We start from the raw sequence: 66,542 nt of genomic DNA on the forward strand, positions 1-66,542 counted from the left end.
CCAATCTGAGAATGATGGCTTGTATTAATCAGAACCTCTCCTATTCAGTGTCTCTGTCACTGCCCTTTTGCTCATGGCTGTGAGGGATTTTGGATGCGCTCACATAACCAGAAATACGTTTGGAAGGTGTAAAATGGCATGGGAGTATTAACTCATGGAAAATGGAATAGCAAATCTGAAATTAAAGTGACCTGCACTTCCAGTGGTCTGTCTGGATTCCAAAGTATCAGAATAATTGAAACGTTTTTCATCTGTCCTTCGGGTAACATGTAGACATGGCTGGCCTTTATCCCCTGGTTGGTAGGAAGTGCTGGTGGAATGAGGATGAGCTGTTTGCCACACAGCTTGAGAATGAAAGTTTAAAATGGTCAGGGAGAGGACTGTGCATTCCAACCAAGCATCTTGGAAGTCTCTGTGCTCAAAGACCAAGTAAGTATTAAGCAATACCCATCAGACAAGCTCTTCCTCAGTCATCCAGGTGGGGTGGAGGCAGGGAACTCTTGACTGGCAAATTCCACTTTCTCAGGTTTTATTGGTGGCTTGAGGGAAAGCAGACAGCACGCAGAGAGGCAGATAAGATAACCACTATCTTAAGTGTGAGTCTGTTAAATTGTCTTTTATTTGGAAATACACTGAATCTAATTTGAATGTCAAGACAAAACTTAAAGATGCAACTACAGAACTATGGACAGATCATTTAAAAACTATTTTATTTATTTATTTGAGAGAGAGAGAGAAAAAGAGAGCGCACTCACGAGCAGGGGGGAGGGCCAGAGGAAAAGGGAGAAGCAGACTCCATCCTCTGCGGGAGCTCCTTCCCAGAACCCTGAGATCATGACCTAAGCCAAGGTCAGATGCTTAACCATCTGAACCACCCAGGCACCCCAGACAAATCATTTTTTAAGTGTGTAGAATAAATGTACAATATGAATTTTTACCTGCAATAAGAGAGTCGTTCAGTAGGCTTGCTATTAGTTACGCTATATGAATCGCTGATGCTTACCCGGTTTGGGACCTACAGAAACGGCAGTTACATATGCCAGAACTGCCAAATGCACGCCAGAGTCTGTCACCACAAAATTCAGATGACTCACATGGATCTTTGGCAGAATTTATGTAAGTTATTCTTTACCTTTTGCATGTGTGAGTCTCGTGTGTCTCTAAGTATCACGAGTACTGAAACACAGCTTAAATTTACTTTTGTGTGTTTTTACAAATCATGCCTTTGCACCCTTATTTAGCAAAAGATGGGTTGGTAGTAGAGAATTAAATGCAAAGACTGGAAGTCATCATAATCTTGCCTGAATTCAACTAAAACGGAAATTGGTATTGGATCTCAATTATTAAAATTCTTCTGAAAGATGTAAGCGTATGTCAGTCAAGTGTTACCTGTGTCTGTAATAACATGACCTAACCATAAAAGCATGAGTGTTTGAGTTGGGTAAATCACTCTGGTTCAATTGGCCTTACTGTTCCCAAGTAGAATAATAGGGCTAACCAACAGTAATAATATCAGGTTTTTCACAGGGCTGCCATGGAAAAATCATTTGATAAGAAATATTTTGGGGCACCTGGGTGGCTCAGTCGTTAAGTGTCTGTCTTCGGCTGAGGTCATGATCCCGGGGTCCTGGGATCGAGCCCCGCATCGGGCTCCTTGCTCAGCAGGAGGCCTGCTTCTCCCTCTCCCACTCCCCCTGCTTGTGTTCCCTTCCTCGCTGTGTCTCTCTCTGTCAAATAAATAAATAAAATCTTAAAAAAAGAAAGAAATATTTTCCATGATGCCTGCCCATTTGAGAGCGCTAATTCCATAGGAGAACCTCAGAAAATTCAATCTTTTAGCTCCACAGTGCAGGCCAGTCTGTCAAAATACTGATTTTGTGGTAATACATGCAAAATGTACTATGATTTTCCTTACCGACAGGTAAAATTTTGTTTTAATGTTTGAGAATTCCAGTCATCAACGCCGACTCAATGTTACGAAGCACTGCTATTTGTTATGGGAGCCAAAGCTAGACATTTTAATTTGAGTTGGTCTTACGTTCAGGTCCTGAGTTAGCTCTTTGAAGTCCCTGGGCGGCCTTCAAATCTGCGCTAGAGTAGCCCACAGAGGAAGGGCTCCCCACCCCTGACCCTGGTGGACAGCATGGCCTCGCCTCTCTCCACTCTGGCCTCTATGCCTTTGCTTAAACCGTTCCCTCTGCAGGTAACACATCTCTCACTTTTCTTCCAGGGTTATTCTACTCACTCTTCAGGTCTTAGCTCGGACACTGCCCCCAGAAAGTCTTTCCCAACCTCTGAGGTTCCGTAAAGTGCCCTGATTCTGTGCTTTCGCGGCTATTTATACCTTTATGTTCTCACCTCTCACCGACCTTTTCATGGAGACTTTCCCCAGCACAGAGCCTGACATCCGGTAGGGGATGGCAACTGGCTGTATCTCCTTAGCATCTTCGTTCGCAATTGCATCATGAGCCCTCCTCCCTTCCCCCCACCCCTGCACTGACACCCAAACCGTAGTGTTCTGAGGATGTCCCCAGACAGGGTCAGATCTTCAAGACGAGCCTCAAGCTTGTCGAGGGCTGGACTGGAACTGAACCAGTTTCTAGGGGTGACTGGGGAGTCTTAGGGAAGGGAGAGACCCTAACCTGTCTCCCCTCCAGAACGTTTGGGAACACTCGGCTCTTTTTACGCGCTAACGTGGACTTGCGGAGTGGACTTAGATTCTGAGCTGGCCTCTTGCGCCCTCTGGTGGTTCAAATGCACCGCTGGGCAGAGGGAGAACTCAAGGACCGCTCAGGGTTTTTTTCTTTTCTTTAATCGGAGTTAGCGGCTTAGACATCTATCTACCAGGTAGTGAAGTCATTGCATAAATACACTTAGGGAGCACTACAATAATTAACCAAATGCACGTACCATAAGGAACTTGGAGCGTCTTGTGGAATCCTTGAAGGGCCTCGGGTTCTTTATTTTGTAGTGCAAACTTTTTTTTTTTTTTTAAGTAGTGCAAACTCTTAATAGGCTGTATGTGCCCAGTGGATAATTGAAAATGTGCTTTCATCCAAGGCAATCATTCTGTCATTGTCAGCCTGTGAAACATTAGCTCAGGAGCTGGATGACAGCACACCTTCCTCTTATCTCCCCAAGACTGCTCCACCCCAAGCATGACAGAAGGACCAGATCTGGCATTGACCTGAGTCTCAGTTATATTCAAATTTCATGATAGGCAATCTCAAGGGAGCCCAAGTGTCTCCTTTGAACAAGGACAATTCCTTAGATGAGTGTGTTCAATCATTCTGTGATCCGGTATCAGCAAATTACAGTTCCTTTGGGGGGCACTAGAAACTATCATTTCTGGAAACAGGAGCGTATGCTTTGCTATCTTTGCAACGGCCCCAAACACATACTTTTTGTGGGACCTAACTTTTTGAATGACTTAAAAATCATAGCAAAACATAGCTACTTTCCTCAGAATTGCACGCAGCGTTAAATATCACCTCCTGGGGGAAGATTCCTTGAGGATTTGGAGCAGATCTGGCTTCCTGCATCACTAGATGACAGATGGGCCCTTGTCACGTCTGCCATTTAATCAGGGTCTGGGTTTGTTTTCTGTCTGTCTCCCCTCCCCGCACCCCCCCCCCAAGCCGAGCTCCATAGTGCAGAGGTCTTGTTTGTTTCTCTACCACAGCATCCCTGAGTCTAGCACGATGCCTGGCACAGGGCGTGTCGAATAAACATTTGTTAACTGACTGACAGAATCCAGTGGGGGTAAACGCTAAGGAGCTAGGCCACAGATGAAAGCTGAATTTGCTTCCTATTTTAGGGCTTCACTCAGATTATGAGCAGAAGGAGTATATGCTTAAAGACTCAGTGATAGCTGGGTCAGGATTAGCACCCGGAGGCCACGGCACGTCTGCTGCTATAGATGGAGGGCAGGGAGAGGAGAAACTCAAGTTCTTTCATTAAATTCCCGAAGCAATCAGAGACCAGCATCTCTCTGCCGAGGGCCTGGTGGAAGCTGGCCTGAAGTCTGTGAAGGCTTACCTGCAGGATTGTCCTATTACCTCAAGATATAGGCATGAAGGTTACCTTTCTGAAAGCATTATCTTTAAAGTCCTAAGAATCAAATAAGGATGTGCGTAGGTTGAGGATCTGGAGGCAGCAACGGGAGAGGGCCAGAAGTGCGCAGACTGTAAGAATGTGATGAAGGGAAGAGTGAAGAGTGAGAATGTAATGAAGAATGAAAATAGGGGACCAAGTGAAAGGATGGGGGGGAGCAAACTAATTCATACTTTCTTTTTCTCTGTCAGAGTCCCTTTTCCGTTACTGACTATTCAAAGACAAATTAAGGTGAATAAGCAGCATGCCTGAATTGAGTGTTGTAACACACACACACACACACACACACACACACACACACTTTTAGATCCCACAGGGTGACTGTTATGTGAGTACATCAGCAGGGAGACATCCAAGCCTTGGTAGGCTTACTGGGGATGTCATGCGTCTGTGTGTGTGTTTCAGCCCTTCTATCCCCAGTTTTCATTTTGGGGCAAAGGTGATTGTGTTTGTAGTTAGAATGAACAAACGCTTTCTGATTTTAGCTGGGCTGCCAGTAACAGAAAAATTCAACCTAAGAGTCTTAATGAGAGAGAATTTTGTTTTCCCTACATTTTCAAGAAGATAATAGGTAATCTCTCAGGGTGTGTCTGAAGCTTCACAGGTCAGGGACCTTCCATTTATTGCACCATAGTGTATGGTTTCCACTTTCAAGTTTGCCTCATAGTCTAAGATGGCTGCTGAAGCGCCAGTCATACATCTGCTTTCCATTCAGCAAAAAGACCAGATTGAGAAGGATGTGCCCCTTACTATTAGGGACACTTGTTGGCAATTGCAACCAAAACTTCTGCTTATATCCCGTTGGCCAGGACTTTTCTTCATGACCACATCTAGCTGCAAGAGAGATAGAAAGGTTTTGTCCCAGGAAGCAAAAAAAATCAGGGGCTCAATTACAGAGAAGGAAGGGAGAATGATTACTAGTGGACAAGATGCAAACTTTGTCACTGAAATAATACATATTTTCTTTTGGTGTCCGAGAGTAAGCCCTGCCTCAGTCTTTCCAGTGCATGGTGAGGGCTGGGGGTGAGGGATAGAGAGCTAGTATTTGAGTATCCTTAGGACAAGGATCTGGCTTCAACCCCACTTGGGTCTTTGGGTGATTTGAATCCAAATGTGGATGCAAACGTATTTTTAAGAGTATGAATGACAGAAACCATAATCTAGTATTGACAGCCATCTAATAATTAAAGTTCTCATGTCTTCATAGAACGTTGATCACTACTCAAATACAGAACTACCAGATATGTCTGGCTACCATTTATAATGCTGAACTTAGATAAGTGCAGACGGCTCTTTAATTTCAACCAACTCTCATACAATCCCCTGTATAGATTCAGAGATGACAGCTGAATATTCAGGAGATAAAGATGATTCCCGGCGGTCCTTTCTCAGCCTCTTCTCTGCCCACCGGAAAATGCTGGAGTCACCCGCATTTCTGTTCTGGATTTTCTCTTCATTTGACTCTTGCCTTCCAGAGCTTTTTCAAATGTATCATGTTTAAGAGTGGGCTCATTATTTTCCTTCCCAAATTTGTGTTCCTTTTGTTCCCCAACTGAGGAACAGCACGGGCTAAGACTCCACTCTCCCTCAGGGCTCACATTCAGCCAGGAAGGATGTGCATTTTACTTTCCCCTTCTGATTCACTTTCTCCAAACCCCCTGCTGTGAACCCTGGGGCCAGGGAAGCATCCTCTCCAGCCAGATTATAGCGGTGGCCTCCCTGCCTCCTGGCATCCTTCAGTCTGATCTGGCCTAAGATTCAACTCTGCTCCAGTCCTGTCCGTCCTTAAACCAATTCTGGTACTTCCCTAGAGTCAAGTCCAGACTCTACGGGGCCTGGAAGGTCCCACAATCTGGCCTCCTTCTTGCGCCTCCCCATCTGGTCCTTTCCAAGTTCCAGCCATTCCAAATTTTTTTCACTTCCTCTGATGACCTTGTGCTCTCTCTCACCTCCAAGTCCCTGCATAAGGGATTCCTCTCCAGCTAGACTATTATTTCTCTTAGGTTCAAAGAGAAGATGTCCCTTCCCTCTACGAAGTCCCGTCTGGCCCCCAAGTTGGGCTAGGCTCCTCATCACTGTGCCCCTCTAAAATGTGAGTACAGCACTATAGTGCAACTCTATGTTTCAGTGATTGTTTGTTCAACCAGTCTATAAACTCTCTGCAGGCAGGGCTGTATCCTTACCACTTGGCACAGAGTCTTGGGCATCTTTGGCTCAGGAAGAATATATTGTATTGAATTGGAGCTCCTCCCAGCCTAGGCTGGAGTTCCCAGTTGTACACATTCTGGAGAGTTTGGGAAGGTTGTGTGGCCCGTGATTCAAGACTATGCCCGGTCTTCCTTCTCTAGCCATCTTCGTAAGAGTCTCACAGGGCAATGAGTGTTGTCCCCATGGGTGCCCTCTCAATACTCAGCAGTGAGGCTGCAATGGGGGAAACTTTGGTGGCCAGTCAAGAATATTCTAGCAACCTCCCTGAAGGCAAGGACCATATCCATTCTGCTTACTACCATATCACTAATGCCTAACCTAGAGCCAGACACAGGCAGACGCTCAATGAATGTTTCTTGACGCAGTGGATCGACTCTCCAAAGCTGAGAAGAAACTCTGGTTGGCACATACCATGAGTTTTTGATGAATTAAAAAACAGAAAAAGAAACTCTTCCCAAACCAAGGTTGTGGGGGGAGTCTGGTGGGTAGTCATGCGTGAGGTGCATGCATGGGGACACCTTGCCCCTCCGGGTGCGTCCTATCACAGCCCCACAAGACAGCCGAGGGGTTCCCTCACTGATCCTCAGCCCAAGTTCCCCACGCTGAGGCCCCCGCCTGCCTTCTTCCTGGCTCTCCAGCAGCCCCTCTGGCTGCTGAGGCCAGGCCTGGTCTCATTTTCAGTCCCTCTCTTTATCCTTCCTCGCTCCACCTCCTCCTGTCCTCTCCCATCAGGCTCATTTTCTTAGGAGGGCCTGACACACTGGGGAGTAACAGCTGAAAATCAAGACAACCCCCCACCCCAAACTTGACTGAGAATATGAAATAGAAAACTGGACTGGCTTTCCCCCAGCTCGTGAGGCCAGCCCAAGGGCACTGGAGCTGAGTGTGAGAGCGATGATGTGGGTGGAAAATCCTGAAGATGCGAGAGAAGGGTCACATTTATTTAGCTCTTTCTTGGGTTTCATAGACCTCATCTCACTTGATCTTCACAATGATCCAGGGACATAAGGCAGACACTGCACCCATTCATGTGCGTAGGGAAACGGAGCCTCAGAAACATGACCTGTCTTGACCACATCACACCGTACCTGGAGCCAGGACTGGGTTAGGCAGATTGAGGCACTGCTCTATGCAAATTGCTCACCCCCTCTGGCTTTGTTTGCTTATCTACTAAATGGGGGTAATCATGCACAACCCACAGTGTTGCCTTGGGGATTAAATAATACACTCACTAAATAATGGGGGCCATATTCAAACTTAGGTAGAATACTTAATGTAATTGTGGGACACAGGTCCTAGTGGCTCTCCACTTCACAACGCCTCTGCTGGACTTTTTTTTTTTTTTTTTAAACATCACAGAGCCTTGCTGTACTCCTGGGACTTCCAGAGGACAAGGCCCTTTCTTCAGTCAGGCTGACCTAAGCGCAGCCAGCCCTCCCAAGCCACAGCTGTGTGTTGGGAAGCTGGATGCTCAGGCCCCTAATAAAGAGCAGACCTCCCAATCTCTTCATTGCCTCTCTCTCCCCTCACATAGGTTTTCAAATTAAAAGTAACTAAAAGCTAAATCCTAAAGAGGGAAAGGGGGGGATAGGAGGCCCCCCAAAATACCCGGAGATGGAGGAAGTGGGGCTCTCTCCCTAGGAAAAGGGTATCCTAAAATCCAGATTCATAAGGGGTTCTCTCCTGCCACATCTTTCTCAACTCTGAGGAGGGTAGGCCCACTTGGGCTGGGCTGGGCTGGGCCACAAAACAGAGCTCCCAGTCTCTGGTCCTCTGTGTGGTCTGTAAGCAGGCTGCCGGGTTAGGGACCATAGGAGCCTTTGCAGCTGGTCGCCAGCCACAAGGAACTGCTGTCTACGTCTCCCTAGACCCAAATCTCTAGAGAGAAAGACCCAAGGAACCCAGAAGCGACGCTGCACCCTTAGCTAGCCAGCAACCGCCAAGGAGAGGAGGTGCGCAGGGATCCCTGGACAGAGAACTGACATCCCAGATTACACACGCTAGTCTGGACCCTTCTGGAGCACTCTTCCTCCTCCTTTTTCAAGCCTTGGGCCTCTCTGCATCCTGAGCGTGCAAAGAGGCTCGGAGCAAGCTTCCAAGCCTCTGCTGGGGCAGACCCGAGGCAAGGGTGGAGTTCTCTCTGCTCTCCCCGCGGAGACCCCACATCTGTGCGCCACATCCACACGCCTCCTCCGAGCCTTCCCTAAGAAGTTCCCTTTGCCGGGCCCAGGGAGGCGGCTTTTCCAGGCGAAGGCAAATATTGAAGTGGTGGAGGGAGGAAGGGGTAGTTAGCGCTGTTTTCTTTTGCAAACCGCCAAACGAGTTGCATTTTCAACTTGCGAACCTAGAACGGTGCCCCCATCCCATCAATCTCATTTGGGGAGAAAAAAAAAAAAATCACAAGTTTGTTTAAACTGTGATTTGCACAACGAACGGCTTTGATAACTGCTACAGCCCTAAGTCTTCTAAAGCAAAAGGACCTTCTGAATTCTCTAAGGAGAGCAGAACTGGGGGTGGAGCTGTAGAGCAGGGGAGTAGAGAGAGGAAACAAAACCCCAGCTCAGCGGGGAACGCCCACGAAAGCCAAAGGTGTGCGGCCCGGAGCTGCGGCGGCGGTTACGGAGGAGGGGGCCGCAGGCGCGAGCCCGGGAGCAGGGCGGGGGAGATTCTCTTTTGTTTTCAGGGACCATTTTGGTTTGGTTGTGCGTAGTCCGCGAGGCCCTCTTTTTGATGGCTGGCTCTACTTAAATCTCTTTTATACACTTGCACCCAATTTTATGTCGCCTGCGACCCTGGACAAGCGAGGCCACGCCAGAACGGCCGTGCCCCCGACGGCTTTCCCCGACTTCTCTGCCCAGCTCAGCTCCAGAGTCAGGCCTCCTTCCCAGAGCGGCCGCAGCCCCCCGCCCCCCGGACTCGCGGTTTGGGGAGAAAAGCCTCATTTTTAACCTCATGATGATTCCTCAAGGGAAAAACACAAGAGGGTAAAATAAAAACCCGGTTTGGGCTGGGACCTTCGCACAGCTGCCCACGTCGGCGAAAGTCACCCCTCGGCGCGCACCGGGTGGCCTGGTCCCCCACGGTGCCAGGGGCCGGAGCCCGGAGAGAGGAGAAAGGACCTCGCAGTCCGCCTTGGCCAGCGGCGCTTCTTGCCCACGGCGGCTCCAGGACCACCCAGGACCCCGGGCGCCCAGGGAGCAATCTGGAAAGATCTTAGAACAACAGGGGAAGAGCGCGGCTCGCCTCCCCCCCTCCATTCCTTGTCTCCGCCGCCTCCCGGGCTGACTGCGCGGCAGACCAGTCCTCTCCCGAAGGCTCGGACAGGCGGCGGAGGGGGACTGCAAGATTCAAATCCGCCTATGAGCCGTGGGAGGCGCGGGTGGGTGGTGGCTGCGGGGGCCGGACCGGTTTTAAGGCACGAACCGCCTCTTTTCGAGGGCCTCCAGGCCCGAAGTTGCTCCCGACCACTGGGTTTATTTTGCTTTTGCAGGGGAGGCAGATGTTGACCTCTCTCCATCTTTGCTCGGCCCTGACTCGGCGAAATCATTCCCCCCCCCCAACCATTTGCTTCCCTGCGCCACCCCCCACCGGTGCGCTATCCCGGGAGTCAGCATCCCAGTGCTTTAAACCTTCTGGAATGTCACACATGGAAAGCTTTAGCAAATGTTTGTTAATGATCATAACAAAGGCATCATTCAAATTAGGCAGGTAATTACTACCAGAAGGACAACTGGGTGCTCACTTGCTCATCCATTCCCCATGCTTCAAACTCACGAGGAGTTACGACCCGAAGACACCCCCGCCCAGCCCGCTTTTCGGGCCGCCTTTAAGCATCTCTGAAATGAACTGTGAAGTTACCATTTGTGGGCGGGGAGCCCAGGGTTCTGAAGATCCCGGCGCGACTGGGCTGGCAGTTTCCCAGAGCAAAGCAGGCCTTCCTGGGTAGGCTCCCTACCTTGCCTCCTACTCTTTAGGGTATTTGATATAAAAACTTAGATCTCAAGTTGTCTTTATTAATAGCATGAAAGCCAGCACCCGCCTTCTCCTATTATTCCGCACGCTGATTTTTTGGGGGGTCGCGCGTCCCGGTTCATTATCTACAAACATTACGGTATCCTGTTAGCATTCCGAACAAGGGGCTGTTCATATATTTGCCTTCAATGATTTCCTGAAGGAACATGTGGAAGTAATAGTGAGCAGGGCAGTCACCCGAACTGAAGATGCACGAGAGGCGGGCGCGCAGAAGAGCTGGGGGAATGGGGCCCCTAGGCCAGCCTCAGGCGTCTTCCCGAGACTGACACCCCAGGAGCCCATTCCAGAGCAGCCCAGGACCCCACACCTTTCTGCGACCCTCTCCTGCCCGCTGTTTTCTTGTCCACCCTCCAGATGAAGGAGAAAGTTGATGACTGTCCGACGTTCCAGGCTCAACCTGGACGCCGTAGCCCTTCTGAGAGTGTGGAGGTGGAGTGGGGGTGGAGATAAAAAAAAATGACCCCTTCCATCCAACAGGAGAACTCAAAATTAGAGAAGGCGGGGAAGGTGAACGCGCTCCCCTCCCCCTCCGTCACTTGGAAGCCCCACTCGGCCTGGTTTGGTTCCTGGAGCGTCAGCGCCCCCTTTCCTTCGCGAGAAGAATCGTTCTCTCCCGGTAGAGTCTCTTGCCTGGCGCTTGGGGCAGAGGATTTGGGGCTCCGCTCAACTCCAGGGCATCGATAAGGTTCGTCCCTCGCGGCGGGAAGGAGCGCACGGAGGTGAACCTCCCCTGAACGCGGGGGTGGCAGGTTTGTTGTAGGCGATTCCTCAAACGCCCAAGCCCGAGCCCTTTTGTGTGCGTGATAGAAGCCAGGACAACCTCGCCCAGATTACCCCGAAAACAAAGACACGACAAGATAAGTGGCTCCAGGGGAGTAAAGGTCGTTCTGTCGGAGAACGTTCCAAACCTACGCAGACCCTCGATTCTTTGTACCGTCTTTCAAACCCATTTTCAAAGCAAAACAAAACAAAAAACAAAGACCATCATCTTCATATTGGACTCAACAGTTTGCTTAATCCCATTAAAGGCTTAGCAACTACCCGGCACTTTCCCTAAAGGACCCCAAGTTGTAAAGACGCAACTGCTTGGAGACCTCTCCGGACAGCCCCCTGTCTAGTTGGGCTACGAATTTCTACGGAAGGGACATTCTCGATTCCAGATGTATAATCTTTCTGAGCATTAACTGCAATTTCACGAGTTCTTTTTCTTTCTTTCAAAGAGAATGCAAAGCAGTATAGCAGCGTTGGAAAATATCCCCCTAAATCAGGAGGCAAACTCCTTCTGGAAATGATGGGCAATTTGTATTTTCACGAACCTCTTTCCCGGCAGAACATCAGCACCTCCCCCTTCCACCACCCCCACCCCATCTGGTCTGCTTCTCCCCGCCCCCCAGTTGTTGTCGAAGTCTGGGGGTTGGGGTTGGACCCCCTGATTGCGTAAGAGCAAAAAGCGAAGGCGCAATCTGGCTGCGTGGAGATTCAGAGAGCACGGAGTTCGAGAAAACTTTTATTTTGAAGAGGCCAAGGGGGGGGGGCGCTTCATTTCCTGACAGCTATTTACTTAGAGCAAATGATTAGTTTTAGAAGGATGGACTATAACGTTGAATCAATTACAAAACGCGGTTTTTGAGCCCATTACAGTTGGAGCTAGAGGGAGAAAAACAGAGGAGGGGACTTCAGGAGAGTGCTGGAAGCCGTGGACACTGTTTACTCCCTATGTAGGATTTTCATTACGAATTGACATAGGAGGAGAAGGTAAGGAAGGAGAAAAAATGATTTTTGTTTCTAAGAAGTCCCTGATCAGGCCCCTGGGGCTAGAAAAGAAGTAACTTCACTCAAACGTTGGGCGATGAGGGAAAAAATGGAGTTGAATTCCAGCTGTGCGTCCAGAGAGTCATTTATTTTGAATAAACTTCACTTGGAAGAAAGATAACCATAGAGTTAGAAAGTCTAGGGATTAAAAAAAAAAACACATTTTCCAGACCTATTTTTAAAAGCCGTGTTTTTCTAACAACTCTGTAGCCTCCCAAAGAAATTGTTTAGGCTTACATTTTTGAGGTTTCTTTTGGGGTTGGGGGTGGTATTCGTGTATACTGGGACGAGCACCAAGTAATGCTGGGAGTGGGGGCAGAGGTGTTTGCCCTCTTTTTGGCAGTAGGTCCTGGAAGGCGACAGGTTTTTAATGAGTATTTTCATTCCTCGCCCGCGGTTTGGCGGGACAGCGCTGCAGTCGGTGGTGTGGAGCGCGGCTGGGGGGCTGGGGGAGGTGGAGGGAGAAGAGCGCCGAGTCGGGCGCGGAAGGGGTTGCGAGGAGGGGAGGCGTGAAGGGCTCGGCTGGAGAGGGCCGGGCCTTGGGTGCCAGCCGGGGGCACATGGCGCCGGCCGAGGGCGCGTAATTACTGGACGGCGCAGAGCGCCGGGTGCGAGCCGCGGCCAGACACAGCACAACCGTGGCGGCTGCAAGACGAGCAGAGGGGGCGCGGACCTGGGCGAGGGTTTGAGGGACTCCCCAGCGGTTTGCGGGATCAGTGAAGTGAGAGGGAGAGCGGGCGCCAGTCCCGCAGTGCGCTGGGGTTGTGCGCCCTAGTGCGGGGGCGAAGGCGGCGCGGGCGGGCAGGCGGTCTGGAGTAATGACAAACACATTTGGCCCCGAGTGAAGAAGTCGCCGTCGCCTCGCATTCCAGCAAGTGGGATTTGAGGAATTTCGTCCGGCTCTCCAAGGGGCCCCCATTGTGCGCTGTGGTCCCCACCCCCACTCGTCTCCTCGCGCCCCCTTTCCTCGGTGGAATCGTTTTTTGTTTTTTTTTTTTTGTTTTGTTTTGTTTTTTTTGCAAAGGCCGGGGCTCTACTGCTGCCCAGTCCCGGCCACAGGAAGGAAAGAAGGAAAATCGCCAGAAAAGTGCAGAACTTCTCTTGGGGGAGTTAGGGACGACTGAGAACGGAGAAACTTGGTTCCCAGGTAAGAGAAAGGTGGTAGGCGAACCGACCTCACCACCTCCCTCCGGGCACCTGAGCTCAAGACCCCCCCCCCCCGCCTTGCGTGTCCCTTTCCTCGCGGGGATGGGTGGCACTCGCCGCCTGCGCTCGCCCTGCGCTGCTTCATCCTCTCCAAGTGCCTCCTGCGCTCTTTGCGCCGGCCTCCCTGCCTGCTTCGGCGCAGTCTCCTCGCGCCCCTCCTTCCTCCTTCGTCTGTCCCCATCCCGGCACTGCCCGGGGAACGGGCGGCGTCCGCTTGGCTCGGAAACAAATGGGATCAGCGGTTCTGTTGGGAAAGGGTCGCAGCCAGCTCAGAGCCAGAGGGACCCGAGTACGACAGCCCTAAGAGCCAGGAACCCGACCGCCTGGCCAGGTGTGCGGGAGCTGCCAGTGCCCTGGCCAAGCGTCTCCGACGGGAAGAAGTGTTGGGCTGTCTGTTGGCTGTGCGTCCTTCCAGCAGCCGGAGCGCCCGTCCCTCTCTCTGCTTCCCTAGCCCTGCTAAGACCTTAGGTTTGCAGAACGAGTGCCTGGAAGAACTTGCCACTCACTCCATCTGCCAGGCTGAGAGGCAAATCCGGGCTGGAGAGAGAGCGTGGATGGCCTTTATCAGGTCCGGACTGCCCCGAGCCCGGCCCAGCTGCCTGGAAAAGCCCCGGGCTGCGCCGTGTGGGAAATGGCTTTTTGGCTCCGCAGCCGAATTGCTCAACGTTTTGGACCGACTCGGCTTGCCGCAGTCGCTTGCGACCAGAACTAAGCAGCTTTTTAGAGCAGGGAGACATCCGGAGCATACGGGCAGGACAATCAGCCGCACAGCTCCCGGGACTAACACCCCGGAGCCCAGCGAGCGTCCGGGCTGCTGGAGGGCAGGCAGAGGCACCCCCGGCTTGCGCACCTCATCCGCAGCCCCGGTGGCTCTGGTTTTAACATCCCCCACCCTTTACCCGCCTCTGACCACTCGGACCCTGGCGCTCCTGCTTTGCATCTCTTCCCTGTTTTCCTTTCCTCTTGGTTTCCTCCTTTCCTCTTGCTTGCCCTCTTTCCACTCTCCCATGATAAAGGCGCCCTTCCTCCGCTCCCCGACAGGCCGACAGGCGAGGGCCTGTCCATCTTCGCTTTGACACCCTGGTCAAACTAGAGACCTAAGTCAGTCTCTGCTTCGAGGCTCTTACACAGTCTTGTGTTTGGTTTGACCCAAGTGTAGCTTTGGGTGAGTCCCCACAGCGGGGGTGGGGGGTGGGGGAGGGGGGAGGCAGAAAGAGGAGGTGAGGGGGTCGGCAGCGGGAAGGAGCGGGTAGCTGACCCTCGGCCCTTGCACCAGTCCTTAGTTGGACATAGAGGGACTCGAAGCAGAACCCCGGCTCCCGGCCCCAGGTCTGCTTTCTTCTTGGGGCGCGGACTGGGGAGGGGTGCAGGGGGAGGGGCAACGGGCCGGGCTTTCCAGCTGCAAACGCGTCTGGCGCCGAGGCGGGCCCGTTTTGTGCCTCCTGGGGACCGGCCGTGGGCGGCGCGCAGCGCCTGGACGCGTCCTGCGGACGTGGTGGCCAGCGCCTTCCTGCGGAGTCCAGCGGGTGGGACTCCCTCCGGCCTCCGGGGAGCTGCGACAGGGTCACATGTTGCTGATGGACGAGTGGCAGTTCTGGGGGAAAAGCTAAAGCCTGCTCGGTGATTGAAAGGTGCGGCTCTCAGCGTCCCTTGAGTTTGGCTTCGAGGGGCCCACGCGCAGCATCAGCCGTCGGGGTGCGAGGGGGGAGGTCCCGCGCGGGATGCAGGCTCCGGGCAAATTGCTTTTCTCTACTGAGCTCTAGTCCGAGCTCTGCCGGTGCATGTCTTTTGCTGAAGTGGCTCTGCGGCATTTCCTTTTGTTTTAAACTGAACAGGGAGCCAGGAATTGGTTGGAAAAATAGATTGGAGTAGCTAAAGAGAACCTCGGATTTGGGGCGCTCCCCTCCCAGCCAACTGCAGTTCTCCCCTTCCCCGAGAAAGGGAAGCGAGGGGCGCTTGTGGGCGCGAGTGTGCGCTGGGCTGCCGGGGCAGAAGCGAGCATCGGGCTGGGGGGGCGCAGGGGGAGGCCCAGTTCTTTAAAGACGAGGGGTCGCAGTCTCAGCGCCCCGAGGCCTTCTCCGCCAGCAGCTGCCCGCGGCCGTGTCGCTTTAGGGCCCATAGGAGGCGCTGGCGCGCGACTGTAACCCTAAACCACCCCCCGGCCCCTCTCCCTCCACCCCTCCCAGCCACCTCTCAGGTCTCCGCCGAAAACAATGCAAACGCCCAGCTTCGTGCCTGGGGCGCCGCGGCCGCTGCAGCTCTGAGGCCGGGAGTGCGGCCGATAGGGACGCTAAACTCCGACCGAGCGGGAGGTCGTCGCCACCAACCCCGGAGTGACAGAGCGGCCGAGGGCGTGGGGACGGCGGGAAGGGAAGCGGCCGGCGCGGGGTCGTGTGGGGGCAGCGGGGCAGGAGGCGGGACCGTGAGGAACGTCCCCGGCGAAGGTGGTGGAGCTGCCGGGCCGGACTGCGCTGTAGGGGACCGGGAGCCTGAGCAGCCGGCGGCGGGCGGGCCAGCGAGCCGGCGAGCCGGGTAAGATTCGCGGGGCTGCTGCGCCCTCTAGTGGCCTTCCGGAGCGTGCGCCTCCCGGCTCTCCTGCCTCTGGCGCTCGGAGTGCAGCGCTGAGCCCGAAGGCCCCGGGCCGACCGACGCTATCACCTTTGCCGCGGCCGGAGACCTCGGATAGACGCCTGCAGGCAGGTGTGTGTGGCTCGGGAAGCGCTGGGGGAGAGAGAGGGGCGGGGTGCAGGGTTTGGGGATGGGCTGGGGGCGTCGTCGTGATTGAGGGTGGGACAAGCGGAGGAAGGCGGAGGGTAAGAGGCGCCGGGCGCTTTGGGGGGGGGTGGGTAGCAGCCGACGTTTGAGGCCCCTCGCTAGGTCCCCTGCCGCGTGGGCGGCCCCTGGCTGTTTGTTTGTTTTACGACCCTACGCTATTGAGCAACGGGAACAGTCGTTTCCAATCAGCCCGCGGTTCCCGGCTGCCCGGCCGTCGCGCCCCCCCCGCCGAGCGGGTTTACGAGGGGTGACAACGGCCTGCGAACAGATCGGGCTGCGTGGCTAGGGCTGCGGCGTCGAGGTCGCCACCCGGCGCGGCCCAGGTGGTTTCCCTCCTGCGGGTGGGCGCCATCCCCGGGGTGGGGAGAGCGTCGGGGAAACAAAGCCCTGGATCCCCGACCTCCTCTCGAGTGGCTTCTCCTGCCCAACCCTCTGAACCTGTGCGGCCTGGGGTGGCAGCGCCGTCTTGAGGGCTCCCGAGGCCCCGCTGCCCTAGCGGACTCGTTCGCAGAGACCGTGCTGGTGCCTGGCCCTCACCGAATTCTCCTGGGACCCCGAGGACAGTGAAGCATTTTCGGCAACAGTTTCCCTATTCCTGCTTCCATTCTGTGGGCTCTGAACTGAGGTCACCACGACACCTAAAAGTACGATCCAAGAAAGGAAGAGATTGGAAGTTAAGATTTGGGACACTTGAGCACAGAACTTCCAGCAGCGTCTGTGTCTCCACGGACCCCGGGACGCACGTCCTTGGGCCAACACTGTCATCTGCTGGCCACACTTAAGAACTGCAACGAGCCTCTGTGGGAATGGGCTTCGTGGAGATTCGAAGCAAGTTGTGGCATGAGGAAGATGCATTTTCTGCCTGGTAGGACCAAGTGGAAGATGATGACTAGTTTCTTTTTACTACAGAGCTGCAAGAATCACTGGGCTGGCCACGTTTGTTTTGTGGACCTTTGTGTAGTTTTTCACCTTAGTTCGTTCTTTGCATTTGTGTAATGAGCAAAGTGCGGACCTACCACATCTATCAGAGCAAGTCTGTGAAGAAGCTAGGCAGATATTTGCATATCCCTTTATGAGTGAAGTGCTGGAGTTGGGAGCTTGGTGATCTTGAGTTCAAGTGCACTATAAGCGACTACACCCAAGGTTGTCTCATTAGGAGTCACACCAGTTTGGTGACAATCAAAAGGAAGTGTCATTTCAGTCTTCTATGGCTAAATATCTGGTGCAGGAAGAGCAGAAGGGTTTACAGGCTCAGATTGTCCCATAAAATGCTCCCGTGTAAGAATACTCCAGCCACCACCCATTATTGGAATGTCTGATGGAGCACAGAGAGATCAAAACAGCAAAACAGCGTCTGGTGGGGTGCAGATCCTGGTAAACACACCCTCCATGAAGTTGCCACCAGTGTAGGCCAACATTTGGATTGCCAGGGCTGAAGTTACGAGATGGAGTACAACATTTGTCACAGGGAAAAAGCAGGACATGTAATTTTCACAGTTAGAATTAACTTAGAGCCGAAATTAACCGAACCTCGGGAATCTGAATCTGGAAGTTGTCAGTGGCTTTGGGGACTGTGAGAGAGTCTCCTGTGGCCTTTAATCATGCCAGGGTGGGGTGAAATTCAAGATTCAGTGGCTCAGTGGCGGGATGCGTTGAGCCCTTGGCGATCGGGAAGTTAGCTCTCTGGCTTTCTGAGAAGGCTAGTGTGCTCTCATTTCTGGAAATAGTGCCCAAGCTCTGTTTACTCTCTAGCTTAGCACATTGTCTTTGGTTATTGAGTTGCCCTTCAAGGCTCTTCACTTCTGTTTGCAGGAACAGGGGTGGCAGCCCATTAAGGACGGTGGCTACAAACAGATTTCTTTTTCTGTTTTACGCCACCGTATATATTGGTTCAAGTTAAAACAGCCTTGATGTTTCATCAGGCCTTTGTTAAACCTAAGTCTAGATCCACCTCTCCAATATGCAGCTGATGAAGGGCAAGTCCAAAGGCCTCTGGGCCTGACCTTCTCAGTAAGTAGAAGTTGAAGGAGTTACTCTGACATCCCCGTCGTCTCAGACATCTTGGGGGGGGGGGGCTGCTGCCTGGGTGCCACAGTCGGTCGAGCATCCGTACAACTCTTGATTTCAGCTCAGGTCGTGATCTCGGGGTTGTGAGATCAAGCGCTACATTAGCTCCGTGCTGAGCACAGAGTCTGCTTGGGATTCTCTGTCTCTCCCTCTGCCCCTCCCCCTCATGCACACACTCTCTCAAATAAATCATAAATAAAATCTTTATAAAACATCTTAGGAGTCTGCAGGAAAAGAGTCGATATGAAAACCAATGGCTGTGGTTTCTAAAGCACTTTTGACTTAACTATAACTTAGTCTTTATAATAACGTGGTAAAGCAAACCAGCAAGTCAGGTGTTATTAATCCCCCTTTATAGAAGAAGAGCCGGAGGTTCAGAGAGATGGACTAAGCGTCCGACTGGGATGAACCTAGTCCAAAGTGATTTCCATTATACTTCGGAGAGAAGGAATGAGAAAGACAAGAGAACGCCATGGGTGGGGGGACCATAGGTCACTTGCCTGAGAGTGAACGTGGCAGACATCTCTTTTCCCTCCTTGTTTCTCTCGCTCTTGGCAGCGCTTTTTGCATTGTGGTTATAGAGGATGGAGCCTGAAACCCAACTTGTAGCTGGCATGAGAAGACATGATTGTGATTTTTTAAAAACAGATTTGGATGAAGTCCGTTGCTCTCCTTGCAAAGTGATTTGTTCTTGCTGGCTCATTTCTCTGAGTTTGTAACCTCAGTTACTTGTGTTTGCGCATCTAACTTTTGGATATGCTCCAGGATAGGGATCACTGATTAAGGATGAACGTTTACTCCCCGAGTGGAAAAGCCCGGGAAATAACGAGCTGGACTCCTCGAGATCCTCACTACATGGCCAATAGGCAGGGAGGCTATTCTCTCCTGTTGTTTTCCATTACCTCCCTGTAGGGCAAATACGCTGCAATTATTCACGACGCAATTGTCTGAGTTACAGATGAGTCATGACATGAAACTTCACAAATACGCCTGGGTTTCTAGCCAGGGAACTTCTCTTATCAGAGAAGGGGGTTTGAAATCTTCGGCAAACACATGTAGAGTCTCAGTGTTTGCATCATTACCGCTGGCTCTGAGGCCCTGCTTTCACTGCCCACGTTGTCTGTCAGTAAATTCTCCTCCCTAGCAGCAGGGCCACCGTGTCTGGATGCACAGAAGGCAAGCTGGTGGGGCTGGCCGGGGGCAAAACGCTCCTCAGAGCCCTTCTCTCAAGCTCGGAATGCTTTAAAGATGCATCATTGGCAAGCCCTGCTAAAGAAATGCAGGATATAAATGTGATAAAACCCAAGACATCAAGCTGGCTCTGGAGGGCTCCTTTGAAGTTGGCTAAGTGGATTATCAGTGGGAGGCTGATATTTATATGTACAAACACACAGGCCGTTACTGCTAATTGTGGTAAATCAGGCTGGCCAGCCTGGCTCTGGGGCCCACTGTGCCCGTCACCACAGCAGTGAGGAAACCCTGCAAAATACCCGCCACCCCCCGCCTCCCGGGCACATGCCAGGAGCCTCAGAAGCCATCAGCCAGCCAGCATTGTGCAAATTGCGTTTGGGTTCACAGCGCCGCAACTGTACCTCTCTCACTAGGGTGAGCAGAGAAGGGAAGAAGGGCCCCAGTTTGCATTAGGAAATAGTGCTGGGAGGGGGAGGGAGGGGACACGCAAGGCTGAAGCACTGACCTTCCCTTGAGGGAGACCATATGGTGAATTGGAGAGGGCATGGCTTTTGCATCACACAGACTTCGGGTTAGAATTCTGGTTTTAGCACCCGCTGTGTGACTTGGGGTGACTTGCTAAACTTCTCTGAGGCTCAGCTGGCACTTCCTAAAATCGAATATGTCTCAGGGTTATTGTTAATAGACACGGCCTACAGATTTAGCATTTTTTTTCCTGTCCAACCCTCCTCCCCACCCCCCACCGTGGCCAGCATTCTGCCTTTCACTCTGTCTGTCTTCCTGCTCCATTTTCCAGGTAGAATTCAATGAAGCAGAAATCTGATTTGTGCATATGGGCCACCTGAAAGCAAAAATGCACGATCAGAGGCTAACCACAGGCATACATGGAGCTTCTTTTTTTTTTTTTTCCTGTGTTTTCTTGGTTTGTTTGTTTTAGGCCAATTTACTCAAGAATCATGAACACACATCTTAGTTTCCAAAGCTAGTGATGGAAAAAATTAAATCCTATTAAGTCCTTCCATTTCATGTGTTGGGGTTTTGAGCAAGGTAGGGACCCAGGACATCCCAGGAAAAGCCTTAGGTGATTTTTTTTAATGGGATATTCTAAAGCTTGCACCCCCCCTGGGGGCCCCTCTGTAGGGCCTCTCCATTCGAAACTTGGGTGCTTCGCAGCGTCCACACCTGTACGCCTGTGCGCAGGTCTTTCATTGACTTCAGTCAGATCACGAAATCAGTGACTTCATGTGGGAAGTGATGGGGAGGAGATAAAATAAGGCGAGTGGGGATGTGCATGAAAAGAAAAAGATAAGGAAAAAGGGGCCGTTTCATGGGATTGACCAGAATAGACTGTTCCATGGCTTCACCTTGGGGCTCCTTGGGTCCCTCTTAATTTTCCCTCCCTTTCCCTGCTTGTGTCTTATGACATTCGGTTTCAGTCTCTCCCCACTTCTCTTTCATTCCTCAGATTTTGCAGCAGGCAATTGGAGTCAAAGACTTGGTTTCTCCAGGTCTCTACTGAATTTTATTGGGTGGTTTACCACAGCTCCCAAAACACAGACATTTAGGCACACTTTTCTCCCTGTTTCCTCTCCCCACCTCACCTTCTTCACTGCTCCTTTCATGCCTTGTGCCCTGGGCTCCCCGTACCTTGGTCAGCCCGACTGTGAGTGCAGTGGGTCCTGAGCCTACTAGGGGCCCGTGCATGGCAAAGGGACGTCCTCCAATTGACATGGGTTTTGACTTTCAAAAAACTCGAGATCAGAATGGCTTGTCAATATAAAGATATTTGTTGTAGCCCAAGCATCTTTTCCAAAGGTAGTGGTTGAGCTTCACGTACTCTCTGTAGTGAAACACAAAGCAAATGACAACCTATTTTGAGCGAAAATAGTTGCAGTTTGGAATTTGAGTAAATACGTGGGTGCTTGTTTTTCACATTCTTAATTTCAGTGGATTAAAAGGAACAGTTCTCTTATACTCTTGGATGCATTCTGAGACCATAAAAGCCAGACTTTTTGGAATTTGAAAGCTGCGTGCAATCCAAAAGGGTTTCAGCTTCAGATGGCTCCTGTCATGATCTTGGGCTCCCATTGGGCTATGGGATTCTTTTTTAGGTATCTTAACTGCTTTAACCATGAATCTTAAAGCAAGGTGTTTTTGACTAAAGTGATGCTATTAATGTTTTCCATATTGCAAAGCACAAAAGGAACGAGGCTCACCGGTGGATTTATTGGCTAACACTGCTTCTGTTTGATGTTTGATTTTCCAGTTTTCCGGAACGATGGGGACTTCCCTTCCGGCCCTCCTGATCTTAGGCTGTCTCCTCACAGGTAAGGATCCCAATACTCTCTGACTTCACTGTTCTGGGGGAACCCTTGCCTTCTAAGTTCTGTGCTCCGGGAGTGTATTCCCTGCGCTGTGCAAACACAGTCCAAAAGAGGGGAGGGAAGTCGAAAATGTTGAGAAGTTATCTAGAATGACCACAAACCTTCAGTTCCCTTTGCTGGATCGAGCTAACTCCAGTTCAAAAGGAATGTTCACCAGTGGCAATTTTAGTATATGTATAATCCTGGCATTGAAACGTGGTAGGAATAATTGCCTAAATTTGCCCACTGCTCTTTTCTTTTTCCTGGGACATGGATTTCCGGAGACGTTCGTGAATGTTCGAAGGAAATAAACGATGGAAAATTCATGTCCAGGGTGTCATACCTGTCTTAAGTGGAAGATGCTTAAATTGCTGGAAAAATCTTAGAGCCACTTTTTCCCTTAGAATCTGATTGGTAGAATACTTGACTCTTGGGAAATCTTACTAACGTTTTTCTACCAGGAGGCTACTACTTGGACCATTTGTGGAAATATTTATTGGCATTTTTTTGGTTTTCATCCAGATGTTTATACATCACAGATGTTCACCATGAACCCAATGTTTTTCTGGTCTGAGGAGTTAACTTAAGTCTGTTAGTGTCTGTAGGGCTTACCTGTATGGGCATGTTAGCCTTAAGCAAGGGTTCGGTAGTTCCAAACACCACCAAGTATACCCCACCTGCAGGAGGATAGGTGACCGGATGCACTTATGACCCCGGCCTGAGGCTGCAAGAGTCATAGTGGGTGCATAGTGAAGTTGGGTGGGGTTCCCACATTGGGCTCCAAAGGAGATTAGAGACCACAGATTAATAAATAAGTCATAATATCTCTTCTGTCGGTTTTATAGACAGGGAAAACTGGACTGAAATTTTAGGTTCTAAGACGAACTTAGAGTTTTCTTTAAGTAGTCTTACCTTAAAAATTTAAGTATTTAAGTATTAAGTATTTAAGTATTCTTAATTTAAAAATTAAAATCCAGGGGCGCTTGGCTGGCTTAGGCAGTAGAGCACGAGACTCTTAATCTCAGGGTCATGAGTTCAAGCCCCACATTGGGTGTGGAGCCTACTTAAAAATAAATAAATTAAATTAAATTAAGCGAGAAAGCATGCCGGAGTGTTGTGAGGAATGGAAAAGACACGATTCTTGAACACAGACCTGCTTTGTGCCTCTTGCAGTCTCCCTGCCCTGGTTCTCACCCCACTTCGTACTAAGGGGAGTATCTGCAGGGAATGTGGACAATAAAGAACCCATATGTGCTCGCGTCTCTGCCCTCTTGGGATATTTTATGGTCACACACAAGAGTCTGAAATATGGAATTGGAATCAGGCGTCCTCTTCCATCTGAGTGTTTGCTGGGATGACTCTCAGGGTTTGGTGGGGCTTTTGAGGCCTCTGGAGCATTTGCTGCTCTCAGCAGATGCAGCGGCTGTTATAATGGGGAGCCTTTCATGGGCATCCAGGCTAACGGATTTTGGCGCAGAAACGGTCATTGTTGCCGTAAGCCGCTGCTGTTGGCTCCTCTCGGTTCTCTGGGTGAGACTGTCCTTTCTGGCTGCGCCCTATTCAGAGCCTGTTTCCTTTTACAGGGCCCAGCCTAATCCTCTGCCAGCTTTCATTACCGTCTATCCTCCCGAACGAAAATGAAAAGGTCGTGCAGCTGAATTCATCCTTTTCTCTGAGATGCTTTGGGGAGAGTGAAGTGAGCTGGCAGTACCCCATGTCTGAAGAAGAGAACCCCAATGTGGAAATCAGAAATGAGGAAAACAACAGTGGCCTTTTTGTGACCGTGCTGGAGGTGGTCAACGCGTCGGCGGCGCACACAGGCTTGTACACTTGCTATTACAACCACACTCAGACGGAGGAAACCGAGATCGAAGGCAGGCACATCTACATCTACGTGCCAGGTGAGCCGTGCGGGCCCCCTGCACCATGCTCCTGGTCCTGTCCCTCCTGCCAGCTGGATTAGCGTCTTGAGAAATATAAACATGATAAACAGTTACGGGAGAAAATGTGACAAATACGAGAGAACGCACAACATTAAACCAAGGTCACTTGTGAGACCATTATCAAGAAATATATATGGGTAACGTTTTGGAACCGCGTTAAGTTTTAGAAAATATTTTTATCAGGGCACGTTTTATTGGCATTGTGCAAAAAAATCTGAAATGACTTCATTTCTGCTCAGCTCAACCAAGTTTGACGAGTATTTGCAGTTTATTTATTATGTGTCAGGTGCTATGCGAAGTGTTGGGGACACAAAAATTAATTAGGTACCTTGGAGCTGCTTATCGTTTATTTTAATAGCTTCCAAATAACCATGCTATTCTTTCGGATGGAATGAAATATATATTCTTGATTAATTAGGTAGGCTTTTTTCTCCTTAATTCAAATTTGGGGGCAAACTCCATACTAATGATGTTGTCTCCCGACCTGTGAAAAGCAGGTGCCAAGACAGGAGTAAGATGGGATGAAGCACGCTAGGGCTTGATGAGGGGACAAGCCTGTGCGAGAAAATGGGGAGGGATCCAGCAGAGCCTGGGAGGGCTGTTTGCCTGCATTGTGGGTGTGACCTCGAATGGAGGAGGGAAGGAAGGAAGGTAGAGTAGATGAGTCCTAGAGCTCTGTGTCAAGGAGGTCTGGGACCTAAGGAACCCCAGTGCCACACAGTCCGTGGCTGGTGGCCCCTCTGGAGGGCATGGCCTTGGGGTGTGAGCCTGCTCCTAGAGTGGAGGATGGTGTGGTGCTTTCTCCCAGCAGCCCCGCTAATCAGCTAGGCTTAGCCATGAGCTTGAGGTTCATTTGGTTTACCACCCGGCTAGTATGCCCCTGTGCACTCCTTGTAATGATCTAAATCTATATCTGCACTCATATCTATGTCTTATCTGTTCCTTTGTGTATATCTGTCTCTCTGTATCTCTAAATCTATATCATCTCTATCTGTATCCGTCCCTATCTGTGTATATTGATTTCTACCAAGGACAGTTGTTTAAAGAAGGGCCATGATTCTATTTAAACATTGCATAGATAGTGCATTATGGTAGGGAAGACTCGCATTTTTAAAGGAAGCCCTGGCTGATGTGTTATGAATATCAAAATGTATATTTTAACCTGAGATGAATTCGTAGCTTTGTTTGCTGAAATCTTTACTAACAGAATTCAAGGATTTGGAACTCTGAACACAAACTCAAGTAATGGAAATCTTTGTACATAAATTAAAAGGGACTGTAGCTAGAGTACTTGGTTTAAAGCAAACAAATATACAAACTATTGATAACTCTTGCCATCCTGTTTTGGCAGAGGTGAGGTAAGGGGGGGGGGTCTCTGAAATATGTCTTCCTATCTTTCTGCCTCTTCCTTGTAAGTTTTTTTTTAAGATTTTTTTATTTGTTTAATTTGACCGAGAGAGACACAGTGAGAGAGGGAACACAAGCAGAGGGAATGGGAAAGGGAGAAGCAGGCTTCCTGCTGAGCAGGGAGCCCAATGTGGGGATTGATCCCAGGGCCCTGGGATCATGACCTGAGCCGAAGGCAGACGCTTAACCGACTGAGCCACCCAGGCGCCCCATTTTTTTTTTAAATCGGCCACTCTTCTTGTCCTCTGTAACTGTGGGTGCCCCACGGATCTAGACTCTCTTCATTTCTTTCATGACATTCTTAACTGTCTGAACCCTTCTTCCTAACAGTAAAAGGTTTTGTTTTAAGAAGGGTAGGCGGAGGTTTGTTCTTTCTCTTGCCACTCCAAAGGAGTTTGGGTTTTTCTTGCTCTTTCTGGCCCATAAAGTTCTTCCCAGGGTATTTTGTAGCAAGTTGAGTCTTGAGCATCACCTCCCACTGGACCCCGAAGATCTAGGAGGAGCTTCGGTCTGTGACCAGGCTTCCAATGGATTTGCAAAAGCAGCTTTACCCAACCTGGGCCCCGGGGTCATCTCAGATGCTCAGTGAAGAGAATTCCCAGGAAGGCTCAGGTGCCTCTCAAACTATCTCCGAAGTATTAACAAAGAATCTTGGTAAATTGACTCTTGACTCTAGTATCAAACTCCCTTCCCCTCTACCAGAATATCCATCCCAGCAGCAGGGCAGAGAGAAGAAACCCCAGGGGCTGGTTGAGCGCATCCTCAGCAGCAGCAGGAGGAGGACTGGAGTAAGGACTTTGTTAACTGCTCGGAAAGAAAGGATGGCAAGGATGATGCGACTGATTCAATACCAGCACCGCCTCAGCCCGGGGCCCCAGCCTCAGAACGATCCACAGCAGAAGGAAGCTGAGGGGGGTGAATCAAGAGTAGAAAGATTTGGATGTCGCTGTCATTATTGCCTGTATCATAAAGATCTTTCTGAGGACACCAGCATGGAGAATAATTATGACATAGAGCCAATGTAAACATAAACTTTATTCTTGTATGGTTTCTTCTTAACTAGTGATTTTAGCATCATTTTGCAGCAGCTTGGGAAAGCTGCTCTGTGTTAGGGCAAACTATAATATTTTGGTAATCTATGATATTATAAAGTCTTTTTTGTGTCTTTTCTACCTTCATACCAATAATTTGTGAGGAATCCTGTAGTTTGCATTTGAATGACTTCAGTACACGTCCGCCTTTTGATTTGACCTAAGGAAGCACTAATAGGTTTTGAGTGTTGCCCGTGTGTTTGAGAGGCCTGAAGTCATTAAGACAAGACCTAGCCTCAAAAATTGGAAGCCAAGTAACTTGTGCAGAAGGAATACACAGAAAACTTTGGGTGGTTTGGTTAGAGCATGATTAGGGCAGATGTGTATGCTAGATTTTGTGGTCTTCAAAAATTGTAATAAAATTTTTTTGTGCTATTTCAATTTTCAGTAGCAAATGTGTGTGCAGAGGGTCTTATTAAAATTGACTTATTTGGGGAAAAAAAAAGAAGGGTAGGCATTTAGAATGTCACCCCAGCTTTGTTCACACATAAATGCCCCCTGCTTTGAAGAGAATGGTAGGAATATGGGCTTGTTAAAGGCATATGGTGTTTTGATCATCTTTTTGTTTGTTTGTTTCGATCATCTTAAAACTGTCCAAAAATTCTCCCCTATCCTCAGCACAAACATTATCCAAGTAAGTTCTGCACTGCTGTCAGTTAGAGATCTTTTTATCTGTAGTCATGGAGAGTAAGGGGCCCTTCTGAACCCGACGTTTGAGACTCTCAGTATTCCTTACTGTAGTAGCTTACATAGCTGGTTTTCTTTTGGAAATAAAATTCTCAGGCTGTGGAACTGTAAATTCTATTTATTACTTGACAGATTATATTTTTTAATAGACAGGTTTCTGTACTACTTTTCAGTAATACTGACTATAGACAATAGGAATTTTTAAATTTTTGGGGGGGTCTGGGGTTTTTATTGGTGATCATGGTCTGGGGCACATGTCCTCTGAAGCATCCAGGCACTAACTGTTCAGAACAAAGACAGGGTCCAGGTGTCCTTCATAAGTCACTCATTCCCTTAAGTCAGGGGTCTTGGCATCAAGGTGTTTGGAGTCAGTGGTCTTGGAGGATGTTTATGACTGGAATTTTTGAAATTATGAGTATTTTCTCTTGTTTTGAATACACTTGATTATTGATCATTTTTTCAGTAGTGCTTAAATTTTGATTTCAATTCCTGGCTAATATTTAGTCATCACCAGTCTTTTTAGTAGGGTACAGGCATTTTGGTGTTATTCATACTTTAAAATAGCCTTCTAGCTCTTATGGCGATTAATGTCAGTGTGGTGACAGTTCTGGATATATGTGAAGGTATCATTCATACCTAATGTGATTAATGCCAGTGGGATAATTTTTCTCCTGAATATATGTGTAAAGGTGAAATTAATGCCTAACGCGTTTTTCTTTCTTTCCTAAACTGTAGACCCGGATGTAGCCTTTGTACCTCTAGGAATGACAGATTATTTAGTCATCGTGGAGGATGATGATTCTGCCATCATACCTTGTCGCACAACTGATCCCGAGACTCCGGTCACCTTGCGCAGCAATGATGGGGTGGTGCATGCCTCCTATGACAGCAGACAGGGCTTTAATGGGACCTTCAGCGTTGGGCCCTATATCTGCGAAGCCACCGTCAGAGGGAAGAAGTTCCAGACCATCCCATTTAATGTTTATGCTTTAAAAGGTACTAATACCTTCTCTCTCCTTCTTTAAAGAGTTAAAGGCAAAATAACTAAATGTATACAGGATTTTTTTTTTTAAACTATCGTCCCTGGTGATGGAGACCCTGAATATTTGGGGATTTAGGACCCCACCTTTACCATACAATGTTAGGCTGCCCTCTGTGGCTGTAATAATATTAAGCTTAGCACTACTAAAAACAAATGCTTTACCCCTTGTAAGATTTTCATATTTCATCAGTTGACTTCGAAATCCTGTAAGGAATTCTTTTCTCGCATAAGCCTCTTACTGTTATACCCACATTCCTGACTACAGATGCCCTAAAAACAAACACACACCTGTGGGGGTTGGATGCCTAGATCAACTTCAGTAACTTAAGAAAAGTGATTTTGATTTTGAGCAAAGCTGGTTGCTACAGCCCTCCCTTTGATGTGAGTGGTTCATGTGAATGGGAAAGGATAATGCGTGTTTGAGGTCAGCAGAATGCCACTGAACGCTGGGTAAGGGCTTCTTTTATGCCAGCACTGTGCTTGGTTCTAGAAAAGCGCTGAGAATAGTTGGGCAGCAGGGTAGGAGAGAGAAGGAGAGAAATGGGTAGGGGAGGAGCAAAGTGCCCGGAGCAGTGCTGGTCAGAAAAGGCTGGTTGATTAAATGAATAAATACATCTATAAAGGTGGTTGCAGAAGAGGAGAGCCATCCTTAACCCAAATGCTCAGGAATGTGGTGTTCTGTTCAATTGGAATTTAGTTTTACTCTTGTTACTATTTTCTGTGTAGGTGTTTGTAGGTATGTGGGTGTGTTATTTTATAACTATGTGCCAAATTATGTATGCCAACACAAAATCGAAGCTTCTGAAACTTCAAAAATTTTGTCTTGATCACAGTGGTTTGAAAATTATTTTTCTTGGGCCAGCTTGGTGGCTCAGTTGGTTAGGCATCTGACTCTTGACTTGGGCTCAGGTCATGATCTCAGGGTTGTGAGATTGAGCCCTGAGTTGGGGCTTAAGATTCTTGCTCTTCCTCTTCCTCTGCAGCCCCCAACAAAAACAAACAAAAAGCTTACAAAGAAAAGAAAACTATTTTTCAGGATTTTAAAAAAGAAAGCAAACCCAAACCTTATAAGGTTCTAACTATACTGTGGATAATGAGGTCCTTGTGTTTGTTCTTCTTTTAAATAGCAACATCAGAACTTGATCTAGAAATGGAAGCTCTTAAAACTGTGTATAAGTCAGGGGAGACGATTGTGGTCACCTGCGCCGTCTTTAACAATGAGGTGGTTGACCTTCAGTGGACTTACCCTGGAGAAGTGGTAGGTACCTGCAAGGTTCCTGGTGGCATGGAGCGGAGCACAGCAGGGCTCACAAGACCTGTCACTGACGGGGCATGACACCGATCTCCAGACTTCAGCTTCCCATCTCTGCAGTGAACCCATTTGACTAGATCACTTTATGGCTCGTTGGGCAATGGGGGAGGTTGAGATGCTAGCTGGACCAGGACCTTCAGAATCTATAAAGGTTGTACACTGAGGCTTCTTTTTCATAAGTAAGAAATAGGAAGGTTCTATACATTCGGCTCTATCTATCTATCTATCTATCTATCTATCTATCTATCTATCTATCTAATTCCCCTTCACTCCTGATTTGCAAATTTCTGCTCCCTACTCTTTTTTGGCATTTGGTAACTTCTCTCCTTTTATCCATTTTTCTCCCCTGTGCTTTTGCTTCCCCTCTTCCTGTCTCTCCAGGGCATTGATTGGAAGTTGTGCATTTTCATATATGACATTATGACCTCATGCATTGAAGAGACATTCATAATCTGATATGTGTTACATCTTCCCTGGATATGAGGCAGTTTGATTTTACTGTTCATACTTGATTACCCTAATCCTTAAAGCATAAACATTTCTTCTCATTTATTGGAGATAGACATTTTCCCCCCAAACCATAGTACATGCTATTTGGCCCAAAAATATATAATCTAAGTATTGTTTTATGAAACAAAGTTTTCATCAGATAATAAAAATAATACAGGTTTATCATCATAATGTTATCAAATTTAGAGAAACAGAGGAAAAGCCACTTCCCAGGACATCACCATTTATATTCTAGGAAGATAAATCCTTTCAATACTTTGTATACAAAATAAATGTAATCATTAATAGATATTATACTTTAAATAGCACTTTGTCACATCATTTTCCTCTGGCAGTGTATCACAAACACCTTACTATGCCATTAAATATCCTTTTAAAATGTGATTTTCTAAGGCACTAGCTTAAGAAAATTTTTTTATTAGACTATTTTTTAGAGCTGTTTTAGGTTCGTAGTGAAATTGAGTGGACGGTACAGAGATTTCCCATTAGCCTCTGCCCCGTGCATGCACAGCTCCCCCCAACCCCCTTACCAATAGCCCCGTGGGGTTGGCGGGGGAAGGACATCACAATCCAAGAACTTACATTAGCACCTCATCCCCACCCATGGTGTGTATGAGGGTTCACTCTCTGGAGCTAGCTTTTTAAAGTGGTTTTCCTCCCCTTCTGCTGTAGAAAGGCAAAGGCATCACCATGCTGGAGGAAATCAAGGTCCCGTCCATCAAATTGGTGTACACTCTGAGGGTCCCCGAGGCCACGGTGAAAGATAGTGGAGATTATGAATGTGCTGCCCGCCAGGCCACCAAGGAGGTCAAAGAGATGAAGAAAGTCACCATTTCTGTCCATGGTACATTCTGCTTTCTAAAATGTCAGTTGTCCCTGCTGCTCAGGATCTACCGCGTGGTAATCATTACTTAATGGAAACTCTTCCCTGTACAGAGAAAGGGTTCATTGAAATCAAACCCAACTTCAGCCCGTTGGAAGCTGTTGACCTACATGAAGTCAAACATTTTGTGGTGGACGTGCAGGCCTACCCCCCTCCCAGGATATCCTGGCTGAAGGACAACCTGACTCTGATTGAAAATCTCACGGAGATCACCACGGACATAGAAAGGATTCAGGAAATAAGGTAAAGAAACACCCTTCCCAAGTATGCATTTCTTTTTACTGTGTCTCTCTAGATAGACTGAGGTTTGTGCATGTCTTACAACACAAAACAAGACTCAATCTAGAAAATGAGAAGTCTGACACAGGAGATACTTGAAATCAAGTACCTTTAATGATACCGTTGCCATGTGCTAATACTGTGCTGATAAATATTTAATAATAAAATAACAAAAAAGAACTAAAGAGCTCTGTTCCCAATAAGATCATTTCCTGCATCCAGGAAGGGATGGAGGAAAGGATGTAAAGTTGGACCCACTTGGATTGGATATATTCCATGACATCCACCATCTGTATGGCAAGTAGACATGTATGGTGACGCCAGTTGCAAGGCAGTTGTCACATAAACCTACACGAAGCAAAACGTCATTGGTTTCATTTGAAACACGTTTGCCCCAGGGAGGCCTCCACCGGAAATAAGAGTAGTGTCTGGTGAGATCTGGTTTAGAGAAAATGTACAACGACTAGTTTGGATCCCTGCCCTCTGATGAGATGGTCTAATGCTCTCATCTCTTAACAAGGGGTGGAGTAAGTCCCCTTGGCCTCAGTTTCCCCGTCTGTAATGTAGGGTTAATAATACCTTACATCCTTCAAGGCAAGGAGTTAGACCAGATGATATCTTGAGGTCTCTTGCAATTATAAGCTCTGATTTGAATCCCAGAGCAGAAGGTACATCTTGCACCAAGTACTCCGGCCCTGCACCCTCATCAGAAACCATCCCAGAGAGACATACGTCAGTCCTCTATTTCTAGCCTTCAGGGAAGAGGGGCAGACCCTCTCTCACTGGTTCACTTAACCTCGGGATTTGCTTTCTTCTTTCTGAGCTAAATCCCGTGTGTCGTTGAGAAGTAGTATCTGAGAAAATGGCATTTTACAGCCTCTGGAGAACAGCGATGGAAAAAGTGTCGATTGCTGAATCTGGAGGGATTTTCTGATGACACGGGATGAAGGTGGGCCAAGAGGGGGGCAGTGGCAAACTTTCCATTAGGCTGTGAGGCCCAAGAGGAACGGGGTAATCCTGCACACCGAACACTTGGGACACTTGTAGGAGCGCGGTACGCAGGCCATAATCGACGGTCATGACAAGAGGAAGCTCACCAACGGAGAGGTTCAGGAAAGCCTCCTGTGAAAGTGATTCAGGAGTTCCTCTAGCACAGATTTGCCTCGTTCCCACTGTGGGCGAGGGAACACAAGGGTGAATACGCCAGATGGGGGATGTGGCTTCCTGAAGCTTACACCTGTGGCTCCACCAATTTCCTTGGCTGAGCGAGTGGAGACAACAAATGACAGATGATCGTGTGGTGACCAGTAGCCAGCAGTGCCTACGGGGACTCGCTAAGAAAGCCCCGGTCTGGAGCACGTCCAGTGAGTGTAGTGCCAGCAGAGGACAAACCAGCCCGTGGTGGCCCCATTACCGGTGCTGGTGCCCGGCATTTTAGGCTAGAGGACTCTACATGTACAGCGTACTTTGGGCCCTCAAAATACTTCCACACATATAATTTCATTTAATTAATTCTGGAAAGGGCACTGTGCTATTGCATACGGTTATCCCACGTTACACAGAAGGATGCTGAGGCGTGGAGAATTTCAGGGATGCCAGAGCTCGTCTCGCTTTGTGACCAGCTCTCTTCCCATCCATCCCGTGGCTTTTTGGCACTGTGATGCTTTACATGGTTACTTATTTATTTAAAGATTTATTTATTTATTTATTTATTTATTTATTTATTTATTTGACACACACACAGAGAGAGAGAGAGAGAGAGAGAGAGAGAGAGAGAGCGAGCATAAGCAGGGGGAGCGGCAGAGGGAGAAACAGGCTTCCGGATGAGCAGGGAGCCTGATGTGGGGCTCGATCCCAGGACCCTGGGATCATGACCGGAGCCGAAGGCAGATGCTTAACGACTGAGCCACCCAGGTGCCCCTGTGATGTTTTATAAATAAGGTCAATCAAATGGGCAATACTCTATTGATGAACCCATACAAACACACAGAGCCAAATGTCACTTATAACACATGGAAGAAATCTTTAGGGGAAACTTCCCTTTAATAAAGTATGAAGAAATAGATTTTTCTAATTTATTTTTTTTAAAGGTGACAGAATCTTGTACTTTATTAGTATCTAAGCATTAAGAAGGTGCTTTGTAAGAAGCCTTGCTCCATTCCTGCCGCCATTTGCCCGGGTCTCCCTGCCTCCCCAGGCAGAGGGAAATATTTTTATTAGTTTCATTAGGTTCTTCTGAAACCTTCCAGAGTTTCTTTAAGCAAATACCAACAAGTAGGAATCCTTGTTGGAGGAGACCTCTCCTGGAGGTCTGGAGAGCTCTGGAGACCTCTCCATGTCAGTGTGTAGACTGTGTCCTGTTGCTCGTCTCAGGATGTCTGGGCTTCTGTTTAAGAATTAAGTGTCTGTAAGTCAGACCTTCACTGTGTAGAAAGAGCACAGAAAATCCCGAAAAGTGAAGATATGGACAAGAAAACAAAGACGTTTTTGCTTTTTACAACAGACTTTAAAGTGAACATGGCACCTGTTGGAACGGTTGGCATCTGTTTGGCTATGACTGGCTGACACAAAGTCCTTTTCGTTTCAGGTATCGGAGCAAATTAAAGCTGATCCGCGCTAAGGAGGAAGACAGTGGCCATTACACGATTGTCGTTCAAAATGAAGACGACGTGAAGAGCTATACTTTCGAACTCTTAACTCAAGGTGCATCAGGCAGTAGAAGGATAATGTTAGCTCCGTGACGGAGTGAACGAGTGTCCCCCAAGGAGAGCCTGGCACTTTTCTCCCCCGGGGGTGGAGAGAAAAGCAACGCTTTATGGGAGAAGTAGCTGATGAAGGCGTCACCTGTCAGGGAGAGCTTTGTTGGGCTATGAGTTCACACAATTCTGGGAAGTCCAGGCTGCTCTGAAACCGTCTGGGGAATTCCTAGCTTACAGCACCACCTGCTTCTCAGTCTGGCACCTCCAGTTCTTGGAAGAGTAAAGTGATGCATTTTGGTCCAGATGACCTTAGGTTGTTCCAGAGAGTTTTGGCCTTTTCGCTTAGCTTCCCTCAAGGCATTGCACAGTGGCCCTTACCAGGAGGGAGTGCCTTGGTCTGTTCACGTTCAGGTCCAGCCCCTGTTCACTGGGTACCTACCATATGCCTGGGACTGCGTTAGGGGACTCACTTGACCCTCACAGTAAATCTGTGATATAAGTATTAGCATATTTCTAATTTATTTGATCATGGATTAAAAAAAAATCTTTTAAACCTAGTGACATTCCACAGATGCACTTTGGTAAATGCTGCTTTAGATTATACTCTAGCTGAATCCATTAGTTGAACCCCAAGCCGTAATACAATTTTAAGAGCCTCCTTGCCTTTCAAGCCAAATAACCACAGGGGCTTTTTACTTTTCTCACTCCAGATTGAGAACACCACAGGATACAAATCCCTAAACACTGAAACTGTGAAAATGCTCTTAACCAAGTGGGTCTACTCAAAGTGGAGCATTATGATTATGCACATAATTGCTTTCAGCCCCTTCTTGGGTGGTTACTCGCTTGGCAGGTCCAAATGCGACGTGGGCAATTTCTTGAACCTGAATTCTGTGAACCGTGGCTCACGGGAGTTCTGGGACCCAGACCATTCGATTCTGATCTCTTTTTACCTCTTGCAGTTCCCTCGTCTATTCTGGACTTGGTTGATGACCACCATGGCTCTACGGGGGGACAGACTGTGAGATGCACCGCTGAAGGGACGCCTCTTCCTGATATTGAGTGGATGATCTGCAAGGATATTAAGAAGTACGGAAACAAGAGGTTTCTTTCTCACTGGTGGTCAGAATGTTGATTCCTTGATACAAAGAACTTCAGATGCATTTGCTTTCTTTGGCTGGCCCTTCTTTTGTATTTGTGATTCTGCCTGGGCCTAAGTCTCATAAACTACAGGATAGGGTCCTAAGCACGGGCCTGGTGTGCATGCGTGCATGGTATGCGTGCCTATGCACCCATGTGGTCATGAAGAGCTGTAAGGAGAAGGTCCCTGGCTCTCACCAGATTCTCCAGGGGTGCCTAATCGGAAAAGAAGATGAATTTAAAGGGCCACAGGTCCAAGAGGATTTTTACTCCCCTGGCCCACTTCACCTTATATTTCTTACAGGGTGAACTTTTTTTGGTAGCTAGATTGGCATGTGAACATAAATGACAATGTTGCCCATGGTGACTGCTTGCTTCCTTTGCCTACCTGCTGTTTGGGGGGAGTTAACTCACCAGTTCCTCCTTTACCCCCCGATCTGTCCATCTTCTCTGATGGGCACTTGAGTGACATGCTCACGCTTCCACCCATGGTGACTGCTTGCATTCAGAAGCCTCGACTGTTTCTCTCGGAGGCTGAGACTCCTAGACCTTCCCCTTCTTAGGGGATCTTGATCTTGGATCTTGACTGGGGCTGGATCTAGGTCTCATTAACTCAGCCAGGGGATCACTCCAACCCTAGTGACACCTGAGGGGCTCTTGACAGTGCAGGTGAGGAGAGAAGAAGGGGCCAGGCTTTTTCAAGGGGTGGGCAATTGGGATAGTTAAACACTCTTGAAGTGGGTCTGTTCAGTTGGCTCATGAGTTCAAGCCCTGGGATTGGTAGTTACATTTGATGGAACTTATTTCTACCTTGCGTGCTTCATAAACAGTTAACTTTCAATTATCCACATACAGGTTATCCTCTTTTGGGTCTGTGCAAAACAAGTTTCAGTGTTATTAATAAGCACATAAAATACGAAAGTCCACCTGTAGCACCCCCAAATGTAGGCAAGGTCAGAGCTCCTTGCCACCATAGGTGATTCACTGCTTTGCTCACCTCCATTATCCTGATGACTGGCTCTGTATTTATGTTCTTTTTCTCTCCAGGTGTAATAATGAAACTTCATGGGCGATTTTGGCCAACAATATCTCAAACATTATCACGGAGGTCCACCCCCGAGATAGGAGTACTGTGGAGGGCCGAGTGACATTCACCAGGGTGGAGGAGACCATCGCTGTTCGATGTCTGGCCAAGAATCTCCTTGGGGCCGAGAGCCGAGAGCTGAAGCTGGTGGCTCCCAGTGAGTTGCTCTTAGTCATCAGCCAACCCCTTCCTCCTCCATGCAGAACTTTGAATCCCAGATGGGGTCCAAAAGGAGTGATGGTCCCAAGGCAGAAATTCAGCTCTGAATGCTCTTAAAGGGCCTTCGCCGGGCATCCACATGGGAGCCCTTTCTTTCGGATTCTGACCCCCAATTGCACCTTGCAATGGAAGATGGGGAAGGAGGATCTTCTGCCTTGTTGCTCCTTACAACTGTCGAGACAGGTTGAATTCTTTAAAAAAAAAAAAAAAGTAACAAAGCCCCAAGTAGAATGTAAACAAAAATGCCACCTTTCAAAATAAACTGAACTTATGTGACTTTCAATCTCATTTATCAGTCTTTATATTCCAGTCCACATTCTGTCTGGAAGGTTAAATGGTGCGGTACCTTTGGAGCCAAATTGCATTCCCCTGATTGAATTTTGTCCCCTTTCTCTTCTAAGGGAAGAGCTGGAGTAGGTTCATGTATGTAGATGATCGAGAGATGGTATCGCCCATCCTGAAAATGAGCCAGGCAGCCTTGATGCTTTTCCACCAGCAGTGAGAGATTTCTGGCCCAAACACAACCACATCGCCTTCCCACCCTCCTGCGTGTTTGTGCAAATTCTTCCTCATGTGTCTTTCTCCTTCAGCGCTGCGTTCTGAACTCACCGTCGCCGCTGCGGTCCTCGTGCTGTTGGTGATTGTGATCATCTCACTTATTGTCCTGGTTGTCATTTGGAAACAGGTAGGTATTTTTCCCAAAGAACTAAAAACCTTTGAAGCCAGTAAGAACAAGAAGAGTAGCCTAGTTCAGCGCGTGGCACGGAGAAGGAGCTCAGTAATTATGTGTTGAAGGAATGTGGTTGATCCTGCTGTGTCTGGTCACTTTGCTGCCATTAAGCTTTGGTGCATCTGGGCTTTGGTAATTCACTAGTTACCTGTCCTGGTCATTCGTAGAAACCGAGGTATGAAATTCGCTGGAGGGTCATTGAATCCATCAGCCCTGATGGACATGAATATATTTACGTGGACCCGATGCAGCTGCCTTATGACTCAAGATGGGAGTTTCCAAGGGATGGACTCGTGCTTGGTAAGTGCCTCCTGGGGTGATCTCCCAAGACTCCCCTTTGATTGGGACATAACTACTTTTTATAGCCTTGTGCAGGAATAAGGGATCTGAGCTTGTGCTTGGTAAGAGCTAGGCAATAGAAATTGGCTTTCAGAAGTATTTTTCTGTCTTGAAAACGAGTTAATTGCATCACTGCCGTGGTTTTTAAAAAATCTCGTTCCAGGGGCGCCTGGGTGGCTCAGTCAGTTAAGCGTCTGTCTTCGGCTCAGGGCATGATCTCGGGGTCCTGGGATCGAGTCCCACATCGGGCTCTGCCCTCAGCGGGGAGTCTGCTTGTCCCTCTGCCCCTCCCCCACCCCGCTCGTGCTCTCTCTCACTCTCAAATAAATAAAATCTTAAAAAAATAAAAACATAAAAAAATAAAAATCTTGTTCTATAGCGAATTATGGTTAAAGAAAATTTTACAAGAGGAGAAGAGAATGTGAGGAGGTCCTGCCAAAGAGACTCATCGAGATGACTTTGCTTTGGGAGTCACACAAATTGATGGGATGAATTTCTGTGACTGAAAAGGAACAGATGAGATTTGAATGAGGACAACCACAAAGGGGTATTTTAAAGTAGTCCATTCTGAGGATGTATTAGATACTTCCTTAGAGTATGTATATTTAGAATATAGAATATAAAAATATAGGTACTTTTCAAAGCAAAACATGTTAAAATAATCAAGTCAACTTATCACAAACTTTTCATATATTTCAATCTTAGGCTGAGACCGAGTACATGAAGCTTTAGTTCAAGGAATTTTTTTTTTAAAATCACATTCTGAATGAATGAAAACAGGACAAAGACACAAAGCAGATGAACATAGGGGAAGGGAAGGGAAAATGAAATAAGATAAAAACAGAGAAAGAGGCAAACCATAAGAGACTATTAACTATAAGGAAAAAACTGAAGGTGGCTACAGGGGAGGTGAGTGGGGGGATGGGGTAACTGGGTGATGGGCATTAAGGAGGGCACTTGATGTAATGAGCACTGGGTGTTATTTGCAACTGAGGAATCACTAAATTCTACCCCCGAAACTAATAATATGCTATATGTTAACTAAATTGAATTTAAATAAAAAATAAAAAAAGACAAGTGAAAGTTAGAGCTAGAGGTCGTGTCACTGGGAGTACGCTAACCATGTGTGTTGGAGGATGCCGGAGGCAGTGTTTAATGATCCACTTGTCTCATTCCAAAATATAAGGTTAGGTCTTCTTAAAGAGTTACTTAAACTGAAATCAAACAGGATGTCCTAGCTACTTCCAATTTCAACTACTTGTACCTGGAAACGAAGTTTTCTTTATCATCTCTCCCCACCACCAATCCCACCCCTACTCCCCTCCCCCACCCCCCAGTTTTACAAAAAGAGCCAAGGAACTTAAGGTAGTAAAATGGTGGGGGGAGGGCAACATCCCTAATATGCTAAGAGGCATTTCTGTGTCTCTCTGCTCCTGTGTGTTCCCCTAAGGCAGCCATACCTTTCCAGGTAGTTTCTCACAATGCACACATGCAAACATGCACTGCTGGCTGTTAGTCCCTTATGAGCCGAGTCTCTCCCCCGCCACCCCCCCCCCCCCCCCCCGCTGCCCTGGCTTGTTTCACCGTGGTGAGACTGACACTCGGGGACACATTCCTTTTAGATTGTGGGGACGGCAGCTTCCATTTCCTTATGTCGCTTCCAGCATGGAGCCAAGCGTGTGCTCCCGCTGGGCGCCATTAGCCTCTGACGGTCCTGGCCCTTCCTATAAGCAGGCAGCAAGGACAGCAGCCCAAAGTTCACTTCGTCACGCCTCGGAATCAGTGATGTCTCGAATACCGAAGTATTTCCAGTGGATAAGGACTTATTGATGCAAAAGATGCCTCTGTTTGCATGTGGAGAACAGAAGGGTAGAGAAGCAGGGGGTTTGGGCGAGAGCCACAGGAAACAAGGGCCTTGGAGCCTGCGGTCTGGCCCAGCACTGGAGCTGGGAGACAGAATGTTCACACCAGGGAAGGATGCACCCTCCTTACTCCTGCCTGTGGTTCCCTTCCCCTTACAGATGTTATTTGACAAAAGCAATTGTACTGATTTCCTTTCCTGTGGGCTCTGTTCTGGTCTTGACGTGCTGACTTGCAGGAATCATGAGGCTTACTCCACTCTGAAAGAACAGCCCCCACTGGGCGCCTGCACATGCTGGCTGTGGTGCATAAAACCGAGGGGAGGAAGCCCCAGTCTGCCTGTGTTAATGGTTCTGATTGCTCACAGGTCGTATCCTGGGATCTGGTGCGTTTGGGAAAGTGGTTGAAGGAACTGCCTATGGGTTAAGCCGCTCCCAGCCTGTCATGAAAGTGGCAGTGAAGATGCTAAAACGTAAGTGCCCTTTCCTGGGATTTTTTTGAAAATAGAGGTTAGTCAGGTGAATTGCTCAAAATCACACAGCCAGTGCATGCCAGATTTAGGACCAGATCTTTCGATTCTAGGTTTTGTGTGTATTTAGGCTCTTTTCTCAGTCACGTTATTTATTCTCATTGCCTGTATGTTGGAAATCAAGAGTTGTTATTTTTGGTGACTTCTGTTTACCCTCAAGACTAGGCACTAGTTAGTAGAGTCCAGACCAGGTCACTCTGTGTTTCTCTTTAAGGCTCTCGGTAAATGAAATGATATCCCATCATAGGATTAGCCATGTCATTGGCTTTGTGTGAGGGGAAATCACTTGAACTGATACGTGATTTATTTCTTCAACAGCCACAGCCAGATCCAGTGAGAAACAAGCTCTCATGTCGGAACTGAAGATAATGACTCACCTGGGGCCACATTTAAACATTGTGAACTTGCTGGGAGCCTGTACCAAGTCAGGTAGGCTTCCTGACCTGGGAGTGAGGATTTTCACAGAAGACCTGTAGTTGTGAAGACTGTCCAGGCTTTTTTAAAGTGCTTCCTGTCTACCTCCAAACATGCCAGCAACTCTAAGTCCCTTGAACGGAGTTGCCTGGCTTCCACTGAACTGTCGGAAGCTCCTTGTTTTTGAGCACCATCTCCTGTCTGCGCAAACATCGCATTTCATGGCTTTTCTGTTCTTCGTGTTCATGCCCATTTCTTTTTTTTTTTTAAAGATTTATTTATTTATTTATTTATTTGACAGAGAGAGACACAGCAAGAGAGGGAACACAAACAGGGGGAGTGGGAGAGGGAGAAGCAGGCTTCCCGCAGAGCAGGGAGCCCGATGTGGGGCTTGATCCCACGACCCTGGGACCATGACCTGAGTCGAAGGCAGACGCTTAGTGGCTAAGCCACCCGGGTGCCTCTCATGCCCATTTCTTAACTGGTTTTGGTTCCCGCAGGCCCTATTTACATCATCACCGAGTACTGCTTCTATGGGGATTTGGTCAACTATTTGCATAAGAATAGGGATAGCTTCCTGAGCCGCCACCCGGAGAAGCCAAAGGAAGAGCTGGACATTTTCGGATTGAACCCTGCCGATGACAGCACACGGAGGTGGGTGCAGAGGGACATGCTGCTGTGAGTCGTTGGCTTACAAGCCTCACCAGTGGAGAGAGCCCGTGTCTGCATAGAATCCATGTCTGCAGACCCCGTGCCATCAGGCAGCAAGACTCAGAGTCCCCCAGCCTACCCCGTTGTCCCCTGATGCAGCCGGGACACACCTGCCCGCAGGTGTTTGGGACCAGATATCACATGGGGAGGCCTTGCCAAGAGGTTTGAACGGAGGCAAGAGTTGGAGTCATTCTGGGAGCCATTTTGCTGCTAATGTGTGGTCTGCTTGAGACCTGTAAGTTGCGGCTCTGGCCAGGGATGCTTCCCTGCTGGTATCTTGTGAGAAACTGCCTGAGGACCTCCAAGGTTGAGATTCTGCTCCTTGCGGACCCTGGACCTAGAAATCAAGCCAGTGGTAGTAATCCCAACTGCGGGAAACTACAAGTAGCTACAGAGGTCTGGGTGGCTTTAAAGTTCTGTGAGATCAGAAAGTGCAAGTTCACTTTATATTGAATTCCTCAATGGACACCACATTGGCACTGAAATTATTGAGGAGCAGGAAACATCTGGCCACGTGGTCGTGTGGCCCAGGGTTTGTGGCCCGTGAGTTGAAAAACAGAGCAAGAATAAAGACAGACACACCTCAGTTGAGATGACCCAGGTATTTGTGTGATTATTGATAAATGCTCATCTCACCTTCCAGGCTGCCCCACGTGGAAGGTGCACATTGGTTTTGCTTTTGCTCACCCCCCTGGCTAGCCCCATACCTGCCGCCCCGCCTTGCATACGTGGGCCCCTGCTCATCATCTACTGAAGGTAGAATGACCACTCCCAAGGGGCACCCTGAATAAGGTTTCTTTTTCTTTTGTTACAGTTATGTTATTTTATCTTTTGAAAACAATGGTGACTACATGGACATGAAGCAAGCTGACACCACACAGTATGTCCCCATGCTGGAAAGGAAAGAGGTTTCTAAATACTCGGACATCCAGAGATCGCTGTATGACCGCCCAGCCTCGTATAAGAAGAAATCTATGTTAGGTAAAACTGTCACTGTCCACTCTCTGCATCTGCCAGTGGTTTGGTATGATACAGATTTCCCCTGCTCTCCGAAAGTTGGGTTTCTGCCACTCTTTGATGAAAGATCTACATTAGTACTCGTTCTCACTCACTGAAAGAAGTCCGAAAAGGATTTTGGTTTTTACGAAATAGTAAGTGCTTCTTTGCTTTACACCGTTTTGGCTTACACAGGAGTTCATAGGAATGCTCTACTTTCAGTTGGTGGTGGAAGCCTGTACTTAAAATACCCAGAGGAAGGAGTGCCAGGGTGGCTTGATCGGTTAAGCATCTGACTCTTGATCTCAGCCCTGGCCTTGATCTCAGGGCCATGAGTTCAAGCCCCGTGTTGGGCTCCATGCTGGGCATGGAGACTACTTAAAAAAAAAAAAAAAATACTTAAAGGAAGGTGAGCAGGCACGGTGAGCAGAACTGCCAGCCCGTGGTCCCTAACTGCGTGTCTGCACAACTGTATCTGTGATGTGTTTTCAGAAGTTTGTGGCCTGTGAATTGAAAAGAAGAAAAAGAATAAAGACTTAATGCAACGCACTTTCACACTTTAAATGTAATCCTTTTAAAGAATGGTTTATCCTGATATACTTATCTTCCTTTTTTGGTGTTAATGTGTCTTTTTTTTTTTTAATGAAAGTATGGTGATCACTGTTTTTTTTTTTTCTCTTATTGGGGGAAAAAAATTAAGTGCCCTTATTGGCAAAATTAAAAGTTGGCTATCTTCTATTGGTTCCTAATATTTTTTTCAAAATTTTAATTCTATAAGTCTCTGGTATCTAGGAGTTCAGTAGCCCTTGCTTTTGGCTTTGTAAATATCCACTTTGTGATAGAAACTGGAAAGTAGACAATTGGAGGTCGTGTTTTTCTGACAAGAGTGTTAGGTGTTGCTACTGAATATTGTTTGAAGGAAGATCTGTCTGCTCTTTCAAAACAGATGAACATGTGGCAGGACTGCATTGATTTATAAACTCCAGGGAGCCTAGCCGATGCCCAGAGCAGATGGACCACCCCACTTCTGCCAGGGTGGGGGTGGCCCTTCCAGGTTCTTGTCTAATCCCAGGCTTGGAGTGGGGAGTACACTACTATTGGGTCCGATGTTGACATGTCTTGTAATTTTGTGTTATTGGGCCTGAGCCCTCCCATTAGTCAATGCACAAAAGTGTTGACCTGCCATGGAAATTATTTCGAAAATCACTGATATGCTCTGAATGCTTGCGGGGTTCTTAAGTGAAAGGTACAATCTGTTAAAAAAGAATGTGCTTGTTTTGCAAAGCTCGGTATATAAGAATATTTTCCATTGCTGCAGTTCCAAGTTCCATTCACTTCTCATTGCCAAATGGGTACACTTCCAAGCCCTTTTAAAAGATTAGCCAATGAGAGCTGTCGGAACCAGGGCTTCCTCTCCCCTCCCGTATTGTTAAAAATAGTTTACATTGCTTCCCAGGCTGGACCTGGCTCCAGATGTCAGGGGAACCTGATTCATGCTCAGCCCGGGCCCTGTTGGCAGGCGGACCACTGCTTTCTGGCCTTCTCCTAGCTGGCAGGAAAAATATGAATGGCTGCAACTACTCTTCACTTGCCTGAAAATTTTTAAAAAGAAATGAGAACTGCTGGCCTAGATTACCTCCTTCCTCGAAAACCCTGGGACCCTTCCAGATGGGACTAACTGGGGAAAGTGGACAAGTTACAAAAGGAACTAAAGGCAAAGTCCTTGGCACTGACCTATAAGATTGTTACCTCTAGTCTGATTGGGGCTGGATTTTATTCAGGAAATGAGCCAAACACTATGAAGGTGGCTTTAAAAAGAGAAAAAAAAAAAGGAGGGGGGATTCCTAGAAGCTACTTTCTCAAGGGCCCTTATGTATATTCATCATGGAAGATTTTGTGTGTGTGTGTGCGTGTGTGTACGTGTGTGTGTGTGTGTGTGTGTGTTAGAGGTGGCTGAGGTAACTTGCTAACTAAGGCTGAAAAAAGAAATTTGGGAGGCAAACAACAAGATATGTGTGAGAACCCACTAGACTGGTCCTTATGGATATATATATATATATATATATGTTTATAAACCAGAGAGATATTTCTGCAGATAGATTTCTTTTTAATGGTAGAACCTCTGCATGGCTTACATACCCACCCGTGAGGTCTGGAAATGCTATAGGAACGTAATTTTAGATCCGTTCTTTGGACAAGGCTGAGCAGCCTGACAAGTGGCTGCCCTAGGGGAGCGTCCCCGTGGGGGATGCTTCACACTGTCCTCTAGGGCCAACACACTTCATTCTTTTTCTGCAGACTCAGAAGTCAAAAACCTCCTTTCAGACGATAACTCGGAAGGCCTTACTTTGTTGGACTTGTTGAGCTTTACCTATCAAGTTGCGCGAGGAATGGAATTTTTGGCTTCGAAAAATGTAAGTGCGTTCATGGAACAGAGTTCTCTGTGGATCCAGCCACAGGTCTGAGTGAGGTGAGCGTGGAACATCTCGCTGGAAGAGGCCAGTAGCAATGGCTGCTTCTCTCTTCCTTTTCCCCCGAAGCGTAGTGGGGAGTCTGATATCATCAAGTATCTACTCTGCTCTAGAGCTTTCTCCCTCTTGGGGGTGGTTGGGAGGAGAGCCTGGAGGAGGCAAGCTGTCTGTGCCGGGACAGCCTCCCCAAGGCATGCCAGGCAGCTCCCAGCACCACCAGGAGGTGGTCAGTCTTGCAGGGGTGATGTTGTCCTGTGGCAGATGGACAGACTGTTATTTCTTCCCTTTCGATGCAGTGTGTCCATCGGGACCTGGCTGCTCGAAATGTCCTCCTGGCGCAGGGGAAAATCGTGAAGATCTGTGACTTCGGCCTGGCCAGAGACATCATGCATGATTCAAACTACGTGTCCAAAGGCAGTGTATGTGCTCTCTCTGCTCACTTGACATGCTCACCTTTCCTCACTCAATCTCTAAAGCTACGTGTTGCTTCTGGCCACTCAGGTCCATATTTTTAACGTGGAGTCCATGAAATTCAGGAATGGGCTCCAGGGAATCAGTATGAAAAGCATGAGCTCTGTAGCCAGGCTGCCTGGGCGTGAGTACTGGCTCCAGCACATACTAGCCTGGAGCTTTGGGGCGAGTTACTTGACCATTCTGTACTTTAGTTTTCCCTATCAGTAGCAGTGACCTGATAACAGTACCTATCTCCTGGGTTTTCGTGGGTGATTCGGTGACTTTAATGTTAAATGCTTAGAACCGTGCCTGGTACATACGAACACTTAGCAAGTGTTAGCTATTACTCGTCTGTGCCTCAGTACATGCATTCATTTCCAGAGAGAGCATCTCTGACTTCTACCAAATTTGCAAATGGAATCTATGACCCCTAAAACTTAAGACCATTTGAGTGAATAGATCTTAGAGGCCCAATCTCCTGAAAGACTGTCATTCTAAATGAACCCTCGGATCATCCTCCCCACCGCTTCTACCTCTAAGCAGATGTGGTAGCTCAGTATTGCCACCTGTTGGTACAATTACAAATCACGCCACTGCACCTGTTGTGAGACCACTCGGGGCTGCTGCCTCCACCCACAGAAGGCCACCTCTCTGTGTCCAGGGTTCATGTGGTTTGTGTACTGCGTGGCCGTGATCTGGAGATTTAGGCACCCCAAACAGATCAGTGGACATTGGTGGAGTCGCTCTCTCGCCTGCTCAAGAAGCCGATGAATCTGTGATCTTGCCTGCCATTGTAGAGGGCCGAAGGATGCTAACATGGTCCCTTTATGTGGCGGCCTCAGCTTAGTGTTTGCACCGCAGCCGGCACCAGCCTCACAGAAGAGGCTTCCAGATTATGAAATGACAATTTCTTAAAGTTCAAAAACGTAACTGGTTCTCAGAGCACTGGATCTGTTTTTAATTTTGTTCCTAGGAACACCTGCAAATAGGAGACAGGCCCATTCAGGGCTCTCACTCTTTGGGTAAACATTCAGGCTTAAATATTTTTGGATGTTATTCTTTGGGAGGACACAAGAGGCAACATCGACCATCCGTCCTTCATCAGATATTTATTGAGCACCCACTAGGTGCCAGGCACTCTTCTGAGTGTGGGGAGCGTAGCGCTGGACAAAAAAACACGAAGATTTTGCGGGCAAGGTTATTAGTGCAAGTTATTATTAGTCCACAGAGAACCCCTGCTATTTCTGCTGCCGTAGGTCATCAGTGGGTATGCTGGGTTTACTTTCCTCCGTCTCTCCATGTAGACCTTTCTCCCCGTGAAGTGGATGGCCCCTGAGAGCATCTTCGACAACCTCTACACCACGCTGAGTGACGTCTGGTCCTACGGCATTCTGCTCTGGGAGATCTTTTCCCTTGGTATGGACCTGACATCTCTGCTCGTTCGGGTTGTTTTGCAACAACACGGGAAGGGAAGCACTGTTTTCCAAGCTCCAGGGTGTAGACGATGCTAAGATACGTGCTGTGAGTCAAGAGTGCAGCAGCTGATTTAAATCACGAATTGTGCACTTGTGGTGTCTGATGTATCCCCATGTGCACTGAGTCGGGAGTCTTGGGGGGCTGCGCCCTCACCTCCACTCCTTTGGGCTGTGCTTGGGTGACTTTCTCCCACTGCAAGTGTTCCTGAGGACACCCACTCCCCAGCTGCTTTCTTGCTGGGGACTTTGAGTTAAGTAGGTTCACCGGTGGAGAGTCACCTTTCCGTCGCTTCATGGTGATCGACGCTCAGGTGAAAAGTAGTATGGCAGGCGAATGGGTGTGACTCACCTTCCCGGTCATCGCTCTGGAGGAGGAGAGGAACCTCCTGGTCATTCAGGGAGTCAGTCCCCAGGTACACCCCCGTGCCGCCAGGTGAGGGCCCTGAGGGAGGAGTGATTCACGACCCTGACCTTAGTTCATCTGGAGAGGTAAGACCTCCATGTAGCAATAAACCATGTGCTGCTGATTTAAAATTGTCATGGAAGAGAAAGGGGAAGGGAGCCCTGCGGTCATTTTGGACGGCTTTAGAGAGGAAACTAAGCTTCATCTGGCCTTGGCCATACACACTGAAAGGTGTCCTGAATTCTGTAGGAAAGGGTTTCTTCTCTGCCTCATCTCCTTTTTTGATCCCGGTTCTCCCTGCTTGGATGTCGCTGTGTGGATCATCCCAGTGTGTGGCTTGACTGAGTCTCATGGTCTATTAAAAGGAGAGAATTATCTAGGTATTTCAAGCCGCAGCTTTGACTTTTGCTCTCGTTATTTGAACATTTTTGATGAAAATGATTTTTTTGCCTTCAGTGGTTCAGAATTTCTCTTGCTTTTCTATTTTGCTTTATGTATGTAGATCCAATAGTCAGAAACATTGAAAAACATGTTCGTGCTTTTTCTAAAGATGTAGAGTTTTGTCTCAGGTGTCTGGACTTGACCAACATTAAGTACTGGTGACATTTATTTATTTGTTTATTTTAAAGATAGATTTATTTATTTATTTATTTGACAGAGAGAGACACAGCAAGAGAGGGAACACAAGCAGGTGGAGTGGGAGAGGGAGAAGCAGGCTTCCCGCGGAGCAGGGAGCCCGATGCGGGGCTCGATCCCAGGATCCTGGGATCATGACCCGAGCCAAAGGCAGACTCTCAATGACTGAGCCACTCAGGCGCCCCAAGTCCTGCTTACATTTAAAATTTGAGGGGAATTCCTGGTTACATTTAAGATTTGGGGAAGCAAACTGTGAAGTCGAGGAGATAATAACACTTTATTGCCTTGAAAGAACCAGAACTTCAAGTGGGGATCCCCAGGTGTTTTCTGTAGGTTCTGTGTCACCCTGAGTTTCAGCAGTGTCCCACCCCCTGGCTAATCCTGGTGGTTTCCCTTGGTTTTCAGGTGGCACACCCTACCCTGGCATGATGGTGGATTCTACTTTCTACAATAAGATCAAGAGTGGGTACCGGATGGCCAAGCCTGACCACGCCACCAGCGAAGTGTGAGCCCCCTCCCCATCTTGTGGGCCTTGTGTTCATGCCCAGTGGGTCTGTGGGTTGTGGGGGGTGCCCTGACACCCCTCCCTGTGCCCACTCTGAGTTCTGCGCTCCCGCAGCTATGAGATCATGGTGAAGTGCTGGCACAGCGAGCCGGAGAAGAGGCCCTCCTTCTACCACCTGAGTGAGATTGTGGAGCATCTGCTGCCTGGACAGTATAAGAAGGTTTGTCTGGGCCCCTTAAAGATGGGTGGAAAGGAATGGGCAAAGGGAAGACGTCAATAGCTGGTAGCTCTGCGAGTGAGCCGCACCATTCAACACTGTTTTAAAGGAACATTTTCAGAGGAGGAAAACGATTGCTTGATCCAGTGGCCTGGGTTTCCTGGAGTGCTCCCCAGACCCCTGGTAGCAGTGATGTCTGAAAACCCTCCCCTTTCCACAGGGCTCCCCTTTCATCTTAAGTGTGCAACACCTGTAAACACTTTATTCTCCAGATATTTGAGTATCTGAAGCTACTGTGCAGTTAGAAGTCTCGGGGCATCCACAGCCTCATTTGCATACACTTAAATCCACGTGAAGTTGGCTTTTACCAGCTGACTGGAAGGAACAACCTCAGCTGTTATTTGTGGCTACAGCTGGTTTTTTTGTGGGATAGGAAGCATTGTTCAAAGGAACAAATGTAATTTCATGGAACCAAGCAGGCTACGTTAATGAATGAAACAACTTTCTGCTGAGATGCTGTGAAGGAACCCCAGACACAGTTGTATAATAAACTCCATTTCTGAGATTCAGATTAGTCGCCATGTAGAGTCTTCATAGTTGTTACTTCTTCTCAAAGAGGAGCAGCGTTAGGAGGTTGTGTGCTGAACTGGGAGTTAAATACTTTTGTCTGTTGATTATTTCACTGCCCATTACAACTCCTCGAAGTGAAGCAATGAGGAGGCAGAAGGAAATTATGGTAGGTCAATCAGAGGAGTTCTGGCGGCATTAAGTCAGACGTGTTGGTGGGAAGAGACTGGAAGTATTGTTGAAAATGGGGTTTTCTAGATCAAAGGTCTGTAAGCTTTGAGTTAGATTTCTCCAACATTTAAGGATCAGGAAGGTTTCAGGGATGGTGCTCCCAGTGGAAGTCCTTGTCACCTCTTATTGGGACCCATCCAAGCCCTGGAGAGATTATGTAATGGGGACCAGAAGGATCCATGCTAGTCCCAGAGAAGGGAGTGGGTGTGTGTGTTGGGGGGTGGGGGCAGGCACAGTCCTAGCTATTGACTCAGAGAACGGGCTCATTGTGATCTTAAGGTGAATGAGAGATCTCACTGGCAGGATGGCGGGAGATCTCTGTCATTGGTGGCCCTTTCTTCGTGTCCCACACCTCTGGGGACGGTTGACCTCTGACTCTCCTTCAGTTGTCTAAATCCCGTATTGGGGAGGGAGTTTGGAGACACAGACGGTTAAACGGGAGTAAGTTCTGAGAATCCTTTTTGCAGTTCGGGCCGTGACACTTGGCTAACCATGTGAAATGAATGTCTGCAGAGTTATGAAAAGATTCACCTGGACTTCCTGAAGAGCGACCACCCCGCCGTGGCGCGCATGCGCGTGGACTCGGACAACGCCTACATTGGCGTCACCTACAAAAACGAGGAAGACAAGCTGAAGGACTGGGAGGGCAGCCTGGACGAGCAGAGGCTGAGCGCGGACAGCGGCTACATCATCCCCCTGCCCGACATCGACCCCGTTCCTGAGGAGGAAGACCTGGGCAAGAGGAACAGACACAGGTATAGGGCTTCCGGCAGGGCCCCCCCTCTCCGCTCCCCAGCGCACCTGATGGTGAGGCTCGCCCGGAGCTGCGTCCGTTCCACGGCAGCCGGCTGCAGAGTCCCGGAGTCCCCAAGGGGTCTGCTCCGTTTTGTAAACGCTTCCCAGACCATCCTAATGTGGGCCCTGTGGGGTTGGGGGAGGTGTAGAGCAGGCAGGGACATGCTTCCCAGGTGGAGAGCCTTTGACCCAAGTCCCCAGGTCGCTTGATCAGTCACTGCAGCCCTGATTCTTGAGATACTATAAGCCTCTCTTGCTGTTTTCTGCATGGGTCCTGGGACTAGGGGGAGAGTTGAGGGAGAGGATAGACTGGGCTATTTGATACTGACTGTCAGGGGATCTTAACCCCAGCTTCAAGTTTGGATCACCTGGGGAGAGTTGAAAACTGATCTACACACTTCACCCAGACCAACAAGTTAGAATCTCTGGGAACGGAGCCCAGGCGCCTCCTGGCTGATTTTATTCCTTCTTTTTAACTTTGTATAATGGAAGATTTCTAACCTGCCCGATTTAAGTCGAATAGTGAACTGTCGGTTCCTCTGTCACCGGACTTGAGCATTTATGAACTCGTGGCCGGACTGCATGAAGAGCCATACCTACTCGGCTGCTACTCTCTTTGGACTGTTTTGAAACAAATCCTAGACATCATATCATTTCATCCATAAATATTCTATTATGGTGCCTCTAAAAGATAAAGGCTCTATTTAAAAGAATAGCTGGGGTTATTAAGTTATTAAAAAAAAAAAACTACAGTACCGTTGTCTAGCCCTCCCCCACCAACTGACAAGAAATCGTTAAGAGCATCAGATATTCAGTGTTCAGATTTCCCTGACTCTCTCATAAATACAGTTTTGCATTTGTTTTGTTCTAATTGAGAACCAAGTAAGAATCACACGTGGCATTTAGTTGCTACGTCTCTATACGTTTGTCCTGCCCCTTCTTACCCCCTTGCATAGTAATTGTGAAGAAACTGGAGTATTTGCCTGTAACGTTCCCACATTCAGAAGGTTGCTGATTGCATCTTGTAGTGTGTCTGACCATGTGCTTTCTCTCCTGTATTTGCTGTAAACTGGTAGTCTAGAGCCTTGATCTGGCTCAGGTTAGATTTTTGGCAAGCATGCTTCAAAGCCGGTGCTGTGTACGTCCATTGGGAGCTACCTACTGTCCAGTTGTCTCCCCGTCTGTGACATTAACAGCCATTAGTGATCATCACCTGGATCCATTAATTTATTACCAACGTGATGCTAACACCCAGCTAGGACTACAGTCATTAGTTTTCACAGTCCCGAAGAGGGGACCACGTCCCAGTTCCCCACTGTCTTTGCATAGCCCTTGAAAAGAGGCAGGAGAAAGTGATGATAGTGGTCCTTGGTTCCAGGTCCAAGTTGCATATGAGTCTCTCTTCTTTTTTCCTCTTCGTTCAGGATACTCTTGTCCCTTCTTCCTCAGTCATTTGGTTAGCTACATACAGTTATTTAGGCAGAAGCACATGGTGTTATTAGTTTGGAGCCTTGTGATTTTGACATCCCTTGCTGTTGGTATGAACCAGGTAATTTAAAAAGTATAGTTGTGGTTTTGTTTTTGGAATGTGTTATGAGACTAGGGAAGGTTGGGCAGAGTGCCTTGACTTACCTTTGCTCATGACAATTTCAAAATTATGTTTATGTTCTTTTAGCAAAGTGTTTCTGTGAGCTTTGGGTATCTGTGGTAGCACTTGACCTCAGATCTGCCATCCTTTTTGGTTATTTTGTATGTCAGGGACTCTGAATAATATTTCAGTCATAAAAAGGTTTTGCTTCTAAGTTAAGTTAGAAAGTTGTATTGATAAATAACATAAGCAAAGTGCCCAGAACTTTTCTGGGGGTACACGAGGCTGCACCACAGAATTTGACATCTATTACACAGAGAGAATAATTCTAGCTGATAGATAGTTGTCATCTTAGATAATTAGAACTTCTGCAAGGGTGATAACGTTTGATTTTCGAATTGTACGAAGTATATACCAAATGACTACCCCCAGGTCAGTTGAGACTGTGGCTCTGACAGGTGGGCTGAGCATGGGGAGTGTCTTGGTCAACTTAGGCTGCTGTTACACACTATCATGGATTTGGGGTCGTAGACAATAGAAATCTGTTTTCTCACAGTTCTGGAGGCTGGAAGTCCAAGATGAAGGTGTTGGCAGGTTTGGTTTTTCCTGAAGCTCTCTCCTTGGCTTGCAGATGGCCATCTTTTTAATGTGTCCTCACGTGGTCTTATTCTGTGTGCGTATTGCGGGTGTCTCTTCCTCTACAAGGACCCCAGTCCTGTGGGGTGAGGGTCCCATTTTAATGACTTCATTTAACCTTAATTACCTCCTAAAAGGCCCTGTCTGCAAATATAATCACAATGGGGATTAGGGCTTCAACATGTGAATTTGGTTGGAGGGGGGCGTTATATGATTCTGTCCATCATGGGGGTAGGGATGCCAGGGTTGGGATGCTCTGGGTCTAGGAAGGCATAGTGGTCCTATGAAGTCCTCTCCTTGGCCTTGGGAGGGGAGTGGGCATGAGAAAAACTGGCTCTTGCTTGCTGTAGAGGGTTTGGGGGGTGCTGGGTCAGTACTATTGTGGCCAGGCACTGGGCCACAAGAAGGGAATCAGAAGTAAGCCCAGTCATGAGCTCTGGGACTGCCGCGAAGCCTGGCAAGCAGCAAGGATGATCTGGGGCTGAGTCTCCCTGAAGTTAGCTTCCTCCATGGCCACATCCCTGCCTTCTCTCTGTGAGATGGATCGGCAGAGAGGAGCCTGCCAAGCCCAGTAGGGTCAGGGCAAGGGGGTGACTCCTCTGTAGGACTCCACTGTAGAACTGGCCCCCAGGGAGGGGCCATTAGTCCAAATCACAGTGTCCAAAGAAGTCTCATAAATGCAGGTCCTAATTGGGTTGGGGTCCATATCCAAGGGTTGACTTAGGCCTCCAGCTACTGGCCAGGGCCCCAGGAAGCAGATCTGTCTGGTCTGCCAGGGAGAAGGGTTGTCAGGACGACGTGATTATCAAGACCAGCCCAGTGGACTGGTGTTCACAGTGAGGCTCCCGGACCAGGGGGTAGGGTGGAGTACAGATTCAGAATGGAGACAAAAGCTCGTCCTAGGGAAGGGCCCAATGTGTGGGGTTGTGAAGGGAAACCTCAGTTTGGTGACCCTGCAGGTTCTAAGAGCTCTCCGGGCTACAAGGGCCTTGGGGCGGATGGCAGCAGACTGTTGCCCATAGGCCCCTACCTGCCAGGCTCAGTTCTCTGCTTGGAAATCGAACTGACCTGGAGAGGAGGAGAGCAAGGCAGAGGAGTCAAGCCTGGTCCTCAGGGGATAAAAGAGCTGGATCGAGAGCCGCTGCTGGGCGTGTGTGAGCCTCGCTCCTCTGGCTGGCCAGCCCATAGTGTGGCTTACATGGCACATCTCCAGCGTGCTGCTGCAGCCTCATGGTGAGAGCAGACTGGCCTGCCTGTCAGCACCTCACCTGCTGGGAGCCAAATGACAGATCTAGACATGTTGCAATCCAAGGCAGGAGAATGATAAGGCAGTAGGAGTTTAGAGACAGGAAGATAGGGAATCATGACAGGCTAGAGACTAGGGAAAATTATTTTTCTAAAAATCTTCAAGAGGTATTTTAAGTGTCCAGAAAAATTGAGAGACTACATCTACTACTTAGCTTTAGTAATTGTTAACATTTTGCCACATTTGGTTTCTCTAACTATATAATGTTATAGTTACCCCTATTTTACGTATATATGTAATATATAATAATATATACAATGTAATTAATAGCACATAATATGGAATATATATGTACCACATTCATATACATGCATCCTTTTTCTTTTCTTGCTAAAACATTTGAAACTCCAGCAAACATCTCCTAAGAATAAGGATACTCTCAAGGTGCCTGGGTGGCTCAGTTGGTTAAGCGTCTGCCTTGGGCTCAGGTCATGATCCCAGGGCCCTGGGATCGAGCCCCGCGGCAGGCGCTCTGCTTGGCAGGAAGCCTGCTTCTTCCTCTGCCTCTGCCCCACCCACGCACATACTCGCACTCTCTTTGTCAAATAAATAACTAAATCTTTAAGAACAAGCCATGAGGATACTCTCCTATAAAAAATCATAACAGCATGATCACATGTAAGAAAATTAACTATTTCCTGATATCCTCTGCTATTCAGGCCCTATTTAGGTAGGGTTTGAGTAATAATAATAATAGCTAATATTCATTGGGACTTAGTATGTTCTAGGTACTGTGCTCAGTGCTGTATGGTTATTACCTTGTTTAATCACCCTGACAAGCAGGAATATTGTCAGGCACTATTGTCATCCCATTCCATAGGCCAGGGAACTAGCTCAGGGGGTTAAGTGACTGGTGTGACTCCCACAGCTGCTAAGTGCTAGATGATTCCAGACTTTTCAGCCACTTCTCTAGTGAGTAAAGAGCCTTCACCCTGCTTTCCAGACTGGGGCTGGGGAAGATCTGGAAGGGTGTAAAGAAGAGGGGAAGAAGGCATTCCTGAGGCATGGGCTCAGATCCTGAGAACACTGTTTGGACACTCGGGAAGTTTCAGGGACAGCAAGTGACTGGCCCGGCTGTAGTTTGCAGCTGATTTCATCCCTCTGTGCTTTTCCTTCCCTCATTGTCTTCTGATCAGGCACTGCTTACTTTCTTTTCCACTAGGACTGAGTGGGCGGGGGGGGGGAGGCTAAAAATTGTCACAGCTTGTTAGCAACTCTGCTGGAAGATTTGACAGAAGAGAAGGAAAGCCGAAGCATGGAGATGACCTGGGGATCTCGGTTTTGCACGGGGCCCACTGTGGTGTGACACATGATGAGTAGCTGCCTGGCTTGGCAGCAGAATCTTGCCAGATCGGGTGGCCTGAGGTGGAATGCCAAAGGATCTCACAGGAAGAACTCCTTTGCTTCTGGGGGCAGGGGGCACCCTAGCCACCCATCCAGTCTCATGGGTCTGCACGTGGGCTTAACCTTTCCAATCCTCTCCCTCGTCCAGCTCACAGACCTCAGAAGAGAGCGCTATCGAGACAGGTTCCAGCAGCTCTACTTTCATCAAGAGAGAGGATGAAACCATCGAGGATATCGACATGATGGACGACATTGGCATAGACTCCTCAGACCTGGTAGAGGACAGCTTCCTGTGACTGGCAGATTCAGGGGGGCACTTTCCACTCCTGGGGCCACCTTGGATCCCTTTAAGCAAACCACTTGATTGCAATGCAAACATTTGGGAGGAGGACTCGGATGAGGTGTAAAGAGAAGTTCTCGGCCAAGGGCCTCAGGGAGCCTGCTCACTATGGATGAATAGGAGCTTTCGAAATGAACTCTGTCAGCCTTGCCTCTTGGCAATGCTTCAGTAGCATCTTAGCGGCGTGTGAAGTTTGGAGATGTTTGGACAAGGAAGTGATAGGTCTCGGAAGGTGAACTCCATGTTTCCAAGGCATTGGTGAGATTCCAACAGACACAACTTTGATTGCGAGAAAACCCCAGCATTGTAATTATGTAAATAGGTCTAACTGAGGATGTGTTTAGATTTGTATTAACTGTCTTCTCCGGACTTCTGAAGAGACCACTCATCCCATCCATGTACTTCCTGCTTGAAACCTGGTATCAGCTGCTGTTGAACTCCTCTTTGAAGTACATGCAAAACCACTTTTGAACCTTAAAAGGTACCGGTACTATAGCATTTTACTTTTTTTTTTTTTTTTTTTTTAGTGTTAAAGAGATAAAGAAGAATAATTAACCAATCTTGTTTACTAGATTTGGGTCCTTTAGAAGCCCACCAACTCATTTTCGTATTGTAATCTACGTTTAATATACTACTGTTATCAGTAACGCTAAATGTGTAATGTGTAACACGTTTTCCCTACAGAGAAAGCACAATTAAAAAAAAATACTAAGTAGGCGACAAGTTGGACAGTTTTTGACATTTATATCAAATAACCGATGTTTCTCTAGAAAATATGGTAATAGCTTTAGTGGATTAAATTTAGTGGAACATAGAGAACAAAGTAAAAGTAGTGTCTTCCAGGAAGTCCGTGTTTTTAACTGTGTACTGAGTAGGTTCCCTAATCTGTTGTACTAAAAACAGTTAATTGCCCTCTGAAGTGATGGGATTTGAAAGAAACAAACCCCTAAATCCTAAATGTTCTCGATATAAAGGCATAAGCCTATGCCTAACATGACTTCTCATTTTATTACCCCGTGGAAAATACAATCAGCAATAAAAACTTAATTTGCAGAGGTCATTTTCATGCCCGGTGATAACTCTGGTGCATCCCAACATCTATATTTTCAAAATTTTACAAACCCTAGAAGAGTCAGAAGGATGCCTTGACCATGGCCCCCTTTCCTTCATCTCCTCCCCCACAGAGAAATAGTTTGAAACTGTGAGAACACACAGGCATCGTTTAGGGTTGCACGTGTGTTAGACTGGATCCTCGCTTCCCAAATGTAATCGCAACCAGGATCACCAAATTCTAGGTCCCCACTCCAGAGCTTCTGAATTATTGAGTCTGGCCAGGGGCAGGATACTGTATTTTTATAAACTCCCTGGCTGTTTCGATTAGCCAGGTTTGGGAAACACCAGCTTAAGTCACAGGAAGTTGCCATGGGAAACAGATCATTTGAAATTTGGAACTGGGCTAGAAGTCATCCGTGCAGGAAGCCTACTATTTTAAATCCTTGGCTTTGGGTCAGTGACATTTAATGCCCCCATATCTAGCAAGTGCTGCCCTTTGTTTAACTTTCCAGTCTTAGCTGAGGCTGAGAGAGCTAAATCTTGGTTTGGTAGGTCTTCTAGAAGTAAAGACAGCGCTTCCCACTGCATGGGGCAACTGGACTGCCCCCCCCCCCCATGGCATGCACGAAAATGACGCTATTCAGTGTCCCAAGTCTCTGTGTAACCAGGTCAATATTTTGGTGAAAAAAATTTTTAAGTTTTGCTGAAATTTTGGGGTGAGACAGCAGGACAAATTGTCACATCCATCCAAACTGTCAAAACTGATTGGTGTGGGTTCATTGGCATTCTTTGCAATACTACTTAATTGCTGACACCGTATGAAAGAAACACGGGCTGTGATTACTGCGCTCACTGTGGGTGCTCCTGGCAGGTGATGCTTTGGAAGATGTAGCAGCAGTAACAAGGTACTTGACTACCCACTGGTGCAATCTCAATGCAAGCCCCAACTTTCTTCTCCACCTTTTTCATACTAAGTGTGAAGACTGAGCCAGACTGGCCAATTAAAAAGAAAATCTGACTAGGTTCTGTAGAACCAATTAGACTTGAAATACATTTGTGTTTCTAGAATCACAGCTCAAGCATTCTGTTTATCGCTCATTGTCTCTTGTACGGCCTTCTTTTGTTGGTGCTTTGCATTTTGATGTTCCTTTGAGTTCTGCGTGACATCACAAGGCTGGATGAAAATTCTCAGACAAGCAGGTTCTAGTCCTAATGAATACTCCCATCTAATGAGTACTCCCACCTGAGTTTGTGTGTGACTGCTTTTTTTTTTTTTCTTTTTTTAAACAGTGTTTTCAGTGTATCACAGATTTGTTTCCTTTTTGGCCTCTTGCAAAGTCCCCAGATGAAAATTTGCCAATCCTTCCCGCTTTCTGTTTTTATGAAGACAATCAAAGCTGGCCTGAGAAACACAATTTGTGACTTTAAAATGATCAATGATGTCCTTAAAATGTGGTCTGCCGATCTGTACAAATGGTCCTATTTTTGTGAAGAGGGACGTGAGATAAAATGATGTTATACATCAATATGTATATATGTATTTCTATATAGACTTGGAGAATACTGCCAAAACATTTATGACAAGCTGTATCACTGCCTTTGTTTATATTTTTTTTGACTGTGATATTCCCCACAGGCACATTGACTGTTGCACTTTTGAATGTCCAAAATTTATATTTTAGAAAAATAAAGAGAAAAATACGTGTTTCCAAAATAGTGGTGTGGCGAATGTGTGAGAAGTAACTCAATACGTAGGGTCTACTGATAAAAAATGTATTACAAAATGCCCCATTTGTGTTTTTGTTTTAAAACGTGTAAATGAAGATCTTTATATTTCAATAAATGATATATATGTAATTTAAAGTTATGCTAAGGTTCCAGCATTTTTGTTTTTAGCCGAATCACATGAATTAAAGCCATCCCATTCAATTTGCTTTGTTAGCAACATTTCAGTAGGACTCCATATTATGGTTTCGATGAGACCAGTAGGAAATTTAAGATCTGAATATTATTTGAGCTAGTTAGTTTTCAGACCCAGGATCTGACTTAAAGATGGCTGGCACTTGGCTCATCTTCGATCCTACTGTTTATTTGTTTTAATAGCATTATATTGCATGGTATTTTTCTCCCCTGCAGAAAGAGTACATTTACTGTCTACAACATTCAAACGTTGCCCATGTGTGTAATATAAAAGATTACAGACTTTTTTCATTCTGTCATCTTTCTTGTCCCTCTGCTGGTTCCTAGAGGCAGAAATGCATCTTCTATCTTTCCAGTTCCCTATCTGTGCATCTGTTTCTATACATATGTATACATCTATTTTTGCTTCATATTTTACCCAAATGGGGTTTGCTTTTTTTAAAAAAATATTTATTTTTATTTTAGAGTGAGAGCACGCGAGAGAGTACGTGCGCATGAGCTGGGTGAGGGCAGAGGGAGAGAATCTCCAGCAGATTCCTTGCTGAGTGCAGAGCCTGATGCAGGGCTTGATCCCATGGCCCTCAGATCATGACCTGAGCTGAAACCAAGCGTCGGACGCTTAACCAACTGAGCCACCCAGGCACCTCCATAATGCTTTGTAAAGTGCTTTTCCCCCCGTTTTTTTAAACATAGACTTTATTTCCTAGAGCAGTTTTAGGTTCACAGCAAAATTGAATGGAAGGCATAGAGGTTTCCCCTCTACCTCTTGCCTCCCCCATCATCAGCATCTCCCAGAGTGGCACACTTGTTACAATTGATGAACCTATACTGACACATCATTCTCAGAGTTTATGCTGCTTTTCTCTTTCAATGCTATGTTTTAGAGATCTCTGTGAGAAGTACCTATAGATCTCCCTCATTTTTTATGAGCTGTACAGTTTCACGTTATGTGAATGTCCCAGAATCGATGCAATCGTGTTCCTCTAGGTGCATTTATGGTTTCCTTGCTTTGCTATTGGAATGACTTCATGAAGCTCCTTGCACACACATCCTTGTGCACACATAGTAGTGTTTCGTTAGGACAGAATCCTAGAAATGAAATTGCTAGGCCAAAGGGTGTGCAGAAATAAGTTATCAAGTGCAAGTCTTCCCATATGATTGTCCCAATAAAATTTTGAATCGCCTGCTTTGCAGATTATTTTAGGAACCCTAGTTTTCTAGGGTTTCCTCTGCCTCTCATCGCTCACTGCGATATGGTAAGTGTTGGGAGGGTGTTGGTTTTTGTGTTCTGAAGCATGTCAAATCAAATGACTTTAGGATTTAAAGAACAAAAATTATGGGGGCACCAGGGTGGCTCAGATGGTTAAGTGTCTGCTTTCAGCTCAGGTCATGACCCCAGGGTCCTGGGATTGAGCCCCGCATTCGCCTCCTTGCTTGGCGGGGAGCCTGCTTCTCCATCCCCCTCTACTGTTCCCCCTGCTTGTGCTCTCTTGTTCTCTCCATCAAATAAATTAATGAAATCTTTAAAAAAAACACAAAAATTATACAATTCAACTTATTTTTAATTTCTGGATGATAGAAATTGATTGTTATTAATAATTGGAACATAACACCCTATCCCAACATAACTCCTTATTACCCATATTCATTAGCCTGCAGATCAAAGTTCACCTCCTTGGAGTTAAGTTGGAAGATGCTGACTATAGGCTGCGTATTGGCTCTGCTTCTGTTCCAGCCCCAAGAAGGAGATGGGACTTCGGGAACAATAATCCTACTGATTAAACAAGAGCTGCCTTATCTAGCATCCACACAAGGTGCTAAGCCTGCAGAGTGATCTTTCTGTTTTCCTTTTTAATGTATAATTCTACCTCTTAATATAATACAGACAATGCGGCCTACTTGATTTCCCCGTGAGATAAAAATGACTTTCACTATTGGAGGTTTTTTTTTTTTTTAATTTAATTCAATTAGCCCACATATAGTACATCATTAGTTTCAGATGCAGTGTTCAGTGATTCATCAGTTGCATATAACACCCAGTGCTCATTACATCACATGCCCTCCTTAATGCCCATCACCTTGTTACCACTATTGGAGGATTTTAAAACTCTTTCAAAGATCCTTTTCACATTGACTTCTTTTGCTTCTTAAGATAGCACTTTGAGGCAGGGAAGACATTTTATAGATGAGGAAACCAAGGGACTTCTAAAAACCATGCAGCTGGGTAATGAGAGCACCAGGGCTAGAAATTCCAAATATACTAATTCCAGTGCTGTTTATATCACACCAGACCATGGGAAAGCAAGAGATACTGAGAAAAATGTTTCTGTTCAGAAGTAGGTTGCTTTGCTTCTTGAGATATTTCAAAAGACAAGTGATGGACTAGTTGTCCTGTAGAAGTATTTTACACATTTATAATAAGAACAATTTCTTTTTAGGCTATACTACAACAGATCTAATAATGAATATTATGACTCTAATAGTTATATGCTTCATAAAATGCAGCTCAGGAAAATGACTTAGAATATCTGAATCCATCATAAACTAGGCAATTTCCCCCAGGATAATGGTGATAGAAATGCTTCATTATCTCTGACTCCAAATACATATAAGGATTAAACACAACCACGTTGTTACAGCAAAATTAATATACTGTGTTTATAACACAATTTTTTCACCCTTACAATTAAATATATTTGAAAATATATACGTGGCCTTAATTAGCAGATTATAATGTTCTGTTCTACCCAGCTACATAAATAGCACCCGTGTCCTAAAGAATAATGAATGCATCCTCCAAAATCTATTCCTACATGGGTAATGTTTCCATCATCCACATTTTGGTCTACACATAAAGCAATGGAGATATCAAGGACACATGGTTTCACATGGCAGGGGGAGCATATTTGCTCCCTGTTTCTGGTTTAAAGGCTAATTGGAATTTTAAAAAGATTTGCCACATTATCCTGGCAGATGGTATTTTGCTTTATCATTATTCATGGGTATTAATGACTTCCCTCTGGAGCATGTGTATCCTGTCTATTTTGAATTTCATTACATTTCATGCTGACTGCTCCAAACAGAATTGGATCCAGTATTTTTTGTGTGGTGTTCAAGCTGCGGATTGTTGGGTTGGTCAAAGTTTTAGACTTGATTAGAAATTAACTAACTCTTTGAAATGAAGAAAACCTTTTTTCTTCTCTGACTTGAGGATTCCATTACATTTTTCATTTTGTTGAGCTTGCTATCCCACAGGGTTGCACGTAATATCTGGCGTGTATGAAGACAGTTCCAAAGTATCCTTCGTTAGCCTGAGATTATTAGACATCCTTTCTTTTTCCCTAGAAGAGTTGGGGTTGGTTTCCTAAGTGCAGAAAATGCATGAGGACATGATGTAATGATCTGGCCACAGAAAGTCATTTTTTAACTAATCTCTTCAGCAAATACTTATTAGAGAACAGCCTCTTCTTTGTTTAGTTGATCTCTAGAACATTTAAGCCTCACTGAGGCAGCTGGCAGAGTTGAGTCCAACTGGCTAATTACCTGAGGGGAATATGACACTGCAGAGCAGAGCCGCACAGAACAGAAAACTCTGGTGGGTGGGGGGCCACAGACGGTACTTGGGAGTAACAACAAGCTGGAGGAGTATCTCATGTATGTTCCGTATGATATGGAGTATAGCTTAATGGAGACTTCTGGTAGAACTAAAGCCTTCCTGCAACCAGAGGACACAAAGTGTTGTCGGAATATTTGGGAATGGGAAGGTAGGGCTGGGGTAGCCAGCCAGACTTGCTTCCTGCAGCCCTTGTCCTAGCTTGATTCCAGACACTTCACAGCCACCTTCACATCCATCCTCCCCAAATTTTATTCCCCTACCCTTCAATGTTATTGAGCTAGCCACTGTTTTAGGCCCTGGGATTCAGAAATTAATACAACAGACAAGATCTCTACATCATGGAAGATAGAAATAGTGTCTCTTGAGAGCAGAAAGCAGATTTGTTTGATGGCGGGTATGATAAAGAAGATGTCCCCTCCTAGGACAAATGTTGGTCAGATGTGTTTGCAGCCTATTATAAAACACTGGTGTTTCCTAAGCTGGTGTTTCCAAAGCAATAGCTTATATATAGGGCAGTAATAATAATGTTTATTCCTATAAGAATAATGGTAGCATTAGATCATGAGAATGAGGCTATTACTACGAGTAACTCTCATATAGCACCCACCCAGGCCACTTTGCGTTACCCTCATAGGGTTCAGGGTGCAGGGAAAACTGATGTAAATATCAAGTTCATGCTCTTTACTGGATTGTGAGTAGTAAAGTCCTTTGTTTCTGACCCAGGAGTCTCCTGTTTTCTGGCAGCATCCATGAAACTGTGGTCGGCCAACTCATAGGCTTGCAAGTAGGATAAAATCTCAGATCCTTCAATAGTTCTTGACATTAACTCAGCATAGTACCAGCCAAGTAAGATCTCTATCTTCTCACTTCCCCAAATGAAACCCCTCTTAACCTTGAAGGGACTGTGAGTTGGGAAGGAGTTGAAAAGCTCTAGTTGGGGAAAATAGAGAAGAAACTGACTATATTCATCTTTTTGCGACTGCAGCCTTTCCTTTGCCTTCTTCAGTAGGTCCAAGATGGGGAAATAGAAATTAAAACTTCACATGAAGTTCAGAGTTTGTACTGAACTGGAGGAAGTAGAGAACATTTTATTATCTAAGCATGACAAGGAATGGCAATGGGTTGATTCTAAATTTCATCCAAAGGGACAGGAAGAATAAACTCTACAGAATAGGTATGTAAGGGAAGTTATGGGACAATAATTAATCAGGTTATTTTCTATTATTATGCATGTTCAACCCAACCATTATATCTCAACTCTACAGAAAACAGGAAACAAATAGCAACTTTCCTAATCCTTGCAATAATGATGGATCTTGGTGCAGCCATTCAGTTCCTACCATAACTCCTTTTGCAACCAGAGTGAGACTATAGTGATGGTAGAGTCTAAGAGATGTACATGGTGAGGGTAAGGCTGTAACACTTTAGTTATGATTTGGGAAACAAGAATCCTTCCAAATCAAAGCATAAAGTGATATTTTGGCGTACTCTTCTAAAAAGACATTTATTTAGTCATTATTCAACAACCATTTCTCATGTATTAATGTTAAGTTCTAGGGATATCACTAATGTTCAGTGGCTTCAGAATTATATTCCTCCCCCTACTCTTCATAGGAGTAGAAGATATTCTCACTTCATTGATGTTAGACTTGACCATGTAACTCTTTTTGACTAATGGGTTATTAACAGACATGATACAGTGGAGCTTGAAATTTATTTGTATTGAGGACTTATGCTCTTGACCTCTTAGCACTATTGAATCTTCCAACCTGTGAACCTCTCTAGTTAGTTAGGTCTTCTTTATCTATACTAGTATCTCAATAATATTTTGTAGTTTTATGTATTTATAAACATTTTGCTATTTTTTCTAAATATTTCATTTTTTGATGTCATAAATAGCATTTTTTTCTATTTCTATTTGTAACTAGTATGTGGAAATGCAATTAACCTTATATTCTGCAACTCTGTAGGTCCCTAAATATTTTTTTTTTACATAGAAAATGTTATCCATAAGCAAAGACAATTATACTTCTTCCTTTTCAATTTGGATGCCTTTTATTTGTTTTACTTACCTTATTGCACTGGCTAGGAATTCCACTACAAAGTTGAATGAAAATAGTTGATTAGGAAAGCTTTTTTCTGCATCTATTGTGATTATCATATAGTTTTTCTTTTTTCATTTGTTAGTTTGGTGAGTTATATTGACTGATTTCCAAAAGCTAAGCATTCTTGCATTCCTGGGTTAAAATACCCTTAGCTATGATTTATTGTTCTTTTTATATATTGCTGGATTCAATATGCTAATATTTTGTTAAGGATTGTTTTTTTCTTCTCGGAGCAGCTTTATTGATAACCAACTTTATTTTACTCCACAAGATTCTTAGCCAGCATAGTACCATTATTTACCTAATGTCCTTGTTGCTTACAGTATTCTCAGGTGTCTTTATCAAAATGTTCCCTCCTCAGATGCTTAATGGCTGGGGTCTGTTTTTGTTTTAAGACTCTTTTATTTTTATTTTATTTTTTATTCTTAATTTTAATTACAGTATAGATAACATACAGTGTTATGTTAGTTTCAGGTATACAATATAGTGATCCAACAATTCTATCCATTACTCAGTGCTCATTATTATAAGCGTACTCTTTATCCCCTTCACCTATTTCACCCATTGTCACACACCTCCCCTCTGATGTTTTATTTTAAACAAGTACCCTCAGTTAAAGTTATTTTTTTCAACAAGAACATTTTTTACTTGAAACACACTCAGAATACATTGTTCTAAAAGATATATATAAAACATTCCATCCTTGCTCATGATGGATATTGACTTGTAATTTTCTATTCTTGTCATTTCTTTACCTTAGTTTGTATAAAGATAATAAATGGCCTTATATAATGAGTTGGGATGTTTCCTCTATATTCTAGAAGAGTTTGTGTAGAATTTGTATTATTTCTCCCTTAAATGTTTGATATAATTCATCATTGAAGCCACCTGGGCCTGGAAGTTTCTTTATTGGAAGGTTACAAATTATGAATTTAATTTCCTTAATAAATATAGGGCTCTTCAAGTTGTCTAATTCTTTTTTAGTAAGTTGGGTAGCTTGTGTTTGAAGGAATTTGTCCATATCAATTATGAATGTATTAGCAGAAAGTTTTTGACTTTATTAGCATGAAGTTGTTGATAACATTCTTTATTATTCTTTAGTATTATAGGATCTGTAGTGTTGTCTCCTTGTTCATTCATGATATTGATAATTTGTGTCTTTTTTTATTGAGGATATTCACTAGAGGTCTATTAATTTTAGGAATAATTTTAAAAAGTCAGCTTTTGGTTTCATTGTTTATCTATTCTCTATTGTGTGTCCCATTCTACTTTATTGATTTCTACTCCTTATTACTTTTTTCCTTCTGCTTACTTTAGACTTAATTTGTTCTTTCTTTTCTAGTTTCTTAAGGTAGAAGCTTAGATAATTTATGTGAGAACTAAAACTTCCTAATATACAGATTTAATGCTTTAAGTTTTCTTCTAAAAGTTAATTTAGATGCATCCTACAAATGTTGGTAAAGTGCAGTTTGATATATAATTCAAAGTATTACTAGAGTATAGAGAAAAGAGCCTTTAATCAATGAAGGGGATATTGCAGAGAAGTGTTTGAGCTGGCCTTTGAAAGACTTTTTCCAGGGAGAGAAGAAAATAAGAGCATTCTAAGCCAAAAGAACAATAAGCCAGGATTCATGAATTGACATTTCCTTGATAAAGTGTGCTCGTGAATATTTAAAAACTATAGTCCACAGATAGAACATCTCTGAAAGGCAGGGACAGAGCCAGTCATTCCCATAAACCAAAAGTGATGTTAAGGTTGAAAGTTGGTTTGGGTCTTGAAGTCATCCTTTTAGCAGATACCATTTTAAATAAGAATAGTAATGGTCCAAGAGAGTAAAAAAAATGTACTGTCATATGTGAAATTCTTGGATATTGATCAGAACAAAGGCAAAATGAGATGCAAATGGAAGCAATAGAGCAGTGTCTGGTTATAACTCTTAGATATGAATCATTAAGAAACATTCATTTATTAGAGAGATAGTGCCTTGGAAACTCCAAACTTCTCATTTACTTCTACAGCCATGAGATCTTTATTTCTGCATGATTTCTTACTCTCTGCAGCAGATATTATAGATTGGTCCACTCAACATCTTTCTGTATGTTTTTATTGCTTTTTTAAAATACCAAGGTTGGAAGGCAAAATATTCAAATTCCCTTACAGCTAGAATTTGGCCATGTCACATGATTCTGGCCAATAAGATGTGGGTGTAATTTCTGGGGAGGACTTCCTTATTTCATTAAAAAGGCAAATATGAGAAAAAGTTTTTGTCTTTCTTACATTGTCCTTCCCATTTTTTTCCTTCCTGGAACTTGAAGACACTTCCTAGAGTTGCAGCTGCCATCTTTTGACCATGACATTAAAAATCTCATCCTAAAAACAGCAGTCCAGGAGGCTGTAACAGGCTTCCTGATGACATTCTTGCACAGGTGCATTAGCCCTGACCTATCTAATTCCGCATTTTTTTTTTTGCTTAAAAAACACGTTTGACTATTTTCATGTTTTCCATCACTTGCAATAAATTCATATTCATAAGTGTTGCAACCTTTTTGTAACAAGTAAAAAAGTTGTATGGGGATGTCTGTAATTCCAATATGTAATAACTTTCTTAACTGGGCTTCCAAGACATCTACCTCTCTTGGTTTTCATCCTGCACCACTGGTTGATTTTATTTATTTATTTATTTATTTATTTATTTATTTATTAAAAGATTTTATTTATTTATTTGAAAGAGAGAGAGAGCATGAGCGGGGGGAGAAGGAGAAGCAGACTCCCTGCTGAGCAAGGACCCCGATGTGGGGCTCAATCCCAGGACCCTGGGATCCGGACCTGAGCTAAAGGCAGATGCTTAACCAACTGAGCCACCCAGGCACCCCTCCTGGTTGATTTTAGTCAGTCTCTTTGCTGATCCTTCTCTTCTTCTGGGCTCTATTTATATTGGAGTGCCCCAAGGCAAATTCTGAAGCTCATTTTTTTCTGGTCTTATCTAAGCTCATGGCTTCAAATACCATCTATATGCTGGCAATTCCTAAATGCCTATTTCCAACCCAGTCCTTTCTCCTGAACTATAGATTCATGTGTCCAACTGCATCCTCAGCATCTTCATTTGGATGTCAAATAGTTGACCTCTTAACTTCAAAACTTGACTCACACTTCTTCCCTCAAGCTTGATCTGTCTTCAGTCTCCCTCATCTCAGTTTGTTGGCAACTCTAATCCTCCAATTGCTTAGGCTCCAAATCT

General features: G+C 46.3%; 2 protein-coding genes across 5 annotated transcripts; both read left to right on the top strand.

Annotated features, from left to right (window-relative positions):
• Window positions 1-11,827: 11,827 nt before the first annotated feature.
• On the top strand, window positions 11,828-57,529 carry PDGFRA (platelet derived growth factor receptor alpha). 4 transcript variants are annotated; one of them, XR_012377916.1, is made up of 24 exons: window positions 11,828-12,108; window positions 21,671-21,731; window positions 23,351-23,668; window positions 27,631-27,891; window positions 29,065-29,195; window positions 30,432-30,603; window positions 30,696-30,885; window positions 33,509-33,624; window positions 34,583-34,709; window positions 35,808-36,001; window positions 36,654-36,748; window positions 36,961-37,093; window positions 39,360-39,464; window positions 39,840-39,950; window positions 40,436-40,589; window positions 41,461-41,627; window positions 43,941-44,056; window positions 44,410-44,532; window positions 45,871-45,982; window positions 47,486-47,585; window positions 47,700-47,805; window positions 49,114-49,355; window positions 54,418-55,090; window positions 56,953-57,529. XR_012377916.1 is itself a non-coding variant. In XM_025887333.2 (23 exons), exons 2-23 carry the CDS (start codon window positions 21,683-21,685, stop codon window positions 54,563-54,565), a joined length of 3,270 nt encoding a protein of 1,089 aa, XP_025743118.1. In that variant the 5' UTR covers window positions 11,828-12,108; window positions 21,671-21,682; the 3' UTR covers window positions 54,566-57,529. The 4 variants fall into 4 exon arrangements, 3 of the variants coding, with proteins under 3 accessions (XP_025743118.1, XP_073747788.1, XP_073747790.1); XM_025887333.2 differs by having other exon boundaries at window positions 54,418-57,529; XM_073891687.1 differs by lacking the exon at window positions 11,828-12,108 and adding an exon at window positions 13,191-13,312 and having other exon boundaries at window positions 54,418-57,529.
• Window positions 25,420-26,575, top strand: LOC141372604 (developmental pluripotency-associated protein 3-like). The gene has a single exon (XM_073891690.1). The coding sequence runs from the start codon at window positions 25,645-25,647 to the stop codon at window positions 26,140-26,142; it is 498 nt and encodes a 165-aa protein (XP_073747791.1). The 5' UTR covers window positions 25,420-25,644; the 3' UTR covers window positions 26,143-26,575.
• Window positions 57,530-66,542: the final 9,013 nt, after the last annotated feature.

This window comes from Callorhinus ursinus, unplaced genomic scaffold (genome assembly GCF_003265705.2).
Source record: "Callorhinus ursinus isolate GAN/ISIS: 27379988/994484 unplaced genomic scaffold, GSC_fseal_2.0 scaffold4, whole genome shotgun sequence".
Classification (NCBI taxonomy): Eukaryota; Metazoa; Chordata; class Mammalia; order Carnivora; family Otariidae; genus Callorhinus; species Callorhinus ursinus.

Coding starts and splice junctions, on each gene's coding strand:
- LOC141372604 (XM_073891690.1), top strand. CDS start 25,645: ATGGATTTGCAAAAGCAGCTTTACCCAACCTGGGCCCCGGGGTCATCT.
- PDGFRA (XM_025887333.2), top strand. CDS start 21,683: ATGGGGACTTCCCTTCCGGCCCTCCTGATCTTAGGCTGTCTCCTCACA. Junction 23,669..27,630: donor CATCTACATCTACGTGCCAG/GTGAGCCGTGCG, acceptor CCTAAACTGTAG/ACCCGGATGTAGCCTTTGTA. Junction 49,356..54,417: donor GGCAAGAGGAACAGACACAG/GTATAGGGCTTC, acceptor TCCCTCGTCCAG/CTCACAGACCTCAGAAGAGA.